Raw genomic sequence first — 67,185 nt, 5'->3', positions numbered from 1 at the left:
CCACTCATGGTTATATTTTGTCCAAGCTACCAACAGTAACGTAAGACGTCAGGACTAGACAAAGGCCCTCTGATTGGTGATCAACAGACCAATCAAATGGAAGTTATTCAGATTAACCTGACACTGTTCCATTTTTTCACAAGTGGTGGTACTGCAGTGACCCGTAAATGTCCAGAAACAGCTTAAACTGTCATTAACAGACCCACCGTCCCCCACTAGTCTTGAAGACCTGAATGAAACGTCTTCAAGAAACCTCAATAAGTCCAGATGTCTTTGTGTCAGCTTTGTTTTTGTTTTTTTAATCTACTGTGTGCAGTCAGAGCGTGAATATTCAGTCTTTTAAATGTGTCCTTTAACTTCAAATAGTGTCAGTAGATCCTGGCATATCTAGATTCTATATTTATAATCTCTTTTCTCTTCTGTAAAATGTGTACATTCTGCATCTGCATACTGTTATTGCTGTACAGCTGAATCAAAACAGATTTCACTGTGAAAAGTTAGAGAAGAAAACGAAGCCGCTGGCTGGAATCAGAGGAGCTAGTTAGAGGTTCACGGCTTCAAATCGGTGGTCATAATGTTCTGGTCTATGATGACCTGCATTTCTTACTGCTCAGGGAGGTTTGATAAAAGCATCCCTGTAAAAACTGATCAGTTTAGTTTCCTTGAATTTTAGCTACTGTCAGTTTTATTACAAGAAGTCACAACCAAACTGATCTAAAAAGGCTTCCAGTAAAACTGACTGAAGAGTCTAACATCTGTTGGTGGGTTGATGCCCAGCTGAGACACAACTGCTGTTAAAGGTTGTGACGGTGCATCAATCATCTTCTTTGTACGAGCTGATTTATTGTGACAGGATTTTGGTTGTTTCTTTTTCTAAATTTCCTAATGAGTAAAAACATGTGCTGCTTCTCTCCTGCATTTCATCCTCCTTGCATGGCTGCTGTCCTCTCTGTGATGTACTCTCTCTGCTATGTCTACACTAATATGTTCTCAGTACTGGACAAATAATAATAATGTGTTTGTTCTTTGTTTAAACCTGAAATTAACATTTTTACGCTCCTGCTTTTTGTGAGTGAGTACGTCTTCCACCACCGCTATCATTCATTAATACACAGGATTAGATGTTACATCCCTTGTGCCAAAATCCCAGGCAAAACACATTTAGAGGCCCTGTCCAGCTGAGAGACCCTAACAAACCTATAGTCATGTGATATGAAGCTTAACCTACAATCTAAATGAACTAAGTAAATGCTGCTGGCTTGTATGGCCCGCTCAGCAGCTGACGCCAACTCAAACCTTGTGAAATATAAGCTAACTAAATACTGCTGGCTAGCTTAGCCTACAATCTAAATAAACTAAATAATGCTGCTGGCTTGTATGGCCCGCTCAGCAGCAGACGGTAACTCAAACCTTGTGAAATATGAACTACGAGTTAACCTAACGCTGCTGGCTTGTATGTCCCGCTCAGCAGCTAACCATAGCTACCAAGCAACATAAAGACATCGGGAACCTGGCCTAAACAATATATCGTCATCCTTTCTCTGCATCTCATCTTAATTAATAAACGTCCTCACTGCATGCATGTCTTCCCTTCTTCATCTCCCTGAAACCATCTAACATCTTCAGACTCCCCTGAGGAGCAGCGCCCTCTACGGTCCGACCACAGCGAGGCTGACGTTTTAAAACGCCCTCCGGTGTTTCCCATGTAACACGCTGCACCTGAGCCTGAACCGTTTCCACTTTTGAACCTGTGTGTCGTAACGAGTCCCAATTTATGCAACTTGAGCTTTGTGTATGTGTTAATGATCAGTTTATTAGGTACGCCTCATTAAATCCTGCAACAAATCCTCCCTGCATCAAACTGTTTCATGGTCGGGTAGATTTGAACCGAACTGAATTAAACCTGGGTTAAAGGAGCGTTTTAAATATGCTGCAGTGTTTTATTTATTTAATCCAGATGATTTAGAGCTGAGGTGTCATTGGTGATCTCTGTCCTTTAGTTCTGGGCCTGCACGTCTTACTAAAGCAGCATGGGACCCTCTGGCAGGCCGGTTTTAGGCCCCGGGCCACATGTTTGACACCCCTAATTTAGAGGAAAGTGGAGCTGGTTGACTTTTACGCAGATCTGTTGATGCTTAGATGCACAGAAAATGAATCTGCAGCTTTATTTATAAGCAAATAATCATTTTAAAAGCAAAAAAAATGGGGGAAACTTCTGTTTCTTCATTTTGGCTTCTAAAGTTGGACAATATGAGACGTTTGGAGACGACGCAGTTAAAGCTGTCGTCTTGATCACATTTTATCTCAGTGAGACTTGATAAATAAAGACAAAGAGCTGTAATAAAACCCAGAGACGCCTGCCGGGGGGGTGGGGGGGTGGGGCTGGTTGCAGGACTGTTTGAGCTCCTAATGAACTGGAATCTGTGTGAGAGACGGAGAGTAAAAGTGTTCCACCACCACTGTTCCTCAGCATCACTCTGCACCTGAAGATCACCTGCCCCCCCTCACCTGCTCACTCCCAGACGAGCCTCAGCCCCGACGACGCTCCGCCCCACTGGCCGCCGCGCCCGCCCGTCCCTCAGGTCAGCATCCGGGTGGAGTCAGACTGCGAGGAGTCTGGCTTCTATCTCCCCCCTCCTCCTCCTCGTGACCCCCACAGAGACTCCCACGGGAAGCCGCGTGCTCACTTTAGCGACGCCTGCGCTGAAACCATTCTGTAGCCACGGGGTTGCATGCTGACGCCTCTGTCTGCAGACGCTTCCTGTAGAGAAACCAGTAGAAAGAAACAACCAAAAACATGCTCATGATAAATGAACCCTCCCTGAACCCGGCAGGCCTCGGTGCTGCTGAGATCTGCTTTTCTCTTTGTGCATCGTCTTCATTTTGGATGAAAAAGCCCTGAAGAAATAAAATGGAATAAAACCGCATTAAAAAAAAAAAGTCTGTTTGTTGCTCATGATATAAAAATACTTGTTCTGTTTTCATTCTTTTATTTTGAAGAGGCAGGATATGCCATTTTAAAACTGACTGGCTTGAGGAAGAAATTCTAATAACACCAGAATTTATTACTAATTAAAGGTTATTCTACCGTTCTTTAACTCTTATTGATCTTAGTTTATTAAATCTTTTAATAAACTAAGATCAATAAGAGTTAAAGTTCTAGTAGTGGATTAATTATTGTACTATGCTCCTAGTATTCATCGTTTGATAGAAGTTAAATCGTCTAACGTACCAACCGGAGCTGAAACTATTCTAAGTCCTGAGGAATGAAATAACAAGCAGCATGTGACAGTGAGAAGTCTTTTTATTTGCTTTAACTGCAGGTTTTCAACATCATGAAAACAGAAGGCAACAGATCTCAACTTCAACCATAAAACGTTACAGGCATTATACTGCGTTTGGGTTTTCTGTCATGAACTCAAACATCTGCAAAAGCAAGAAAAACAGCTGATTTAATAAAAAAAGCAAAAATCAGGAAATGCTCAAACTTTATTGTTTGTTTTAAAAAGAAAAAAAGGAATGAGTGACAGCTGTGAACATCAGCAGCAGGGCGGCTTTTAGTTTCCCCCGCGGAGTCGCAGCACCAGGTGGAGGGTGGACTCCTTCTGGATGTTGTAGTCGGAGAGGGTGCGGCCATCTTCCAGCTGCTTGCCAGCGAAGATCAGACGCTGCTGGTCGGGAGGGATGCCTTCCTTATCCTGGATCTTTGCTTTGACGTTCTCGATGGTGTCGCTGGGCTCAACCTCCAGGGTGATGGTCTTACCGGTGAGGGTCTTCACAAAGATCTGCATGCCTCCCCTCAGACGCAGCACCAGGTGGAGGGTGGACTCCTTCTGGATGTTGTAGTCGGAGAGGGTGCGGCCATCTTCCAGCTGCTTCCCGGCGAAGATCAGACGCTGCTGGTCGGGAGGGATGCCCTCTTTGTCCTGGATCTTGGCCTTCACGTTCTCAATGGTGTCGCTTGGTTCGACCTCCAGGGTGATGGTTTTGCCAGTGAGGGTCTTCACAAAGATCTGCATGCCTCCCCTCAGACGGAGCACCAGGTGGAGGGTGGACTCCTTCTGGATGTTGTAGTCGGAGAGGGTGCGGCCATCTTCCAGCTGCTTGCCAGCGAAGATCAGCCTCTGCTGGTCGGGAGGGATGCCTTCCTTATCCTGGATCTTTGCCTTGACGTTCTCGATGGTGTCGCTGGGCTCGACCTCTAAAGTGATGGTCTTACCAGTCAGGGTCTTCACAAAGATCTGCATCTTGACACTGCAGACAGAAAATACAGAAATCATAACAAAACTCCTTATACACCATTTAGTCCACTTGTTAAAGCTTTGCTTCCACATACTCTAGTAACAACCCGTAGCACTGTTATCTAAACACATGACTCCATCTCCATTTACACCAAGTTAATCTTTAATTACTGTGGCCTCAGATAATCTGATATGCAGCCAACCTCTGACTGGATTAGCTCCAAGTTAGGCTAAAAACGTATTTACATCAAAATAAAAGTCTCTGAACTTAAATCTGACTACTCGACACTCGTGACATCTCTGCAGTACAAAGTCAATACGAATTTTAAGTCTAAAATGATCATTTAATCCAAAAATCATCATGTAGCTACACTGCCATGCTAACAGTTAGCTCCTGTTTTAAACCAAACCACACCCACATCTTTCTTTTCGACGGTTTCAGTCTTTACAGCGGCCTCGTTTTTGTTAAATTCGCTAGAAAACACGCGTAAACGTAAAAACAATAACGAAAAGACGCCTTTGTTTTATAAACCCAGTGTTTGTTTGGCGGTTGAAGCTAACCGGCTAACGTCGGCTACTGTAGCCGGAAGTCGCTGGAAGGGGCCGGCGTTTATTCATCTTTGAGTCGTTTATTTGGTCTCAAAGTTGACCTTACTGCATTTAAGCATCGTTAATATTTAAGTATTGTATATTTTATTGTTTAATCGAGCGAACTAAACGCCCAGTTCTGATTAAATCCACCGCTTGTCGACGTTTCGTTTAGCCTTAGCTCAGGCCCTCATTAGCCTTGTTAGCTAGTTTAACAGCTGACGCAGCTAGTCATTCATTCGTTTAACGGCTCCTTTGAGGTTAAATTAACTATATATAACGAAAAACATAGAAATTCTAATATATTTAAATATTATCGTTCAAAATAATAATACTAAATACATTACTTACAAACAAATTGTTCCACCGGTTGCTGCTCGTGTCACTTCCTGTTTCTCTCTGCTGTTTCTGACGAGCAAATCACAGCGGAGCGGTATTTATAGGCAGCTAGCTATGTATCCTTCCGCTGCTCCACCCAGCGGAACTATAAGATACTGTAAACTACAAATCTCAACATAAAACTGTTCTTGTATCAATTAAACATAAATATTCTGGATACCATACACTTACTCAAAATTACAGCCTTTTATAGAGATGACACGGCAACGATTTAGGAGCAGAGTGACTAAGAGAAAGTGACGCGGATGTAGACGGAGCCTTGGGCAAAACAGGAAACGGTTGGCAGTTATTTGATGAAATAAGCAAAACTAAGATAAATACAGATGATATTAATGTTTAATAATCTATTAATACTTTTATTTATTATTTATGAATTTATCTTTATGAATACTTGACATGTTTTCCGGTTGATCTGACTCAAGGCAGAAATGTGAAACAGAAAGATTCCTCTTCACTTTTATTTTTATTTAAATAGATAAATGAAAAAAATAAAATTTCACTATTTTATTGTTTATTTATTTGATCATTTTCTTTTTTCTTAATATATGGCTTTCTTTGTGTATTGTAGAATTGCAATACAGGGACAGTAACTTTTGCTTTTGAAATATAATTTTTTATTTTTATTTTTTTAAAAGTAATTGAACTATATTACATTATGACATTGTTAAGATCCATCCTCCAATCAGACAGTGACATTTACTAGTATTATTATGGGGTTATCGGTTGTTGTAGCATGACTTGCACTTTTATTTTGAATTTCATCATCAGGAGTAAAAGACAATCATTCTGTGAAATCATTTTAAAGAATGATTTCACAATCTCCATTTCACACCCCACACAAACACAAAAATTAAATGGGTCCTCTAAAACAGAACCTCATAAAGGTTTAACGTTATTGTGCCTTTCTTCCTTTAAAAGTAACAACAACATGGTTGAAGGCTCTGTAACACAAGGCCTGACCAGCTTTATGGCTTTATTTTTATATATAGCTCATAAATTTGCCTTTCAAATAAGACTTTGAACCTCTTTCACAAAAAAAGATTCAAAACATCAGAGGATTTTCCTAAAAGTAGAACCCAATCAAACAAATGAAACAGAAATAGTGTACTTGTTCATTTATAGTTAATGATTTGTACATATCTGTGAGTTGCAAAAGAATGTGAACCCTTGTGCAGCAGTAACAGCAACTAAACATTTCCAGTAACTGCTGATCTGCCGTCTGTACGTGGCACAGTAACTGTATGTAGTAAATATGCAAAAAGGAAGTTGAAGCTGTTGTCTCTGCAAGTATTTATTTCACTCATTTCTTTATCCCTGCAGAACATTTGAAGCTTCTTCCATCTAACGGTGCTCTTGTCGGAGAGAAGGAATCATTTTAAAAGATAAAATGTGCCCTCTACTGTAGGTCGTTTTTATTTTTAGTCACGCTAGCTTTGTGGCTGCACCAGACAAAAAAAACTGGGAATGTTTGCACACAACTGACGTCGTGGCAAGACGTCAGTTGTGTGCAAACATTCCCAGTCCTCAGAGGTCTGCTGATCTTTTCTTCTGTGAGGTTGACATTTGAAGGAGAAATCTCATGAATTATCAAATGGATTGTGAGAAAATTCTGTTTAAGCTATTCATGCTCCTACCCAGGCTTGACTGTAATCACATTAGTGCTCCTTTGACTTTGAGTTTCAGTTTTAGGGTGGAGTTCCCATATCATGTTGTGTTAAAATAGCTGCATCATTACAGTATCTCACCACGGCACATTAAAACAAAGCACCTCTACATCCCCCAGTCTTTTCTGACAGTTTCTTTGTTTAAATCTTTAGGGGACAACTTGATAAGGCAAAAGAACACACTGATGTATCTGCTGAATGAGCTGGAGTCATTATTCATTAAGTGACAAAACGTTTTATAGGTTATAATTTCTTATAATTAGAAATATATATTTAAGAGCAGCAAACACACAAAAAGCTCTGAAAGATTACATAACTGTCTAGGGGTGAAGGGGTCAGGGGGGTTGCTGGACCAGAGCCTCAGCTCGAAGAGAAGGTTTATATTTGTTTTTGGAAAATCAATCAAAGAACGACAAAGGGAGGTGTGTAAATATCTAGAGATATAAAGAGAGAGAGAGACTCAAAATGATCAGAGAGAGACAAAAATAGATGAACACAGAGCAGGATGTTACAGAAACTGCAAAAACAGATGCAAAATCCAGGCTCTTGTCCAGAGTATAATCCATCATCTCCTTGTAACAGGTGGAGGTAGAGCAGAGCGTAGTATTAATTAAACTAAAACATGAGTGAGTCTGGAGGAAGTGTGGGCGGGGCATCAATATCACGGCTCCACGCGGCTCCGCCCTCAGACCGAACTGATCAGACTCTGGATCCAAACTCACAAGATGGCGCCGCCCGTAAAAACAGAGTCAGTTTGACCAATGAGAGGAAGAGGAGACGTGGTGTCCATGTTTATATACAGACTATGCTTTTAACTGTTAGTCACAGAACAAAAGGTCACGGACGAATATATTTATCGTCTTCGTTAATAAAACAAACACTTCTATGTTGGTGGACGAGTCAAATCAACAGCAGGAACTTTCCACAGTTTCTCTTTTTCTTTGTGGAAAAATCTGGATCCAAAGAAAACTCAGATTGAACTCCACTCTGATAAAAGAGGTTTGTCCGTGGACTGAAATACTGATAATTATCCTGAGGCCTTGACCCCTCCTGCAGGAAAAAACCCAATTACTATGCTCACCTTCAGAAAAGTTCCTGGACAAAGTAGAAAAGCGGCTAATAACCAACTTTGAAAACAAGTTCTCTGCCAAACCACCTGCTTCTCTTTATTAGACGCTGCATTAATAACTCTGACAGATACGAGCTGCGTGTGTTTCCTCAGCGGCGTGAGTCTGACCCATGCTGTTAGCTGCCTGTAATATTAATGACGTCTTTGTGTCGCTGGGCTCATTAAGAGTCTCTCTGGATAATGGCGCAGACTAAACGCCTTAAATACAGACATTAATGGAATGTATTTCTGGCTCTGTGAATGGCTTTGGGTTCATTAAACCCGTGTGGGTAGCGCCGGGTTTCCTCAGAGTGCCTCATATCATCAAGCATCTGGTTAAAAGCTTCTCTGCAGCAGAATTAAACGCAGCAGGAAGCCCTGTGGAAATCGCTACCGTAGCAGGAAGCCTGATCCTCCCATTAGCATTCATGGAGGAAACTGAAGGTATCATTAGGACGTTAAACTGGGCTGGAGGTGGGGGTGGGTGGGGGGGTGCTGTGGGGCAGGATTCACCTCCCACCCGTCGGGCTTTGTTTGCAAGACAGCAGCGCTCGGTCGGTCCAGAGATAAGTCAGACAGAAGGAGAGGCGAAGCAAAGAAAACCTTCATCACTGTTGAGTCTGTGCTGATGGTCTGAAGCTAACGTGAGCATTCAGAGATTACTTAATCAGATTAATGTGGTTTGAAAGACAGACAAACTTCCCCAACTCATAATATTTGCTGTGGATGGTGAAAAAGTGAACAAGTACACTGATCAGGCATAACATTATGACCACCTTCCTAATATTGTGCAGGTCTCCCTTGTGGTGACTCATCAGAGAATGGACATGGGCCTTCTGAGGGTGTCCTGTTGTTAGTGGGGGGGTCTTTGAGGGGAGGGGCCTCTGTGGATCATCCCACAGATACTTGATCAGTTTGGGATCTAGTGAATCTGGAGGCCAGGTCAACACCTTGTGCTGTTCTTCAAGTTTTTTTTTTTAGTTGTTCCTAAAGTGTTTTTGTGTGTGTGTCTGTGTCAGGCTGCATCCTGCTGGGGATGGCTGCTGCCATCAAGGAGTGTCATTGCTATGGGGTGGGGGTGCCTGGTCTGGTCTAGGTGGGTGCTACATGTCTAAGTAACATCCACACCAATGAATGCCAGGTCCAGAAGTTTCCCAGCAGAACACTGAACTGTCACAAGATAATCAATGTTATTTACTTTACTCCTGTCAGTGGTCATAATGTTGTGGCTGATCGGTGTATAAAACAATTTATGCAAATCAGCCATAACATTATGACCACTGATTATCTGATTCTCATGGCTCCTGTCAGTGGGTGGAGCTATAGCCTTGTTCCAGATCTCAGTCCAATCCAGCATCTGGGAGACGTTCTGGACAAACAGGTCTTCTGATGCACGGAGGCTCCACCTCTCCACTTAAAGCAGGACTTAAAGAGTCTGATGCTGACGTCTTGGTTCCAGATGCCACAGCTCCACAGCTTCAGAGGTCTAGAGGAGTCCAGGCCTTGGTGGGCCAGTGGGGGAGGAGCTACACAATATCAGGCAGCTGGTTATAATGTTATGGCTGATCGGCCGTGACAGAGAAGAAGTGATGAGAACGGCTGGATGTTTAGAAAGAATCTTTTGTACTTTTTATTGGAGTTTTACCGTTTATTTAGGGAAACTGTTAACATTTGTCTTTGTCATAATGAAAATGTACATTTATTTATCAATCTGCATAAAACGTCACATGTACAGTACATCAAAATAAATACATCATCTGGTGGGTTGGCTGAGCTTGCACTCAGGAGATCGACCTGTTGACGGCCACAGCTACGACGCACGCCTTCCTCTTTAATCCTGAGCCCGGGTCCAGACCTGGGGGCTCCGGGGCCAGCCTACGACAGTCAATCAAACTAACTACGTCAGGAATAAGACAACAGCACTGCACCGGCCCCGGAGACACAGGTTTAACTACAACTACAGCTACAGCCAGGGGTGGACCGGCTGGAGGAAAGAGGCCTGAAGGCGTATGCAGGTGAGGAGGGGAGAGATCGGGGGGGAGACGATGCCCGGCTTCCTCCTGAGTGAGACCGTCGAGGTGGGAAATAAAGAAGTTGTTGTTTTCCTTCCTGTTTAAATCAGTGGAGCGGGTGAGTCATGATGGAGACGATGGAAACCTTTAAAAATCCACCTCCACCAGTCTGTCTGTCTGTCTGCCACCAGAGAGTTAGCAACACCTGTGGTAACCATGGCAACAGCCAGTGTGGCCAGAGGCGATGCTGCAATGCAAAAAAACAAAAAGAAAAATCCCCTGCACCCCCTCCCACCCCCCCAAAAAAAGCATTTATCACAGAAACCTGCATGAGAAAAGATTTAGACCATAGACTGTAAGAAAAGTGGACGCCATGACAACTCCTCTAAAAGTGAAGCCAAAGCATGTGGAGCTCCCCCTGGTGGCTGGATGTGGGATAGGTCATATAATAAGCCCCGCCCCCCATGGTTGACGGCCATGCACCCTCAGGTTTTCAGTCTAATCTCTTTTACCCACAAAGAGCAAATGAAAACTAGACGTTGTTTCAAGAAATAGTATAAACGTGTTATTTAATGGAAATCCAGATGTTCAACCAACCATGAGCATAGACTGTATATAAATATGGACACCACGTCTCCTCTTCCTCTCATTGGTCAAACTGACTCTATTTTCCCGGGGATACGAGTGGCGCCATCTTGTGAGTTTGGATCCAGAGTCTGATCAGTACGGTCTGAGGGCGGAGCCACGTGGAGCCGTGATATTGATGCCCCGCCCACACTTCCTCCAGACTCACTCATGTTTTAGTTTAATTAATACTACGCTCTGCTCTACCTCCACCTGCTACAAGGAGATGATGGATTATACACTGGACTTGTGTTTTATTTCTTTTTTTTACAACTCTCATAGTTCCACGGGACATTTTATGCTGCGGTTGGCATGGCAACTGGTAGTCGCCCTGATGTCACATCCTGTTTCTATAGCATCAAATAACTAAAACTAAACTTATCCAAAAAACTGACACTTGAACATTCATCAACATTATATTAACTACCTAAAATGACAGAAACCATCATTGGAAAGAAATTATTTGACGTGTATTTTAGTGTTTTAGTTTGACCCAAGTCTCGCCCACTAACATGGAGGGGGTGGAGCTTATGACCTATACTGCAGCCAGTCACCAGGGGGAGCTCTACTTGTTTTGGCTTTACTTTAGAGGAGCAGTTCTGCCGTCTATCTTTATCAGTCTTCAGTTCAGCTTAAGAAATCGTATTCAGATGTTGTGAGTGATTAGCGCCGCCAGGTTCTTAGTCTGTTAAGTCGCCAGTAGACTCCAACCAGACTGATTGTTTGTTATTGAATAGGTTCAGAAAGCTGTTCTAGTTTCAAATTTTTCCTGTGACGTTCTGAAATTGATGATTTGATGACGACAACACGATGAATTAAAATCTGCTCTGATATCACATCATCTGGGGCGAACTTTAGAGCAACAGCGATGTAGTCAGACGTATCGTATGAGTGTCGTGGAGTGGAATTTGTTAAGAACAAAATGGAAATGAATTAGTCAACATGTCACATACGTCTTTGCTCTGATTGGTTGAAGGACAACCTGTATCGGTTGAAACATGCTCCATTATGAATCCAGATGTTTTCCAGACTCATGTTCTGAAGAGAATCGATTCTGGCTACTTCACACTAGATCTTTTGCAGTTTGGTCAAACTTTGCTTCTTTTGGACAAAAAACTGATCCTGGTTTGAGTCCAGTGCAGCGACGGTGGACCGGTGGATTTAGAGATTTTTAATTATTAAATAAATACTGAGCTTAAATATCTTGATTGGCTATGGCAGAAAGAAATCTACGAGATAAATAGTTTTTAAAAATGTTTTCCCATGTCGACCTCCACATCCCACCGTCCTGACGCTGCGTCCTGTCCCAGACTCCGTCCCTTTCTCCCCTCCTTCTCAACTCCCTCCAGTCCCATCTCCTCCTGTCTCACCCCGTTGACGATCTCAGATGATCTTCGGGTGTTTCTTCCCTCCATCCGTCCTTCCTCCATCTCCCATCATCCTTCACTGTTCTCCTCTTCGTCGTCTCCTGTTTCCCGTCAGGTCTAAAACAAAATAAATAAATAAAAAGGAGAGAACAGGATCGATCTCTGCGTCTCGCTGCAGAAGGGGCTCGGACATCATTATCTGTATTTACATCGCCTCCTCCTCCTCCTCTTCCTCCTCCTCCTCCTCCTCCAGGGGCGGAGAAGAGAGGGACGGAGGGAGGAGGGACGGAGAGTGGGGGAGGATGAAGAGCTGGGACGGGTTCAGAAATGTCTTTTTGAGTTTCTTCTCATATCGATACTTCATATTCACGAGTGTCCTGCAGACAGCGGAGGGAGAGACAGCGTTAGACAGAGACTCTGAGACACGGGGGGGGGGGGGGGGGGGGGGGGGGGTTAAAGTTTGGACACTCACTCCTCCTGTCTCGTAGAGCGGGTTGTCAAACTCTGTCTCCACAGTGATCTGTCGGTAGGGGTGGGGGTAGATGAGAGGCAGCCTCAGGTTGGAGTGATACCTGCAGCTGATGGACACAATGAGAGGACACAGAAATGTCTTAGTGTGGGACAACAGGACATTAGGATGAGTTAAAATGTCTAAACTAAATGACCACAGACACTCTGGACAATAGATCTGACAGTTTATTCTGAGGATCAATGTAGTCTCATCTCATTTTATATCATCTCGTTTGATCTTTTCTCGTCTTATCTCATTTCACCTCATATTAGTTTATCTCATCTCATTTTATTTTATTTAATCTCATTATATCTAATCTTATTTGTTCTCTTCTCATATATCTTACCTAATCTGATCTCATTTTATCTCTACTAATCACATTTCATTTTCTCTCATCTCATTTAATCCCATCTTGTTCTATCTCATCTCATTTGATCTGTTTTCATCGTATCTCATCTCATTTTATTCCATCTCATTCTGTCTCTTCTCATTTCATTTTCTCTCATCTCATCAAATAATTTCTCATCTTATCTCGTCTCATTTTATCTCTTCCAATATTATCTCCTCTCATCTCATTTGATCTCATCCTGTCTCATCTTATTGTATCTCATCTCATTTTATCTGCATCTCCTATATATGATTGATATTTTGACCTTTCTGACATAACTGTCATGGTCTAACTGATGCACCGTGTAAGGACAACGAAGGCTACATAAATCTTTGCCGTTGAGCATCTCACCGTGTGACGTAGACGTACGCTCCACCCAGCAGCACAGACAGCAGCAGCACCAGGATGAAGATGGCCAGAGCAATGTTGCCTCCATCCAGAGGAGAGCCTGCAGTCGCCTCTGCAACTGACACACAACACACACAGAAAACCGGGTTAACTAAAGGCGGAGTGTTTGCCACAGAACAAACGTTAAAGTCTGTTAAAGGTGGTTCAGCAAACGTAGGTGGTAATTAAATGGATAAACACAGCTGGAAGGACAAAGACAGACAGAGGGAGGGAGGATGGCAGGCAGATGTTTGCAGCTGCAGGCAGAGCTCACACACAAACACACAGATAGAGGTGAAGTTATTCTTTTGTTTTGTGATGGTTTTTCATTTTTAGTTGTCGTCAGCCTAATAACAAAGCGTCAGAGCACACCGACGCACACAGACAGACTCACCTTCCAAAGCATGGTTGCCAAAGCAGTCATGGTTGGCTGCAAGACATCATTCTGTCATCAGTGCATATGAAAATTAATATTTCACTTCCTATGGAGTCTATTTATTGGTTCTAGTTTAAATAACACTGACCCTTCGTTGATCCTCTCTGCTACTGTCAAACTGTCTGTTCTTGCACATTTAACCTACATCAGCTAACAAACACGTTTAAATCAAATGGGTTTTGTGGTTCTATTCTGAGGAATGGGTTAAAGTTCCTCCAAGCTGCTGTAGACCACTGATCAGCAGTTACTGGAAACTGAAAAAAACCAGCAGGGTTCATCTACTTTTGAAACTCACAGATATGTACAAATTATTAAATGTTTTGAATAAGTAAATGGACAAGTGTAATATTTCTGATTCATTAGTTTGAGTTAAGTTTTAAGTTTATATCCATATATGTAAAGTGTATTAAAAAATAAAAACATGCATATTTGTCAATTTACTGAAATTCAAAATAACCCTTTAAGCACGTCCTTCATTTCTGACTTTGTTGGATTTTATTACCTGCAACCAAACGAGCCTAAACTTTGGTTTCACTTTCAGTCCAAAAAAAATAAATAATAATAATTTGTTGTTATATTTTTATTGTAACCTGACACCAAATGCTTGGTTAGATTTGTTGTGACTGGTTACATGGACATGCTAACATTAGCAGCTCGTTAGCAACAGCTGTCTCCAGTTGTTGCTCTGTTTTGTGTTTTTGGCTGAAACGAGACTTTAATCCTCTGGGTTTGGGTCGGGCCGACTCTGAACTGCATGCACAAGGGCACGATCTGTCAGTTAAAAGAAGCACGGGCTGAAAAGATCTTTGCAAGCATAAATTCAAAGGTGGAGAGAACAAGAGGGTATTTCATTCTACACTTACAGTTCTGTGCAAAAGTTTAAGGTACGAAGGAAAATGAGGATGTTTCATGGTACTCTGTGGTTCATGTTTATGAACAGTCTGACCTTCTATTAACATGATCTGGTCTCTAGTGTCCAGGTTAGAGTCCAGGTATGAACACTGATCTGGTCTATAGTGTCAGGTTAAACAGGTCCAGGTGTGAACACTGATCTGGTCTCTAGAGTCCAGGTTAAACAGGTCCAGGTGTGAACACTGATCTGGTCTCTAGAGTCCAGGTTAAACAGGTCCAGGTGTGAACACTGATCTGGTCTCTAGAGTCCAGGTTAAACAGGTCCAGGTGTGAACACTGATCTGGTGTCAGTCCACATGCGGAGGTGGTCTGGGACACATGTGACCTCCTTCCTTTGGTAGTGTGAACGCACAATGAGTCCTGGGTCACATTAAAGACCACCTACTCAACAGGGCTGATCTGAGGAAGAGGAGTTTAACTCATTCATTCACTCATCACATGAATAAGTGATCTGTTGAGAGAGCCTTTTAAAAGATTCTGGCCTTGGAGCTGAGAACCAAACTAAACTAGAAACTAATCTGAACTAGAATCAACTTCCAGGGTTCAGTTCTAATCTGAGCTTTGTCTTCGTCCATCTTGTTCCAAAATCTGGATCATGTCTCCAAGTCCACAACCAGCTGTTGATGGTTCTGATCCAGCGGTAGGTAGAGATCCATTAGAGACAGCAGCTGCTACAATATTCTACTGACCACATGATGGCGCTGCTTATTTACAGACACACAAACTGAGATCAGACCTCAAGTGCTGGCTGGGGACGCATGTGGAGACACATTTAGATTAAGACCAGGTGTGAACGGATCTTTCTGACTCTGTTTGAACGTTTGGACTCGATGGACGAGAATCTAAACATCTAAAGTGCCTTAAACATTTTTTTGCACACAACTGCACATTAAAAATAAATCTAAATCCTTCCAAAGCCTCACCCCTGCACAGCGGAAGCGGGCCGCTCCAAAACGACGGGTTTCCAAGGATGCATTTAATGGCAACTTCTCCTATGAGCTCGTAACCCTGGTAACAGACGAAGGTGAGCGACTCGCCGGGCAGGTAGAGCCTCTTGGACAGGATCTGGTAGCCGTTGTCAGGGAGACCGGGGTTCTCACAGGACACGGACTCCTCGGCTAGAGAGAAGGAGAAAAGAGAAAGCTGGATGCATCACGTCGACACCAATCAGAGGTTTTCTGGTTTTCTTTTTTCTTTTTTTTGCGTCAGAGCTGGACTGACAGATCCGACAGGCTGCGGCTGAGGTGACATGACTCATGGAAAATCTCCACCCCCTCCTCCAGGTGGCTGAGAGCTGATTGGTACGGTGCATTAGCATCGCATTTACATATCAAACACTTCACACAAACATTAATTACCCAGAACACACACACACACACACACACACACACACACACACACACACACACACACACACACACACACACATATCATCAGTCCTGAGATGAAATGCTGGAGATGAAGCGTCGTCGTCTCTGGCATGTAGAGACGCTGTGATCTGTGTCAGCAGAGGAATCACGCAGCCAGGACTTACTCTTTTTTTTTTTTTTGCAAGAAATCACATAAACCCACTCATGAAACAGAGACAGAGCCTCTCATCTGTCGTTAGCTGCCATGTGCACCTGTCCATCCTGGTGACGGGCTTCAAAGACGACGGGACGGGAACACAACCTGTGCCCCGCAGGAACCTTGTCAGCCCACATGTTTGATGAGGTACACTATATAACCAAAAGTATTCACTGAATCCAGGTGTTCCAATCCCTTCCATGTCCACAGGTGTAGAAAGCAAGCACCTAGGCATTCAGACTGCTTTTGAAAACATTTGTGAAAGAATGGGTCGCTCTCAGGAGCTGTTGTGGAAGTTTTTCCGCTGCTGCTGGTGAAGAATGAAATAGAGACTTCTGCCGGCCGACAAGGTACAAGTACAATGCAAAGCGTTGGATGCAGTGGTGTAAAGCAGCCACCACTGGACTCTAGAGCAGTGGAGACTCTGGAGGGATGAATCAAGCTTCTCCATCTGGTAATCTGATGGATGGATCTGGGTTTGGTGGTTGCCAGGACAACGGTACTTGTCTGACTGCACTGAGCCAAGTGTGAAGTTTGGCGGAGGGGGGGGGGTTATGGTGTGGGGGTGTTCTTCAGGAGCTGGGCTTGGCCCCTTAGTTCCAGTGAAAGGAACTCTGAATGCTTCAGCAGACCAAGAGATTCTGGACGATTCCATGCTCCCAACTTTGTGGGAACAGTTTGGGGATGGACCCGTCCTGTTCCAACATGACTGAGCACCAGAGCACAAAGCAAGGTCCATAAAGACATGGAGGAGAGAGTTTGGTGAGGAAGAACTAGACTGGCCTGCACAGAGTCCTGACCTCAACCTGATAGAACACCGTTAGGATGAATTAGAGTGAAGACTGAGAGCCAGGCCTTCTAGTCCAACATCAGTGTCTGACCTCACTAATGAGCTTCTAGAAGAACGGTCAGAAATATAAAGACACTCCTGAACCTGGTGGAAAGCCTTCCCAGAAGAGTTGAAGCTGTTCTAGCTGTAAAGGGTGGACCCACATCATATTAAACCCTATGGATTAAGAATGGGACGTCACTGAAGTTCATATGTGTGTAAAGGCAGATGAGTGAATACTTTAATCAGTATAGTGCAGCTACCAGCTCCTTGTCCCGCGCCCAGATACTCACTAACGCAATGAGGCAGTCGGGACGTCCACACGGGTGTCCCCGGCTCGCGGCCGTAGCAGGTGATGGTGGCGCCGCCCTGCAGGATGAAGCCGGGGTTGCAGCTGTACTGGATGGTCGTCCCCACGAGGAGTTTAGGGTCGGACAGGGACCGGGTGGAGTGCTCCACGTGTCCCGGGTCTGAGCAGTACATGACTGAGGAGAAGGGACGGACAATCAAAGACGAGCGTCTGTAACGGTTACACAACATCTGAGAGGGACAATCATTTTTACTTCTGTTATAATTAGGAGGTTATTGTTTATAAAACCTTCGTCATCTTATAAAAAGTTAAATGAATCTAATGAATGTCCAGGAACAGGTAGATCAGAACTGACTCTTTTCACAGAACGGGGGCTGGGTGCTCCAGGACAGGTCCAGCTGACAGGTGAGCGTCTCCCGTCCCACCAGGTCGTAGCCGGGGTCACACTGGTAGGTGATCCGAGCCCCCCGCACCAGAGCAACGTGGGACGTGGTCTTCCAGCCGTTCTGGATCTCGGGCAGGTCGGGACAGGAGTCGTTCCGGGACACCTCTGAGGAGAGAGAAGCACAGATCGATGAGCGGTGAGACGAAGACGAAGCTGATGGTGACATGGACGAGACGCTCGCTGTCTGAGAGACGACCGATGGACTCTTTAAGTGATTACTGGACCGTGGGACAGGATGATGGATCAGATCTGGACCGTCTGAGTCTGGAAGGAGACACTTATTGTTCATTTAGCTTCAGTGAAACGATGACCAGCTGTCAGCGGGACGGACACTCTAACCTCAGAGACGTCGCCTCCATCTCAGCCTGACTCCACCTGACTCCTTCACTTTTACCTGACCTCCTCTTCCTCCTTGTTCTCCTTCTCCTTACTCTTCTCTGTCTCCTCCTCCTCCCACTCTTTCTTTCTCCTCTTTCTTCTTCTTCCCTCCATATTTTTCCTCCCTCCACCTCCTACTTCCTAGTTGCCTTCTTCTTTTCTGACTCCTCCTCCTCCTCTTCCTTCTTCTACTTCTTTTCCTTATTTTCTCCACCTCCTACTTCTTCATTTCCTTTTCCTTCTCCTCATCTTCCTCCTCCTCCTTATTCTTCTTCTCCTTATTCTTTTCTGTCTCATCGTTCTACATCTTCTCCATCCTCCTTCATCTCCTTTTCCTCCCCCTCCCACACTTTTCTTCTCCTCTTTCTTCTTCTTCCCTCCTTCATCTTTTTTCTCCCTCCATCTCCTACTTCTTACTTGCCTTCTTCTTTTCTGACTCCTTCTCCTCCCTTTCCTTCTACTCCCTATCCTTATTTTCTCCTTCTTCTTCCTTTTGCTTAATTTTCATCTCCTTCTTCACCTCCTCCTCCTCCTTCTTTTTCTCCTTCTCCTCCTCTTTCTACTTCTACATCTTCTTCTCATTTTCCTCCTCCTCCTCCTCCTCCCACTTTTCTTCTCCTCCTTCTTCCCTCCTTCATTTTTTTCTCCCTCCACCTCCTACTTCTTAGTTCTTTTCTGACTCCTTCTCTTCGTCTCCTTCTTCACCTCCTCCTCCTCCTTCTTCTTCTCCTTCATTTCTTCTCCTTCCACCTCCTACTTCTTCGTTTCCTTCTCCTCCTCTTCCTCCTTTTTCTTCTTCTCCTCATTCTTTTCTGTCTCATCCACCTACATCTCCTCCTTCTCCTTTTCCTACTCCTCCTCCCACATTTTTCTCCTCCTCCACCTCCTACTTCTTCCTTCTTCCATGGCTCATTCTCCTCCTCTTCTTTTCTCTTCATTTCTGTCTCCTCCTCCTCTTTCTTCTCCTTTTTCTCCCTCTACCACTCTTTTTCTCCTCTTTCTTCTTCTTTCCTCCTCCATCTTTTTTCTGCCTCCACCTCCTCCTCTTCTTTCCTTCCTCCTTCCTTCTACATCTTCTCAATCTTTTCTCCTCCTTCTTCTCTTCCTTTCACATCCTTTCTGTCTCCTTCTCCTTCGTCACCACCTCCTCCTCCTCCATTTTTTCCACCTCCACTTCCTCATTGTTCTTCTTCTTTCTCCTTATTCTTTTCTGTCTCCTCCTCCCCCTAATCCTTTTTCTCCTCCTTCTCCTTGCCTCCTCCTCCTTGCCTCCTCCTCCTCCTCCTCCCTGATCCATGTAACCGTAGACACTGACTAAGATTCTCTCTCCAACTCGTCTCTGAATTTATAAAAACAGTTCCCAACAAATTTGTATTTTCCTCCTTCTTGAATAATGTTTGATAAAATCTAGGATGCACAGCCGTCTTAGTAAATTATTGAATGTTACAACTTGATTCAAAGTTTTATTCAGGACCAGAACTGTAATTTAAATATTTCTGGAGATGTTTCTTTTCATTTATTTCATTTTTTATTTTTGCTGTTCTGTTTCTCTCTCTCCTCTTTATTTGCCTTTTCCTCTCGGTTCCCTCTGCCCCTATTCAATCACATCCCATTTGTTTCACCGGGTCTCGGCGCTGCTCGTCCCGACGCCCGGAGTCCCCTCCTCCTCTTCCTCCTCCTCCTCCTCCTTTTACTAAACCAGCAAATCTGCAGCGCCTCCCACGTCCAACACCTGACACCAATTTGGATGCAGGCTCAGACACACGCCGTCCAATTTACCTGACGCCCTCCCGACACCTCGGACTCACACACGTTTCCCCCGAGGAGTAAATCAAGGAGGCGCAGCATGAATGCACAGGCCACTCTCTTTGATTATGTGTGTGTGAGAATAAATTACCCAGCGCACACACACACACAGAGGCTGCACAGAGGAAGTCAATAGAGAATGAATAATTGATCCAGGAACTTCAACTTACAAATCCCTGTGGGCCCAGTATATTGTACATAGTAATGCAATACTGTACGCTGTCCGATTAATCATCAGATATACATATGCAGACACACACACGCTAGTCCCTGCAGGACGAGGCTTATTTATATTTATATGTCTCTCCCAGCAGTAGTGCTTTTCTTTTTTTTGGTCTTTAAACTGAATTAATTTTATTAATGTTCTGTATTTTCTTCTTGGTGCAAACAGCTTCCTGGAGGAGGAGGATTTTTTTCTCTGTGCACTGGAGACATTACAATCCACAGATTGGACCCAATCAAACAGACTGAGTATGTATTTATGTCAAGAAAATTAATAATTAGTTCGTATCTGTGAGTTTTTAAAGTAAATGAACCCTTGTTTTCAGTATCCGGTTTCCAGTAACTGCTGATCAGTGGTCTACAGCAGCTTGGAGGAATTTTAGCCCATTCCTCAGAACAGAACCACTTCAGTTCTGAGATGTTGGTGGGTTTCCTCACATCAACTGCTTGCTTCAGGTCCTTCCACAACATTTCTATTGGATTAAGGTCAGGACTTTGACTTGGCCGTTCCTAAACATTCATCTTGTTCTTCTTTAACCGTTCTTTTGTAGAACCACTTGTGTTCTTGGGCTCGTTGTCTTGCTGCATGACCCAGTTTCTCTTCACATTCAGCTCATGGACAGATGTCCTGACATTTTCTTTTAGAGTTCACTGGTAGAATTCAGAATTCATTGGTCCATCAATGATGACAAGCCGTCCTGGTCCAGATGCAGCAGAACAGGCCCAAACCAGGACATTAGCACCCCCATGTTTGATGGAGGGATGAGGTTCTGATGCTGGAATGATGCAGTGTTGTTTCATCTCATTTAAACCAAACTATTCTACTTTGGTCTCATCTGTCCACTGAACATTGTCCCAATAGTCTTCTGTCTTGTCCACATGATGTTTAGAAATGTTCTTCTTGGAGAGCAGTGTCTTTGTCCATCACACCATGGTTGTTCAGTGGATTCATCAACATTAACATTAGCCAATGAGAGAGAGGCCTTTAGCTGCTTAGAAGTTCCCCTGGGTTCCTCTGGGACCTCTCAGACTATTATGGAGTGATCTTTGTTGGTGGACCACTCCTGTGGTCCATCAACCACTCCTGGTGGACTCCTGTGGAGTGGTCCACCAAACTCTTTAGAGATGGTTCTGGAACCTTTTCCAGCCTGATGAGCAACAACAACTCTTTCTCTGAGCTCCTCAGAAAGCTCCTTTGTCCACAAACATGTGTTGTGAAGATCAGACTGAGACAAATCCCTGATTTATTGAAACTAAACCAGGAACTGAACCACACCTGAGTCTCATTACATTGATGGAAACATTTCTGAAATATTGGCTCACTTTCCTGAACAAACAAGTACCAAGCCGACACCGGCCGCCCATTGCCGTAAAGCTCTTAAAGACAAAGATTTGATTCTTTTCTGCAAATCAAATCTTTTTGTCTTGAACTTTCACTCTCACCCATGTAGTTGATGATGAAGCCCTCTCCCTTGCCGAAGACGAGTCCCGCTGGGTCAGAGTGGAAGGTGACGGTCAGGTCTGGGGTGGTGGAGGACAGCTTGAAGGGGCTGCTGCCCCCGGCGTAGCGCCCCAAGATCCTGGTCGTGACCTCGTCGCCGTCGATAATGGACAACATGTCGCTGTCGCTGATGTTCAGTCTGAGAAGGAGAGAAGAGCAGCCGGTGGCATCAGTTCAACACCAGATACTGTGACTCAGAGTACAGTCGTGTGGACAGCCGACTGCGTGGGCGGCGAGGTGACCTGAAAGGCCAAACGCCACGTTCGGCCACAGGCCAAGCGCTTAACAGTCTGTAAACACGGCCGTGTTGTCGTTGCCCTGGACGAGTTTGTTTCGCCACACGGCAGAGACTCCTTAAAGACGTAGCTGAAGAGGTTTCAAATCTGACACGCCTGTAAATATAATGTGACATATTTCCACCAAGGGACTGAAGTGTGTAATTGGATTAATGCAGCAGGGAGTCAAGTACAAGTTGTCAAACCAATTTCATATCACAGAGAAAAGGGGTATTGAATGAATACAATTTTATTTTGAAGGCCAGATGGTGGTAAAGATACTGTAACCGCTTCAGCTGAATTGTTTGGACTGTTATTGCTCCGGTAGCTGTTCAACATTTTGGAAAATAAATGTATTAGCTTCCTGGCTGACAGTGAGCATTAAAATATGAAGTGAAAACTGAGAGTTGTTGAGCTAAGCTTAGCATGGAGATTGGAAACACTCCAATGATGTCCCCTGTCATATTCACCTCTAGCTGAGAGGCTACGAAGCTAGGGATAGCTACTATTAACTGGGAAGCTTTGAAGCTAGGAAGAGGTACCATTAGCTGGGAGGCTAGAATGCTCTACTTTCGCCTTTTCGACAAAACTTTTTCCACACATTGCAAAAGATATTAGAAGTTTTACCCTTTTTTAGATTAAACCATCGGTTCATCTATTAGCTGGTTACCTCAAATATTTCTGGGTGATTTTCATCTATAAAGACACTGATAACGTAAAAATACAAATCTTAAAACAGGTCTTTAATGTCTCGAGTCGTCACCAGAACTGTCTCGCTCATCTACAAACAAAGACATGAGACACCAGACTGATGTGACGGACTCATATCTCTAACCAACCGGCTCACATTTACTCTGAATGCTGCAGAGCTCCGGAGCAAACGAGTCCAGGATCATCAGCATGCTCTCTCATGTTGACATGTTTTGAATTTAATGGCTCGGTACGAGCAGAGAGTACCCGTTCAGATGGATGCCGGGCTCTCCACATACATTTTTAATGATAACATTTGGACAAACTTTGGATCAGAAGTTTCAGTGAGTTTGTGTGTTGGTGTTTTTGTAAACTCACAGTTGTACATCGAGCAGAACTCGTTTGTCCTCGCCAACATGAATCCTCCAGCTGCAGTCCTCTCCTTCTCCGTACCACTCAGGCCAGTTTGGAGACAGAATCACTCCTCCTGGACCGGACAGGTCACCTCCACACTGTGCTGCACAGGGACAAGACAGATTAAAGGAAGACATCCCATTAATTGTCCTGGACAATCAGGTGTGAACACTTATCTGGTGTCAGTCCACATGTGGAGGTGGTCTTTCCTTATTTCCTTCCGTCCTTCTTTACCTTTTCCTTCCTTCCTTCTTTTTTCCCTACTTCCTTCCTTCCGTGCATCTTTCCTTCCTTCTTTACTTTTTCCTTCCTTGATTTTTATTTTTATTTTTAAATCAGGATCAGCTACGATCACAGAACCATTAGAAGAACATTAGGTCGTACTGCAGCATTCCAGTGAGGACATTATACAACGAGCATCCCAATTATGGAAATGTGTATTGAACACTCTTACTGCTGGTCTTCAGGAAGACTTCATTGAGCAACTGTTGAATATGCTAATGAGCAAAGCTCCCAAACAGTCGCCCACTCATGAACAGATGGCTAAGAACAAGTCTGTTAAGAAAGTTTGGTGAATCTGAGTCCAAGACAAACAAACCTCAGAGAGAGATGGAGAAACATGCAACGACTGAACGCTTCAACGCTCATTAGCATATTTTAAGTGGACAGGTAACGGATTCAGCTACGTGGGAGTCAGTGTCTCTTCATCCCTATCGGATATGCTTCGGTAAAATGTCTGAGTGTTGGTTTGTTTTAACACTAAACCCTGATGGATCTGATTAAAACAGCTGTAGATTGGGAAAAAAAAACACGTTTAAACCTTTAAATCTAGACCAAGTTCAAAGTCTGGCATGATAACGGTATCACCAGCATCAGTGAGTTACACCAATCGGCCATAACATTATGACCACCTTCCTAATATTGTGTAGGTCTCCCTCGTGGTGGCTCATCAGAGAATGGACATGGGCCTTCTGAGGGTGTCCTGTGGTGTCCTGTGGGGTCTTTGAGGGGAGGGGCCTCTGTGGATCATCTCACAGATACTTGATCAGTTTGGGATCTAGTGAATTTGGAGGCCAGGTCAACACCTTGTGCTGTTCTTCATGTTCACCAATGAATGCCAGGTCCAAAAGTTTCCCAGCAGAACATTGAACTGTCACAAGATGGTCAGTGTTATTGACTTCTCCTGTCAGTGGTCATAATGTTGTGGCTGATTGATGTGTTTTTGTCTCATCAGTATATCTTGTCAAAATCTCATCTCTTTCACTTTATTCTTCACTGTCTGGTCAAAGCAACTATTTTGATGATACCATTTTTTTCCACTAGACAGTTGGAAGCAGAACGTGATCTCGTCGTCTTTTTGTTTTTTCTTACCTTTGCAGAGCGGCTCGGTGTCGTTCCAGTACGGGTCCCTGGCGCTGATGCACTCGATCACGGGAGGGCCCTGCTCTAGAGAGTGCCCCGGGTCGCAGGTGAACTGAACCACGGCCCCGACGCCGTACAACGGGTCGGATGTCGTGAAGTTTCCGTTCTGCAGGTACGGCTCGTAGCAGTGGCCTCGCTCAAACGCTAAAGAAATAAATGATTAGAATCATTTCTTAGCTCTTTTCTCTTTTTTTCTCTTCACTGATGAGGATAAATATGATGGAGAGAATCATGACGTTACCAAAAACAACCAGAACAACCAGTCCTCTTCCCGGCAGTCTCAAAAATCAATCTGGCAGTGAATGATTCTTGTTTGTCTGGATGTTAAAACTGTGCTGCAGAATTACACTTAGGTACACTAGTGAATGCATTCTAATATAACGTTCAGTTGATGTAGAAACAGCGTCGGAAAGGTCGTAATCAAAGTGTTTCTATTATTTGGAAACCCAACATGTCAATTCATTCCTACCACAAACCACGGCCTCCAAAACAAAACTCCAACTCAATCAACATCTCTCTCAGTCATTAGAAACTAAAGAACCAGAACCTTCATGAAGACCCACTGTACCTAATGTATTGGCCAGTGAGTGCACAGGTCCCGTACCTTCATAGCGGATGTTGAATCCCGTGTTGTGGTTGGGCTGATCGGTGATGAACTGGATCCTCACGGCCGGTCCCTCACTGATCACCCCCTCGAAGGGTATCTGGCCCCCCCGCCCCGAGTCGAACAGCACCACCGAGCCGGCGTCCAGCCCGCTCCACAGCACCAGCCTGTAGGAGAATCACTCTGGTCCATAAAAGACATTATGGGATGCACTGCTGTAAGAACCTGAGCTGGAACATGTCTGCAGGATTTTTAAACCTGCACTAAATGATTTTTGGTGAAAGTTTGAAGCTTCTTTCTAACCAACAGTTGATTCTTTCTCCTCTTTTAGCTCCGTGTTTGGTCTCCATCTTTGTATTTTCGATTCCCTTTGAGCCTTTTTCTTTGTGTTCATGGTCATTTTATTGCTGTTTTGTACTGATATGCGTCTCATTTTGTGTGGTTTTGCGTCTCTTTGAGTCTTTTAGTGCTATTTGCATCCCTTCCTAGCCATTCCACATCTTTCTGCACCTTTCTATGTTTGCTTGTTCATCTATTCATTCATTCATCCGATTTGACAAACCCTCATGTGTGGAGTTGTGGGTGTACCTGTCCGTCGGTTCCAAGGACAGCCTCTCCAGATGGAGGTGCAGCCTCTGGTCCTTGGGCGCCTCCAGGGACCAGGAGCAGGAGCGGTCCAGGGTGGCGTTAGGGCCGTGATGGGGGGAAGGGGACAGCACCCTCCCGACTGTGGCGTTCTTCACCGTACCCCCACAGAGAGCTGCAGAAGAAACATCTCTGTTAATTAACCTCACTGTTGTTGTTGGTGTTGTTGGGGTCTCTTTCACACATGGAGGATCATTTACGGTACTTCATTTTCAAAAGTTTACTCCTCAAAGATCTGCTGGGCCAATCAAATTGTCTGGGGCGGGGCTTTATGTGATGGACAGAAGAGTAACAGTAGTCGAACACGTCTCTGATTGGTTGGAGGGCTATCCAGCTGATGCAGACAGATTTTCATGGACAGTATGACAGCTCCTCAAAAGTAAAGACAAAGCATGAGGAGCTACCCCTGGTGGCTGGCTGCAGCATAGGTCATATAAGCTCCTCCCACTCCATATTAGTGGGCGGGACTTGGACCAAACTAAAACACTAAAGTACACGTCAAATATATTTTATTTCAAGGATGGTTTCTGTCATTTAAAGTAGTTAATATAATGTTGATGTTTGTCCATTTTTCTGGGACGTCTTGTTTAAGTTATTTGACGCTATAAAAACAGGATGTGACATCATGGTGATTGACAGTTGCCATTGACAACCAGTAATCAATAATGCGGCATCACTTTGGGAGGAAGTGGTACCATTTTTCTACAGTCTATGGTTTAAACACGCCCCATAACGTAATCCACATGACGTGTTACAAAAGGCTGGATGTACATTCATGTGAAATCGTCGCCTCCAAACACTCACCCCTGCAGCTGGGCTCCTTGCCGTTCCACACCGGCAGGGAGGCGTTGATGCAGGTGAGCAGCGGCTCCCCCTGCAGGTGGTAACCCATGTGGCAGTGGAAGCGGGCGGTGCCTCCAGGGAGCAGGTCCAGCACAGACACCTCCCCGAAGTGAGGTCTCTTGGGCAGCGAGCAGCTCAGCCTGAAGACTGTACACAAACACAGGATTTAATGAGGCACATGAGATCCATTCATAAAGGTAAATAAAGACACTGGTCATTATATATAGTTGAATCTGTTAGCAACTGATTGTTTGGAGGACTGTCTTATGGATGCAGAAGTATTTTTATTTTCTGTGTTGGTGGAAACACGCCTCATAATAAAATCTAAATTCTAGGTCAGGTTATATCAGTTTATCAATTCTGTTGGTTAATAGTTCGACACAGTTCCGTCAGAAGAATGCTCCTTTGCATATTAGCAAACGTTGGCATGCTAAAATTAAATAATGCATCATGTTGAAGAAAACTGTGAGGCACAGAGCTGAGCCAGGTATTAGCCTGTACCTCTGTACTTCAACACGTAATCTAGGTTCTTTAAGTCAACTGGTATCTGGAGTGTCTTCACAGTCAAAAGATTCACTGGAGGAGTTTATTCTTCAAAAAGATGCAAACTGGAGTCTGATTGTGGGAGCCAGGCAAGTTCATCATCGTGCATCAGTTTTTATAGAGTTTGGTGCTTCTATCCAAAAAAGCGTTTAAAAAGGCAACTGGACTTGTAGAGGGTTTTGAGAAGACGTTTCACCGCTAATCTGAGTAGCTTCCTCAGTTCTAGGGGACTGGTGGGAAGTTTGAGGTTTAAAGGGGAACTAGATACTCAACAGGGAATAGCACTAGAGTATCATAACAAAATATTGGTAAAATGAGCGAGTTTCATGGCAGATAATGTGTTATTTAGAGGCTGCGTTTCGGTGCCTCAATCACTCCCACTATATAGATATACACGGATCTAAATATCGTCCAAACGACTCCAAATGACACCAAAGTTATATGGCTGAGTAAACGATCGTATTTTATGCCAGAAATAAGGTCCAGGTTGTAAAAAACAGTAGTTCCCCTTTAAGTTGGAAACTTTAACTGTTAATGGAAATTAGCTGCACCTGCAGGTTTTTAACACAAACAAGCAAGTTTCAGTAGAAGTTTCCTACTTAAACCTCAAACTTCCACTAGAGCATCTTCTCAAAAACTCTCCAAGTCCAGCTGCCTTTTTAAACACTTTTTAGGATATACCATGACCTAGATGACTGAGAACCTTCACAGACATATTTGGTGCTTCATTAACATATAGAGCTGGACTCAGTCCTTTACCAATAAATACCGTACTTTCTGCTCTCTCCCTGTACTAGGTTTGCTCTTCCTCCTGATAATAACCGTGTCTATACATAGACCTTAAACCCAATAACAGAATACGTTTTCATCCATCACTTGTCACAGTTATATCCGCTCCTAATCTGTACACTTTTTAAAAAAACAATTGCAATTCCATACATGGTCTGATTGGCTCTGTGTGCTGTGTGCCCATTTCCTTATTACATGATCATATGTTCTATGTGTTTCCTGTTCAAACCCTACTAATGAGGTATTTAATTCAGAAACAAGAGATTACATAACAACCAAAGCTTTCACATTTGATTTTCCTCAACAATCTCAAGTTATTCTAACGGAGAAAAGACATTCTATATTTTGTGTTTTTTATTTAGCGTATAAAATAAATGGTTCAGATTAGCAGCAAAGCAAATTAACAGACATTTCATCGTCTTTACTGCAGATATTCTCTAACTTTTCCAACTTGTCTTCACATTTTCATTATGTAAAACTATTCTTTATATTGAGCTGATAATGTGGTTAAGAGTCTTAACAGAACCGGACGAAGGAGACTCTGCAGAATGACCTCAAACTGTCTGAGCCGATTATTTTCTAATATATTTGAACGCTCACTTGAAACAAATCAGCCACAGATGTATTGTAACTGAATGATCTTAGTCATAATAAGGCCCCGTAAGCCGCACGGGATAATGTTCTTCGCCTCTTTATGTCGCCTGCGCAGCTTTTTATCCTCGTTTTCATCTCAGACAGCTCTATTCTTCTGGCTGGCGCTGATGTGAAAGGATTAGATGGTGGTGATTAATGGCACAGGTGGGGACGTCGACACTCGGATGCTTCCTCCTCCTCCTCCTCCTCCTCCTCCTCGTCATCGGTCCTCGTGGAACATACGCGACACACAACACGCTCCCTACACAGACTCCCATATTCTCAGCCTCCTAATGGGATGAGAGCCGATTAATCAGGGCTCTAATCAGCTAATTCACACGACAGATTCAATCACCGCGCGGAGTGATTAGATGAGAAGATTTTTGATTATGCAATTAGCGTGTGTACAGAGTGCAAACAGGCCTGTTGGCCCAGATGAAAGGACTCCCAGTGATTGGATTTCTATAGCATGTTTATGTATATGCATATTCAGAATGTAGTCGAGCTACTAATTGAGCTCTTGTCTTGTGTTTGTGAGTGTGCTGTTTATTAGGTACACTACTGAATACATTTAAATCCTGCTCTAAATCTAGTCTCCATGAAGGTTCTAGTGTTCATCTTTAGTTTCAAATAACTGAGATGTTGATTTAACCGGGTTTTAATCTTGTGGAACTGACACCTGTTCCTAATTTTCTGACATTTTAGCCAGTGGGCTAGGCTAAATAACACAAACACTTTTAATTCAATTAACAGAACTCCACCCTCCACGATGAACATCCAGGTGAATCACCACCTTTCTGGTTCTACATCAACTCAACATTAGAACATTCATGAAGGAGGATTTAGATCAGAATACATTCACTAGTGTACCTAATGTTTTGGCACGTGAGTGTATAAATGTATTTATGCAGTAGGTTTATGGTACCATTCATTCAGAATTGTCTCAGATTTTAGCTGCATCTTTATTTCTGTTTAACTTCTGAAAGTTTATTCTTGATTCATATTTTTTCTAATTGGTCATTTTCTACCGTCCACCTGCATCCAGGTAGACACAAATGTTAATAGATTTCTGCAGTCGATAAATAGTTGCTGAGGGTTTTCAGTCGTTCCTTGATTGGTATGACCATAAAAAGGTATTAAACTCCATTCTTTGTCATTAAAGTGTTCTTGCATGGCCTTAACTTTAGTCTTGTGTTCAGTGTCGAAACCTAAACGCCAAGGTTTTTGGATGCATAACTATGAACATTGGTTTAGTGCGGGGCTGTTATATTAGAATGCATTCACTAGTGTACCTAATGAAGTTTTCTGCAGCACCATTCCAACACACTAAACTCCTACAGTCGTGCAGACAAACAAGACCGTTGCTGAGAAAAATAATGTGCTGCCAAATTGATTTTTCAGACTGCCAGGAAGAGAACTGGTTGTTTTTGGCAACGTCAGTTTGCAAATTGATGGCGAGATTTCCTCCAACATGTTTATCCTCATCAGCGAAGAGAAAAGGACAAACTAACCCTCTCTTTAAGATTTATGGATGGACATCTGAGGGAGATAGTATTCATCATTTTAGCATCTGTTTAGAGGAATTTCACAAAGCTTCATTCAACATCGGATAATGGAAACACTTTTAAATTGACAGCACTTCAACTCCATCCTCCACAGTGATCATCCAGGTGAATCACCACCTTTCTGACTCTGTTTCTACTGTTTTCTAGAGATTTAGCTAAGGATGCATCCAGTTGTGTACCTAATAAACTGACAAGCGAGGGTACTCACTCTGATAGTGCAGCTGGAAGATGCCCATGGTTCCCTCGGGTGCAGAGCGATAGTAGACGGACAGGGTGTTGGTGGGACTGCGGATCACCTGACCCTCAACCAGCAGCGTGTGATTGGCCAGGACCAGCAGAGCTCCTCGCTCATCGACGCCTCTGATAGACAACTGCTCACCCTCGGACAGGTTCACGCTCTTCACCTGAACAGTTAGAGACCAAAGAAAGAAGCATTAGGAGGCGTCTGATTGTCACAGGGTTACCCCAGTGAGTCCAACCTTTCACCTAAAGTTTCATCATTTATAATAGTAGAATATTGTACCAGCTGCTGTCTCTAATGGATCTCTACCTACCGTTGTTTCAGAACCGTGAACAGCTGGTTGTTGACCTGGGGACATGATCCATATTTTGGAACAAGCTGAATCACACACATAATTTCCTGAGTTGATTCTAGTTCAGATTAGTTTCTAGTTTAGTTTGGTTCTCAGCTCCAAGGCCAGAATCTTTTAAAAGGCTCTCATTACTAATGAACAGACATCACTTATTCATGTGATCATTTCTGATAGTGGTTGAATGAATGAGTTAAACTCCTCTTCCTCAGATCATAATTCATTCCCTAGCCTTTAACCATTTCAACTAAGTTGCCTAACACTAACCGATACCCTAAACCATAACTATAACCTTTACCTTAAAATCAAGTCTTAACAGATTTTAACTCTTAAAAATGTATGGGTGCAGGAAAATGTCCCCACAAAGACAACATGTCCCCACAACGCCAATAATCTGCAAGACTTTGGTCCCCACTACGTAACAAAGACAAGCCCATACACCCAAACAGAAGCAGCAGCACCAATAGCTGCCACTAGGAGGCAGAGTTCAGGCTGCATTCAGATCTGAGGCCTCCCAGCAGCATCCCTCCGTAAACCAGCGTCATAACCAGTAACTGATAACCAGGTAATGACCGACATGTACCTGGAGCTCTACTCCGTAGCCGGTGTACACGGTCACGGTGTAGGTGCAGTGTAAGAGGGCGCCGTCGGGCAGAGGGGGGTCATCCGAGGAGTCTATGTATCCCTCTGGGTCCGAGAAATTCACCATGCAGCCGGACACAGCTGAAAAGAGAGAGAGAGAGAGAGAGAGAGAGAGAGAGAGAGAGAGAGAGCAGAGGGCTTTATTTTGCACCGACCTTGTTTTTGTCTGTGCCCTGCCTTGTAATCCCATTAATGTGAGCCTGACTGGAAACTCATTGGAAATCCCTGCTGTGTATAATTAATAACGGAAATTACAGCGACCTAACCCGCTACACTGCAAACACTATGCACAGGGACGCTGTTAACACTGACTGGAATAAATAAGCACATTCTCTGCTCCTCTGAGGGGTTCTCTGGAGAAACAAGAGTGTTTCCTTACCATAAAATATACACTGAACTAACCGAAGTGTATAAAACCGTTAAAGTGGAACCTGTTAGCGTTACGACACCATGCAGTATTAGCTAATTCTATCAAACCAACTCATTACTGTTAGCAACCTTACGTGGTTACCTGATGTAGGTGCTTCCATCTCTGAGTCCAGGTCCAGCATCGTGTCCACCGTGGCGTCCTCGGCCTCCAGCTCTGGGTTGTGAGTCTGGGTGTGAGGAGGCAGTGAGGAGTGTGAGTCCGTGGGAGGAAGAGTTGGACGGACGCCTGGGCCTGACGCTGCAGCTGATGCCAGGGGTTTCACCCTGCTCTGTAATCCCCCGCTTTGATTCCCCGGGGCAGGACTGATGCTGAGTCCTCTGCCCACAAGAGGGAGCTGGTTCTGGGGGAGAGCAGAGGGGAGGGTCCCTGCTTGTCCTCCGGACGTTGTGCTTCCTGGTGGCACCTCTGGAGTCTGGGTGGAGGGGAGGACGGTGGGGACTTCTTTATCTGAAAAGAGTGGAAACCAAGGGATGAATCGTTTGACAAGGACAGGAGATAAAAATAAAAACCTTTTAATATTTTCTGGGAGTATACAGCTCTGGGTAGTGGTGTCAGTGTCCAGCCGGTCTTATCAGGAGTGGGCTTATCTGTTCAAACCATAGACGCCATGACAGCTCCGCTAAAGTGAAGCCCAAAGCATGTGGAGCTCCCCCTGGTGGCTGGCTGCAGGACAGGTCATATAAGCCCCGCCCCCTCCATGTTAGTGGGTGGGACTAAAACACTAGGGCCACAAACATTTTCTTTCAAAGACGATTTCTGTCATTTCAGATATTTATAGATTTAACATAACACTGATGTTTGTCAATTTTTATGAGAAGTTTTGTTTTAGATATTTAGCGTTACAGAAACGGGATGTGACATCATGATGATTGACAGTTGCCATTGACAACCACTCCGTGAAGAGGTCCCATAGGAACGTGAGAGTAGTAAATAAATAAATAAGTTCAGAGTATAATCCAACATTTCTTAGCACCTGTAACTTCATTTACTCTTTACACTTTACTTCCTCTTCCTCCTCCTCTTCCTCCTTCCCCTTCTTCTTCTTCCTTGTTTCTCATTTATATCCATCTACTTATCCTCCTCCTTTTTCTTCCTCCTTCAGCTCCTTCTCTTTCTCCCTCTACTCTACATTATCCTCCCCCTCTTCCTCCTTTTTGTCTTTCCCCTTCTCCTCCTACCCCATCTACTCCTCCTCTTCCTCCTCCCCCAACTATTTCTCCTCCCTCTCCTCCTCATCCTCCTCCCCTTTCTCCCCTTCATCCTTCTTTCTCATTTTCATCTTCCTCCTCCTTCTCCTCCTACCCCATCTTCTTCTCCTTCTCACTCCTCTACTCTTCCCCATTCTCCCCCTCCTCCTACTCATCCTCTTCCTCTTCTTCCTTCCTCATTTTTATCTTCCTCCTTCTCCTTTTTGGTTTCCCCCTCCTTCTACTCCTCATCTTCTTCTCCTCCTCTTTTGCAAATTCATCCTGATTGGACCCTCTGGCGGGCCAGGTTTTGCCCGTGGGCCGCATGTTTGACATTACTGGTTCACACATACATACAGTAACACACACATATATCAGTGGAGGGACGGGGCAGTTAACCATGACAGGAGCTGAGCATAGAGAAGGGAGGCGGGATGCGGGAGGTGGGAGGGGGGCGGAGGGGAGGAAACCGAAAAAAATAAAAAAGACGAAGAAGAAATGCATAAGCAAACCGCTCTGCCATGCATGCTAAAACGCCATCTCCAGCAGCTTAGTTAAAAAAAACAGCACACACCAGCATTTACACACCGACCGGCCGACACACACACACACACACACACATACACACACACACAGTCTGACGTTCTTCCTCAACAACAACAACAACAACCAGCTGCAGCAGAAAGCCTTGAAGGAGTTCCCAGAGGTTGCTGAGCTCTTTGTCGGGTGCTTTGTCTTCACTCAGAGGTCCAACTCATCCCAAACCATCTCAGTTGGGTTTCGGTCAGCTGATTCAGCACTTCATCCCTCTCCTTCTTGGTTAAATAGCTCTTTCATAGCCTAAAAGGAGTGTTTGGGGCCATTGCTTATAAAACAGATGGGGTGGTGAGTCTCTGCAGGATACGGTGGAAGCTCCATGCTTCATGGTGGGAACCATCATCATCTGCATGGAAGCAAAGATCTGATCAGACCAAAAGTCCAGATCTCCACCGCTCTAGCGTCCATTCCTTCTGTTTCTCTTCTTCTTCCTCAGTAGTTTGGTCTTTGCAGCAGTTTGACCATGAAGGCCTATTTCACTCAGTCTCCTCTGATCAGTTGAGATGTGTCTGAGCTTTAATCTGAGCTGCTGGTAATTAGTGCTAACTCTAAGCGACTTCTCCTCAGCAGCAGCAACTTTCCTCATCAGAGGCGGAAACACTGAAAGTTCTTTGACCGAGCTTCATGTCTCACGGCGCTGCAAAAAGGATCTAACATTGGCAACTAATGAAATAAATAAAAGTCAAAAGCCATGTCCGCACGGGACAAGTTTTAACCTGGGGACCTCCAGTAATCTGTAATAATACCATGTGAATTGATGGTGTGAGTAATTTGTAAAGTAAAATTAAAATGCGCCACATAAATCACAGATGCAGGGGGTTCATTTTCTCCAGGTAAAACTAATCCCGTGCTAATAGGACTGCAGAGTTAAACTTTAGCTGCTTCATAAAATGTTGAGCTAATTAGACGATCACACTCTGCACCAAACTCACTTCTTGGTCTCTTTGAAGACTCACAGTGAGTCGTTACATAAAAATGCACAACTATTAAATTATCCAAGAGACTCTGAAACTGACAATAAGATTAAGATATATATTTTCTCTAAATAGGATAAATATCCCCTCAACCAGCAGCAGCTCTTTCTCTGCTCGGTGTGAATCGACCCTTTCACACCTAAATAAGACCGTTTGTGGTTTGTGAGTTTTACAGTGTTGACAGAATATTTTTGGGAAGTGTTTGAGCCATCAGCGGCTGACCACCCTTTGTCCTTAATTGGTCTCCAGTGTGCGTTTGTGTGTGCATTTGTGTGCGCATTAGCATTCACGGTGCCTTTGTTTTGCTGCTGCACTCATCCCAATTACCTTATTTATAGCAAGAGGGTCGCCATCTGACTTTGAAGCATCCAAACAATGATGTCTAATGAGAGAGACGCATGAATACGCAGAGGCCGGGATGGGAGAGGTTGATCAGTGGAATCATGATGAGCTGTGTTGCTTTAAGTGTTGAACCGCTGAACCCCGACAGTCAAAGCAACGGCAAAGTGTTTTAACCTCTTAAACCCTCCAAGGTGCTGGGAGGTGAAGGCTAAAAGACTACATAAACCAGGACTATCTCCAGAACCATCAGGTCCATGTTCCTGGTCTCTATGGACCCTGGTCTCTATGGACCCTGGTCTCCATGACCCCAGTCTCTATAGACCATGGTCTCTATGGACCCTGGTTTCCATGACCCTGGTCTCCATGACCCCGGTCTCTATAGACCCTGGTCCCTGTACACCCTGGTCTCTATATGGACCCTGGTCTCTATGGACCCTGGTCTCCATGGTCCCTGGTCTCTACGGACCCTGGTCTCTATGGATCCTGGTCTCTATGGACCCTGGTCTCTATGGACCCTAGTCTCTATTGGATCCTGGTCTCTATAGACCCTAGTCCCTATGGACCCTGGTCCCTATACACCCTGGTCTCTATATGGACCCTGGTCTTCTTGGCCCAAAAAAAAGGTGGAGGGATGGGGAGGAGGAGTGGTGAGAACTGAGACGAACAGAGAAGTTGTTTTGTAAAGTTTCCAGTCCTTCTAAGTGAGTTTAAAAAGCAGAACCGGTTTGAAGATTTTGTTTAATTAATTTCCCGTCATGTGCAGACAGCATCCCAAAAGCTACCTGCGTGAATTGGTTCAGTCATTGGACGATGAATAATTAAAGCCCAGATGTTGTGAAGTCGACACCAGCAGCACAGACCTTCGTGTTTATAACCAAACCGCCTCCGCCTCCGCCTCTGTTCTCAAGATTAATGTTGCACTGTTTGGTTCTGGGAAGAAGAAGAATAGAGGCGCTGATGAGGGCTGACAGACTTGTGGCATTTTTGAGTTTGGAGTTTGAGGGAAATGAGCTGTGACATTTGCTGTTGTGACAGCGATGGTTTGACAGAGCGTTCAGCTTCTCTGAGGAGGTTGTCAGCCGGAAAAAATAAAAAAGACATACAGTATGTATTTAAATGGACACTTTAATCAATCAAGCCCCGCTTTAAGACATTATTGCCGACCTTTAGATCTCAGCTGAACTGCTACAGAGAGCTGTGAGTTTGCAGATTTGTTCCACTCAAGAAAAGAGAGGGCAGCTGTGCAGTCAGACGGGAGGAAATAATCAGTCAGATCAGCCGCTGCTTGGTTTCCACCATAATGCTGCAGCATTAATAAAAAACGAGGAATGATAATGGCTCAGAATAATAGTGAACGGATGATCTGAACACTGAGCAGAAAAGGTCACATGACACAACCAGAGACACGGAGCAGATTAAACTCTAATAAGGCATCGACGTGGCAGGGTGGACTGGCAGAGCTCATTGGCTGCGTGGTCAAAGATAAAAACACAACCGATCTGAGATCATCTGGGTGTAAAATAAATTACTGCTCATCACATCTAAAAGGCTTTCATCAGGAGACGAGCTGATTGCATTGATGCATCACCACCATTTATTTTGATGTGTTGAACCGTCATTCGTTTGGAGCTGATTGTGACCACCTGATGAATATTGAGGTGATTTCACGTCCAAATTTTCTGCCAATTCATGGAGTAAAATGAGAACTCACTATTTTATGAAGTAGCATTTAACCTTCACGTCCTGACCTCAACACAATAAGCTCGCAAAACATTTTGTGATTGGTCGTAACTTTACAGAAGAATCACAGTTAGCAGTTAATGCTATTGGTCTGCTGACCACCAATCAGAAGGCTCCGACGTTTTATCAAATCCTGACTTCCTGTGTTACTGTCATTGGGTTGACTTTTATTATGAAGTGTCTCAGTAGTCACTGAGCTTCACTGAACTGGCTTAAACCAAAAAGGCTCTGGGTTCCAACCCCTTCTCAAGTCCTGACTTCATATGCTGCTGGGTTAGGAAAACCATTGGGAGCCTGTAGACTTAGTTAGCATTAACTGCTAACTGGGATTCTGCAAAAATGTGAAAGGGTGAAAAGACTAATGTCTGCTAGCATTAGCACGGTTGCTAATGCTAGCCGCCTCACGTCAATTTCACCTCTACACTCAACGTTTTTCTGTAGGAATGGACGCCAGCATAGTTGTTGTTTGTCTAAGCTAGCAACAGTAACAGGAAGTAGAGAATGATAGGTGCCCTCTGATTGGCCAACAGAAAGTAGCATAAAAGTCTAGACCCTACGAAATTGACTAGAAAACACCATCCTCCAGATTCCTTGGCTTTCGGTTTTACTTTCTGAAATCAGCACTGAGTGGACAAAACCCTGGAGGACGTAAGAGGCAGGAAGTCCAGTGACTATTTAGTTAAGTAGGAGCAGTCGCAGTGAGCTGTTAGATGAAGAGCTGCAGGTACCACCATAAAATAAAGAATAGTCATCAGATCTGCTTCTTTTTCTTTTTTTGTAATTCTTTACACGATATGTCATCTTGGCCGTGTCCAGTTCAAAATATGCCAACAAAGCAACCTTAGCAACCTGAGTGGACAAAACCCTGGAGGACGTAAGAGGCAGGAAGTCCAGTGACTATTTAGTTAAAGGGTAAAGAAAGAGCTTTCAGGACTTTAATACCACCTACATTGTTAAATAAGAATGTCTTCAAACATTACACAAACAGCATTTTGCTTCTGCTGATAAACGTCTGATTCAGTCTTTCTACGGCCGTTTCTACAAACTGCCAAAAAGCATCGACACGTTAAAGGTCGCCGTTCAGTCATGAGGCAGCATGTGGTCAGATACTCCTCTTTGTCAGGGAGGGCCTTGATGTCTGCTGTTTCATGTGTAGGGACCCCCCTCCCCCCGGGGGATGCTACAATACCTGGTTGACCTCTGGATGAAAGGGAGCTGGCGTTGATCCTCGACAAGAGTTTGGTAAAAAAAGAAATATATAAAAATAAAAGCATGTACTGTCACGGTAATTAGGTCAACTGTGCCCATTTCAGGACATCAGTAAATTACCTAGAGAGGTTTATTGATTGTGAAAGTCTCCAAACAGTCACAACAAAACAAGCTTTACTGTCTAGACGGGCGTTATTGAGCTCAGAGTGGCTGGGTTCAGCTTTAAGAGCTGCAGCAATGGAGCAGATTCTACAGAGAGGACACAGAGCAGGGCAGCCTTGTTATTTAACCAATATTTAAAAATTAAAGGGGATATATCGCACATTCCACAGTCTATTCGTTTTAGTTTGTGGCTTTACTGGTACATATTTAAATAAGTTACTGTTTTAAAAGCTCATTATTTATCTCTGTCTGTGATATATCGAACATTTTCTACCCGTTAAATATATGTTGTTACCATAAAGTGGGCGTCTGGGGAGACATTCCTGCAACTACCTTGTTTAACTCAGTCTAACCTGGCCACCAGACACTTCCAGCTGCTGCAGTTTGACATTTGACATTATTTGCAAAAGTAGTGGAGCGAGTAGGAGCAGTCGCAGTGAGCTGTTAGATGAAGAGCTGCAGGTACCGCTATAAAACAAAGAATAGTCATCAGATTCTTTACACAATATGTCACAGAGACAGCTCTTATTAAAGTTTTAAATGATATTCGCCTTAATACAGACTCACAAAGAACATCAGTGCTAGTCTTGCTCGACCTCAGCGCAGCATTTGACACAGTGGACCATGCCATTCTTCTTCATAGACTGGAACACTGGGTTGGTCTATCAGGCACAGTTTTAAACTGGCTTAAATCCTACCTTGATGATCGGAATTTCACTGTAACCATTGGTAGCTGGTCCTCTTCACCCACTCCACTAACATGTGGTGTCCCCCAAGGGTCCATCTTAGGTCCTCTACTTTTTAATCTGTACATGCTTCCACTTGGCCAGATTATTCAAAAGTACCAGATTTCATACCATAGTTATGCAGATGACACACAAATCTATCTGTCTCTGTCACGCAATGACTCAAGCCCACTTCAAGCCCTATATCAGTGTCTTACTGATATCAACGTATGGATGTGTCAGAATTTCCTCCAACTAAACAAGGAGAAAACTGAAGTGATTGTCTTTGGTAGCAAAAAGGATAGGCTTGAACTAACAACATCACTCTCTAACAAGGGATTCCAGGTTAAGACCACTGTTAAAAACCTTGGAGTCCAAATTGACAGTGACCTCACATTTAACAACTACATCAAGTCAGTTTCTAAATCGGCTTTCTATCATTTAAAAAATATCTCAAAATTAAGAAGTCTCATGACAAAATCGGATCTGGAGAAACTCATTCATGCCTTTATATCCAACAAGCTTGACTACTGTAATGGTCTTCTTACAGGCCTACCCAAGAAAAACATCAGGCAGCTCCAGCTGATCCAGAACGCAGCTGCAAGGGTCCTTATAAGAGCAAAGAGGTCAGACCACGTCACACCTCTACTTAAAACTCTACACTGGCTACCAGTCAGTCAAAGAATAGATTTTAAAGTACTGCTCCTTGTTTTTAAATCATTAAATGGGAGGGGGCCCACCTATCTTGTAGACCTCCTTCAATATTACACCCCCTCTAGACCCCTTAGATCCCAAGACAGACTGCTTTTATCAAAACCAACTGTCAGAACCAAAAGTGGTGAAGCCGCCTTTAGTTTTTATGCTACTCAGATGTGGAACCAGCTTCCCATTTTAATTAGAACTGCACCCTCGATTGATTGCTTTAAAACCAGAATCAAGACCCATCTTTTTTCTGTTGCTTTTTCTTAAATCATCTTTCTGTTTCATCTGTTTTTAGTCTTTTTATTTCTTTTTAATTTTAATTTTAATTTTCACCTAGTGACTGGTACTTGTGTCTGTGAATCAATGTGCATTCTTCATTTTATTTGTGTAAAAGCACTTTGGGTTGCCTTTGGTATGAAATGTGCTATATAAATAAAATTGCCTTGCCTTGCCTTGCCTATGTCACCTTGGCCGTGTCCAGTTCAAAATATGCCAACAAAGCAACCTTAGCAACCAAGGCTACAGAACAGATGACAACTTGTGGACATGAGCTCGTCTTAGGAAAGCTGGATACGACGTAAGGCTCAGTTTTGATGCCAAAATATCTGAGTGTGAGCACTGAACAATCCCCTACAATGATAAGACATCTGTCAAGCTGCTGACAATAATAATGCATGAATGAATGAATGAATGAATGAATGAATGAATATATGCATGTAGATGTACGGTTACAGAGAAGTGTCAGGATTCTTTGGATAACACGTTGGTGTTCGTGTTGTTGCAATAAAACAGCTTCTCATGTGTTGGGTCTGCAGCCTTTCCTACATTAAACAGCCTTCAGTATCAGAGCGAGGTATGAGTTTCTTCTTTTTTAATCTTCTACATATCTCACTCATCACAACGTGCAGCAGCAGCAGCAGCAGCAGCGAGCTCACACAGACCCGTTCATCTGGACTGTGTGAGCTTAGTCACAATGTGGGTGTTTTATTCATTATCAAGATTTTTATTCAAACGACGAAATCTTCGAAAATGTTGACAAAAAGAGAAAAAAGGGCTGCACGTCTTTATGCAACTCTACTCTGAAGAGAAAACAACAAATGAATAATGAAATGTGGAGCTGTGGGCTGAGGAGATGGGATTTAATTCTGTCACTGCACAGACGATGATCAGATTATAACAGCAACCAAGTATTGAAAACTCAGTCTACACTGTTCAGAAGTGTTAATTTAGTTAGAAATATTCGTCAACGACCATTTATTTCTGTGTCCAAGACGCTGATGAGCTAAAACTAACAATGAGGAAAATGTTAACGCGATAAGTCGGGACTAGAATGCTTGATGTGATAAGATGTTATTTGAATATCAGATATTCAAAATACATGATCTTTTCATACTGTCTTTCAAAATGTGCGTCCCTGTCATGTGACTGGGTGAGGGCCGTTAGCCTGTCTGATCAGTTAGCATTAGCTACCAAAGCTAGCAAGCTGCTACAAGCCCTGCGGCTACAAATGAGGTGGACAAATACGACATTTGGAGGAGCATCACTCTGATGTTCATGCAGCCTCCATCACGGTCAGTAATCTAACTACGAACTATGGGAACAGCGACTGGTAAAGTACATAGATTTATTTAAGGAAGTCGACGCAGAGCGCAAGAGCTGTGATTGGTCCGCTTGGTAGAAGCGTGTTTCCACTTTAGTATTTCTGGCTGCTTCTCCATCTCCACAGTTTTCAAATAGATTGTTTTGGATCAATAAAGATGGAACATATAGAGGAAAGGTTCAGAGATACAAACATTTGTACGACTCTTCTTCGGCGAAAATTTGGTTAAAGTTCAGCAAAAGTTTCATTCGCTATTGTAGAAAGTGAAGCAGGAAGTAGAAACAAAAATGAACCCAACTGGCTAAAAAGACACAGCGTCAACTAGTGTTTGGGTGGAGTAGTTACAGAGCGAGCCAGACTCGCACCGGCGTAGGCAACCTACGTAGGTTACAGTTTCTATGTCCTGCAATACTATGAAAGCTTCTTAAGAGATCAGTGTTGATACAGTCTATTACCCGGATTCACATTTCTGCCGTAGATAGAAGCAGATAGATGGTTTGAACCAACAAAAATGGGTTCAAACCATTTTTGGATGGTTCCACATCTTCCCCACTCCACAAGTGTTCCCAAAACCTGAGTGTTTGGGTGTTGAGCCCATGAGCTGAATGTGAAGAGAAACTGGGTCATGCAGCAAGACAACGAGCCCAAGAACACAAGTGGTTCTACAAAAGAACGGTTAAAGAAGAACAAGATGAATGTTTAGGAACGGCCAAGTCAAATCACAGGCTGCAACCCAGTGACAAACCTCCAGAATAGTAAGACCAGAATCTGGAACAGGATCTACAAACAGCTCAGACGTGGCTCGTTGGTCTAGGGGTATGATTCTCGCTTAGGGTGCGAGAGGTCCCGGGTTCAAATCCCGGACGAGCCCACTTATTGGGAGCAGTTTGACTTTGTTTAAACATGCTTTAGTTCATCTGAAGAGAAACTGGGTCATGCAGCAAGACAACGAGAACCAAGAACACAAGTGATTCTACAAAAGAACGGTTAAAGAAGATCAAGATGAATGTTTAGGAACGGCCAAGTCAAAGTCCTGACCTTAATCCAATAGAAATGTTGTGGAAGGACCTGAAGCAAGCAGTTGATGTGAGGAAACCCACCAACATCTCAGAACTGAAGTGGTTCTGTTCTGAGGAATGGGCTAAAATTCCTCCAAGCTGCTGTAGACCACTGATCAGCAGTTACCAGAAACATTTAGTTGATGTTATTACTGCACAAGGAGGTCAGGTCAGGACTTTTGCAACTCAAATCATTTTCTTGAATATGCAAACATAAGTATAAATTCGTTAATTTGACAGGGTTCTCTTGAGGTACTTTATGGACATGCAGAAAAAAATGTTGGATGTTGTTCATGAGTTTATTGGTAACAGGTTCTGTAGATGTTTTAAAGGGTCGTATTTTAATTTGGAAGTTGTTTTTCTACAGGAGACTACTGGTGAATGATCTCAGACAAGTGAAGAACTCTCTATGGAAGGTAGGAACATCAGTATCCAAGTCTACCATGAACAAAAGACGTCACAAGAGCAAATACAGAGGGTTTATCACAGACTGCAAACCATTGATGAACCTCAAGAATCTTCTGGCTTCTCGCATGTGGCTCATTGGTCTAGGGGTATGATTCTCGCTTCGGGCGCGAGAGGTCCCGGGTTCAAATCCTGGACGAGCCTGCTTATTGGGGGTAGTTTGACTTTGTTTATTGGTAACAGGTTCTGTAGATGTCATATTTCAATTTGGAAGCTGCTTTTCTGCAGGAGACCACTGGTTAATGATTTCAGACAAGTGAAGATCTCTCTATGGAAGGTAGGAACATCAGTATCACAAGCGTTCCCAAAACCTGACCTGAAGCATCATGATCACATTCCTCTTTCATTTATTTTACATCCACAAACATTAACTTCTTGTCCTCTGGAATCAAGTTGTTGCCGCTGGTTTGACCTCCCTGACCGTGCAGGAAATGAACCGTGCAACATCAACGCTGTCAACGTGGTTTGCAATCAGTCGTTGACTCGATGCATGAATATCAGACGCCAGAAATGTCATTAAACTCCTCGTTGGGTTTTCATCACATCAAGAAGCAGCGCTGGCTCTGTTATTATACACGGGCGGCCTTAAACGCCTCGTGTTGCCGAAACAGAGCTCGACACGTCGGTCTGTTAGCAAAATGTAGGGACGGGGGTGTTACCAAATTACCAGGTAGAGGCTTCAACTGCCGGAGGAAAAACACAGTGTGTGTTTGACTAAAAAAAAAAGAGAATTCAATAGTCCTCAGAGAGTGCAGACTTTCACCGACACGATCAAGTCTGAGATTGCAAAGCTACGTCAAAAAAGAAAAGGTTTCAATGGGACTGAAAGGGGAAGCCTGATAACGAAGGAGACGGGCTCCTTTGTGGTTTTGTGTGTCTACATCTGGGTGTTTTTCAGAAGCCTCAACCAATGCAGGGAGGAAATAAAAAAATAAAAGCTCATCTTTTTGTTTTCTTTGTGAGCCTGTTTAATTTGTATTCTAGGAGACGGTGTCTGTTTTTAAAATGCTTTATCAGGCCCGAGACTGGCAGCAACAGTATCTGGAATGCATTCCCTGTCTAGCATGTCTGTTCCCCTTGGAGACACACTGTGACGAACACACACAAACAGCAACCATTCAGCTGCCTGTCGAAATTCTGCACAGGCTATCGTAGTCAGGCTTTGGCTGCCTTTAAAAAGACAGGTCAGGTTTTTCTCGCCAGTCGCAGACGGGTTTTTCAACCAAACGTTTCATATCTGGTCGGTACAATGAAGACAAATGAACAAATAATTAACCAGTGGTGGTTCAGTTAAAGCTTCTCTGCTGGACTAAACTTTATCAAAATCACTGACTTACATTTTAATATTTATATTCTTTTCATGTTATGTCTTGTATGTCTCTCAGCTGCAGTGTAGCTTAGCATTAGAGCTTTTATCCAATCATATTTCATCATCATGTGTTGCTGGAGTCAAAGAAATCTGCCTGGGCCTTCACAATTAAAGCTGAAACACATTGTAATGACGCTGTTCCTTTAACCAATCACATTTCTAGTTGGTATTCTTAGTCCTTCTCTATGGCCTGTGGTTTTGATAGCTATTTGTTGAAGCCACCATGGAGGAAGGAGGAGAGGCTATCCATTTGGTTGCAGATCTTCTTAGAAAGACATTTTCACGGCTACTAGCCATCAGTGCTGATTTTCATAAGTAGACTAATTTTTGCAATGCATTTACCGATCTCAGCCAATAACAGGCTGCGCTCAGTGTTATTATATCCAGTATAAATCTTTTTCTTTTACCAACAGACTATCTGTGATGAGGACTCTGAGTGAACTGGACGAAGCCTCTGCAGCCTGGCTGGTGAAAATGCAGCATTTGTGACCTCAGATATCTGCCTCTCAAACTCAGGCGCTGGGTTAGCACACTGAACTGATTTAATTGATTTCCTGTGTGAGAACTGATGAGCACCGACAAACACACACACACACACACACACACACACACACACACTGATCAATGTCATCTCCGATTTGTTGCTTGAACTGCACTCGGGGTCAGCTGCCGGAGTGACCTGAAAGTGAAAGCAGAGCAGCTATCGAACCGACCAATCAACGATCACCTCCAGGCTGATGAGCACGTAGCTCGACAATCTCCTGTGTACACAATCTAAACCCAATTAATTTTACTCTTGCATGTGGACAAATATGAAATACTTTACAGTCTTTGACAATTTTGATGCAAAAAGCCAAATGCAGAACACACAAAGATGCAAAGCTGGAAGAAATACTGAAGCTCAAATTAATGAGATAAACCTATAGCAAATAGCTGTACATGAAACATGGGGGTGCTAATGTCCTGGTTTGGGCCTGTTCTGCTGCATCTGGACCAGGACGGCTTGTCATCATTGATGGACCAATGAATTCTGAATTCTACCAGTGAACTCTAAAAGAAAATGTCAGGACATCTGTCCATGAGCTGAATGTGAAGAGAAACTGGGTCATGCAGCAAGACAACGAGAACCAAGAACACAAGTGGTTCTACAGAAGAACGGTTAAAGAAGAACAAGATGAATGTTTAGGAACGGCCAAGTCAAAGTCCTGACCTTAATCCAATAGAAATGTTGTGGAAGGACCTGAAGCAAGCAGTTGATGTGAGGAAACCCACCAACATCTCAGAACTGAAGTGGTTCTGTTCTGAGGAATGTGCTAAAATTCCTCCAAGCTGCTGTAGACCACTGATCAGCTGTTACCAGAAACATTTAGTTGATGTTATTGATGCACAAGGAGGTCAAAGACTTTTGCAACTCAAATAACTGAATAAAAAACACACAGGTATAATATTTCTGTATCATGAGTTTGATTGGGTTCGCTTGATCTACTTTTTGGACATGCAGAAAAATGCTGGATGTTGTTGATGAGTTTAGCAGGTAACAGGGTCTGTAGATGTTTTAAAGGGTCATATTTTAATTTGGAAGCTGCTTTTCTACAGGAGACTACTGGTGAATGATCTCAGACAAGTGAAGAACTCTCTGTGGAAGGTAGGAACATCAGTATCCAAGTCTACCATGAACAAACGACGTCACAAGAGCAAATACAGAGGGTTTATCACAGACTGCAAACCACTGATGAACCTCAAGAATAGAAAGACCAGAATCTGGAACAGCATCTTCTGATTTCTCTCATGTGGCTCGTTGGTCTAGGGGTATGATTCTCGCTTCGGGTGCGAGAGGTCCCGGGTTCAAATCCCGGACGAGCCCGCTCATTGGGAGTAGTTTGACTTTGTTCTGAGAAATGGGCTAAAATTCCTCCAAGCTGCTGTAGACGACTGGTCAACAGTTACCAGAAATGTAACCGAAAACAAGGTTTCACTTTCTTTGACGACTCACAGATATGAACAAATTCTTAGAAAAACTAGACAACGATAATATTTACTGTCTCATTTGTTTGACTCTTTGTCTACTTTCAGAAACACAGAAAATTGTGAAGGATGTAAAAACTTTGAAGTGGCACTGTACATACACCAAGAACTAAAGAGGGAACAAGACACAGGTGAGACCAATTAGTGGGGAGAAAACAATCCCAGAGGAGGGAACGCAGACTAAACAGGAAGTAGCGTTAGAGGAAAAACACCAGCCTCATTAAAACTGACCTACTGTATATCCAGCAATGAAAATGATAATAAAGACTTGAAAGACTTAATTTCGAGTAACTGCATCCGTTAACTAAGCATGCAAAATGACGCACGCCGTTCCTCATGTCTGATTATTAAACTCCTAATCAGCCGCCTTGAGTCAAGCTTTGGACGCTATAATCGTCAGAGAATCTGAGAGTTAAGCACCGCTGCAGTAAATCTGCTCCGTCTCCTCAGACAGCTGTGAAAAATCAGCGCTGCGTTTGGTTTAAGGCTCAAAACTTGATGCTTCGCCGTCGTGGACCCGAGCCACGAGCCTCAGCTGAGGAGTGTGAGTGCAAACTGTATTACTCATGTTGTGGGGACATTAATGGTTTTGCACAGTCACACCGTGGAGCTTTACTTCCTTTTTGGGGACGTAAATGGAGTCCCATGAGTTAAATGATTATTGGATTATAATGTGATGTCTTAGTTTAAGTGCAGGGTGACGCCAGGTTTACGGGGGTGTCTGCTTATTCTAATGCCACGTCCTCTGAAGTGATGGAAACTCTCTGAGAGTGTGTTTGGCCGTCAGAAGCAGGTGCTACGGCGGCCAGGCGTGACCGGCCCAGCTGAGCAGATGGCATCATCCGTGGACTCGTTCTCCTTCACACAGCCCCTCCTCCCTAACCACCACCACCCCCTCCATCATGACCAGCCCGTGGTGCAGCTGTTCTTCCCTCTTCCATTCGCTTCCATGTCAACTTTCATCCCTTGTATTTTCTCTTCCACCATCACAAACGCTGTGACTAATTTTTATTTTTTTTTAATCTTTTGTTGTTGTTCTCTGTGAAGACGTGCTTCTGTTCTTCTCCCCCAGGCAACACGTATGATTAATGGACGGTAAGTCCTGTTGCTCAACCATATAAACTGTTTCCCAGTTGGATTGTAGCACACCAACGCTAAAAAGGTTTGTTCTTTTTTTTGATGCTCTCTCAACTCATCCTGCTGCAGTGATACATCTACTTTTTTTTTCTGCACTCTCATCCACACCCACGGATAAAAAACGGTCAAAAGAGACTGATCCAAAAATACTGCATCCAACAATTCCCATAATGCCTCTCCACGGCGTCTTTCACTGGACAATGTGTGTTGAATTCTCCATTTATAAAACAGCTTTTCTATCAAGTCAACTCTTTGTTTCACACCTGCATAAAAAATGAAACCTCACAGCTCCGACAATTCACAAGCTGGCACAAGGAACCAACCTGAACTCTACCCACGTCTACAAAGTTTTTTTGTGGTAAAAGTTGCTCTAGAGTCTCTCCATTGGGAACTGATTCTGCTCCTGCAAAGATTGTTTGGGGGCGTGGCTTAATGTGTTGATGGACAGAAGAGTAACGGTAGTCATACACGTCATCTGAGAGACTTGGAGTTTAATTAGTTTAAAACTAAATGTCTCTGATTGGTTGAAGGACTATCCAGTTGATGCAGAGGTAGTCCTGATCTGATCCTAAATGTCCTAGAGTTGGTCTTCTGTCCTTGTCTTCCTTGTCTTCTCCTAGAGTTGGTCTCCTGTGTCTTCCTAAAGTCTGTCCTTGTCTTCCTTGTCTTCTCCTAGAGTTGGTCTCCTGCAGCGTCCTAAAGTCTGTCCTTGTCTTCCTTGTCTTCTCCTAGAGTTGGTCTCCTGTGTCTTCCTAAAGTCTGTCCATGTCTTCCTTGTCTTCTCCTAGAGTGGACTGGATTCAGTCCAATAAATCTTTCAGTCAAAGTTAATGTAGTGTGGAGAGGGTAGCTGGTACCTTGTGTTCTCTACTCCAGAAATGTTCTGGTCATCCAACGCTGCCATAAACTCCCTAACCCTCTCTGGAAGATGTTTCTCCTTGACGCTGTCTCCAGGAAACTTTTCTCTTCTTTTAAACGTTCAGTGTTTGTTGTTGTTGTTTGGGTGCAGCCTTTGACTGAGTGGACTCCATGGATTCCGTTTAGATGATCAGCTACTACCACCTCACCACACATCCACAGTACGCTAGTTACTGACTAACGGAGGACTACCTTCATTCAGACATGTTGTATTTTGGTTCTTCTTCTGGGATTTTTGGTAGCTTTGAAACTAGCCAACTGGAATTAAAACAGAAAAAGAAGATGTTGCTACAAGGGCGTAGCTTTGGTTTATGGCAGACCTAAAAATAAATAACAAATCAGGCTTGGCTGAGGCCTGATAATGGTCTGACCATAAAAAAAATGCCTGGAATACCAATCTTCCGATGCTGACTGGGACATCTCTAGTCGAAACAGACCCGATAATGAAATCTAGATGGAGTCTGGCTATGCCAAAGGGCTCAACTTTTGCTGGGATGCAACACGTCATTAAGGATTCATTCAAAAGTGCAGTTGTGATGTACTGTGGTTGGGATGCAAATACTGTATTTGTTTTATTTTGCCACATTCGTTTACAGAAACGTGTAAATTAGCCACTGTGCTAAATGCATTAGAGATCTCCATAGACAGATCATCTCCAGATTTATGTACACACTGGTTCATTTAAACATGAAGGACTGCGGCTTCCAGTTTTACAGCTAGTAAGGTCAAAGAGGTGACTCCTAGAGATATTAACCCACATACTGAATTGCACATTTGCTGTTTAATTAACACTAATTTCTCTCATCAGTCTCTTTTCCCAGAGCAGCAGCAGCAGACCAGCTGCTCCTGTAACAAGCTCTACATCTAGCAGCCAAAAAGACAGAAACTTCACCCGGGCCTTTGTTTGGTGGAGACTGAACACCGGGTCTAACATTAGCGACAAAGACAGAAGCATGAAGAAATGCTAATGTTCCTCTATGAGCAGGAGACTGCTTGCTTACACATTCAATATATCGACCTTAAAACCTGTCTCCTGGGGAACAGTTGTGACCTCCAAGCAGGATTAGTATCATTGATATTCTGAGTCTGTGTTGGTGTGTTTCCCAGCATGGCCTTCAGCATCTGGGGTTGTGGTTAGTGGTGATTCTGATGTATTAGATGTGAAGTTTGCTCTAATGTCATTAAGAAATAAAAGAAGTCGACGTAGCTACTTTGAAGTCACCTGTTGATGAGTCAACTTAAACATTGACACCTGAAGTTTAGCATTTTTGGAGGTGACATTTATATTTTTATGGAGCCTGAGGACAACATGGTCCTGTTCCGATTGAGGCGATCTGGTCTCTAGTGTCCAGGTTAGAGTCCAGGTGTGAACACTGATCTGGTCTCTAGTGTCCAGGTTAGAGTCCAGGTGTGAACACTGATCTGGTCTCTAGTGTCCAGGTTAGAGTCCAGGTGTGAACACTGATGTGGTGTCATGTGGAGATGGTCTGGCACACATGTGATCTTCTACCTCCTTGGTTCTGATCCAGCGGTAGGTAGAGATCCAGTAGAGACAGCAGCTGGTACAATATTCTACTGACCACATGATGGCGCTGCTGATTTACAGACAGACAAACTGAGATCAGATCTCAAGTGTTGGCTGGGGACGCATGTGGAGACACATTTAGATTAAGACCAGGTGGAGACACAGGGACTTAGAGGTGGACAGGTGAAATGATTGGAAGGTGTGAAATGCAGCTTTTAGGATGTTCAAGGGAAATCCTCAGACATTGTTTAAATTATAACAGTTTGCAGCAAATTCTTAAGACGGTTCCAAAAATTCTGGTGTTAAATTGCAGCCGCTGCCCAACCCTAGTACTTGTAGCTGTACTAATGATAGATTTATTTTGGTTTTGGTCATTTAAGTCGCCTCTAAGCAAAGTTAAACATATTTTAAAGCAAAAAGGACAATTTGTTGTTCAGGAATATTCCACTTGAGCTCAGATCTTTTAAAAGTCCGGGTTGACATGGTTGCATGTTGTAAGCATATTTGCAGAGACGCTCGGTTCTCCCTCGTTGTGCCAGAGCTCACAGATGGACTTCAGCGAGTGAAACATGACTATCAACACCTTCTGACGATGACTGAGCCGCACATTTCACATCAGCGGTTACGTTTTATAAATATGTTTGTCATAGCAACAAGCTGATCCTGAGCCTGCTCCTCGACACTCGGCGAGGAGGCCTCTTGGTTGGCGGCCAAGTCCGTGAGGACGTGCAGGTGGAGAGTGACTGAGCGTTAAGCGATGAAGCAGTTGTAGCAAAGAATGAAAACACAGAGAAGTAGAAGGAGTGAGTCAAAGTAGTGCTCTCTTGCAGCTCCGGGACTCTTCTTATGTGAAAACATTTAATCCTCGAGGGGATTAAACGTCCTCAAAAAGAAAGTAGGAAGAGGGAAAGATTCCAGAGTCGGAACATTTTTACTTCTTTTCGGGGCAGCTCCAGCGTTAGATGTGGGTTTAGGGCTAAGATTAGGACGGGATTAAGTGGAAATGTCAGCGAGGGAACGGTTGGGGAATGAATACAGTCAATGAAGTTCCTGACAAGTACGCAGCAGTGGCGGCAGCGGCAATACAAATGTGTGTCCGTATGTGCAGGACTGTGCATGTTTGTTAGCCGCTCCGCTGAGCAGAAACATTGCTGTGCGAGCGCACTGGCATCCACAAGTCATTGAAACTCTCCTCACACTCCTGCATGCCTCCAGTTAGCAGCAGGGAGGGAGGGAGGGAGGGGGGAGGCAGGGTGAGAGAAGACGAGAGGGGAGTGATGGAGGAGAGCGATGCTGGTCGGCGCCAGAGGAAACAGACCAAAGATCACGCTGTGTTCTCACTACAGTAGACGGCCACGACTAATGAAGACTTCCTGTCGCCTTGATTGTGTTTTGTAACATAAAATATTCATGACTGAGTTTTTGCATTTTAGAAACAGAGCTACGTAAACATTAACAGACGACGAAATACAATTTTAGTTGTAATCCTGTGCACAAAACTAACAAGAAATAAAATAAATGATCTAATTATGTCAAAAGAACTGAGAGCTACTAAACTACAAGATGCAACAAAAAGAACCAGAAACAATAATAGAGAATATAAATACTGGTGAAGAATATAAATAACGGATAAGACAGTGAAGGAACATGGAGCTGTTTAATTAAATAATCACCATTTAAACATTCAGTATAACTGAAGCTTTATCTCACCTCCTCCCATAAATAATATATTAGTTGTGTTTCCTAATGAGACGTCATGTTACAGGCCCATGTTGATTGATTTTACCCCCGTAACAACAAACCGTATTGACTTTACATCATTGATCTTCATAGTTCGACCTTCACGTCTGCCATTGGCTTCCATTCAATTCATGAATTATTTAAATTAACTTGCAAGTTAACAAACTCAACCTCCGCACTTTAGTTCCCAAACTACTCCTTTAACCTCCTGAGACCTGAGCTTTTGTTTGGAAGAAAAAAAAAAATGTCCTCATATGTGGACACTGGCATTATAATAAAGTCACCAATGTGTAAAAAAATATAAAACTGTTTATTTTAATACCTAGAACTTAATGTCCTCATATGAGGACGCAGGGTCTCGGGGGTTAAGAAAAGATCACATGAGCCAATCACCAACATAGAAATGAGAATGATAATGATCTCTCAGTGTCGTGATCCCTCGCCTCACACAGTGTGTTGCAGGTATATGGGCTCTGAGCTTTTAATCCATGAATAAAATAAAAGGTGGATGGATGCATCCCTCCAACAGCAGCATGAATTGTGAAAGAAGATGAGCTGGAGAAGAAAGGAGGAAAGCTTTTAGTGTGGACCTCGGGGCGGCCATGACCCAAATGTCAACGCTCAGATCAGTCGGTAATAAATTATGAGGCAGGAGAGGAATACAGGTGAAGTGATAAAAACACAAGGAGTGTTCTGATGTGACGGCTTCAGTGTGATTCAATGATAAAAACTCCACTGAGGGTCTTATGGCGCAGAACAGGATACATGTGATAACATTTCCTTTCCCTAACGTCCACTATAGTCTTTTATTTGGGGCGTCCTGGTGAGGACCTGTATGCCAGGATGGCTCCGATCAATCAGACCTGACCTTAGCGTTGATCAGTGACCTGCTCTGGAGCTGGCCTTCATGATTAAATGATCAGAGGACGGAGCTGGCTGAGGAAAAGATTGATTATAGTTTAGGAGACGGAGGTAAAGATGACAAGAGTCAACCAATAATTTTATAGCTGGAGGTTGGTTCAGCACCACCACTAGAGGGCTGAACTCAGTCCACATGTGGAGGTGGTCTGGGACACATGTGACCTCCTTCCTTTGGTAGTGTGAACACACAATGAGTCCTGGGTCACATTAAAGACCACCTACTCAACAGGGCTGATCTGAGGAGGAGGAGTTTAACTCATTCATTCAACCACTAGTAGAAATGATCACGTGAATCAGTGATGTCTGTTCATTAGTAATGAGCAAACTGAGCATGTTCATGGTTCTGAAACAACAGTAGGTAGTGATAGCTCTTCGGGGGTTTGGCCATCGCTGTAAAGACATGAATCAGATCTTAACATGTGAGAGTCTTTCCATCTTGTTCCTAAATCTGGATCATGTCTCCAAGTCAACAAGCAGCTGTTGATGGTTCTGATCCAGCGGTAGGTAGAGATCCAGTAGAGACAGCAGCTGGTACAATATTCTACTGACCACATGATGGCGCTGCTGATTTACAGACACACAAACTGAGATCAGATCTCAAGTGCTGGCTGGGGACGCATGTGGAGACACATTTATATCTCTGCTACGTTTCTGCTGTCAAGGCATCGAGAGACTCTACAAAGTTGTGTTCAACATTTTTAGCGCCCACAGACTCTGTAAACAACATGAAAACATTCGCTCCCAAAGCTTCTCTCTTAACGTCTGATGTTTTAAAAATGCAGTTACCTAGTCTTCAAATCTTTTTTTTACAAAAAATCCAGAAAATTATGGCGTCTTACATTAGAGACAAATATGATGGTTCTTTAAATGTCATTAGAAGCCACAGGAGCCGAAATGGAACATTAAAAACAGATTAGCAACAACATGGACTTATTATTTCCTGATTATAACATCCCCAAGAAAACAGAAAACTGAAATAAAAAGGAGGAGAGTGTGTCGATCCCATTACTCAGTCTGTTGACTTGTGTTAAAACCGTCCTCAGACCCCTCAAAGACATTGTAACTTTGACAAAATAAATCGCGGCTGTGATGGATTGGCTATTACAGGCAAGTCTCTGCAAGTAGATTTTGACTCTGCACAGAAATTAATGGGGAGCAGTGATTGCCTGGAGGGCAGGAAATCAATCAGAGAAAAAAAGCGAAATAAAACGTGTGAAAGTGTCGCTAAGCTGCTTTCAAACTTTCTGCCTTCCCACCAGCAGCTGACGCACCGATTCCAGTTTGCCTCGAGAACAACTGAGCTGCAGCAAACAGCAGCACTCACAGTCTTCTCATTTGATTTCCTTTTAAGAACTTGTGAAATGTCAAACATAAGAGGAAGTTGTATATGTAACAGTGGCACAACCGGACATAAACGACCGGACGTAACTTCAGAGAGCGGCTGGCAGAACATCCTTCGTCCTGCAGGAAGCTGAGGTCTGGGGGTTGGAGGCTCTGCATCTCGCCTCGGCTTTTAAATTCCCCCAACATCACGCTTCAAAACTGTCGGACCATAAATTCTCTGAAATGCTCAGAGGGGTTTTTTGCTGGTGTGAGAACTCCGTGCACCACAGTGACAGGACTCAATCAATTAATCCCGGACCAGGCGGCAGAGCGGAGCTGATACATTTGAACTCCTTGGCCCAGACCGGAGCCGGTCACGCTGAAGGAACACACCCAGACACGACGTTGGCGAGCTAAAACCAACATCTGATGATAAAATACCAGACATTCATAACACATGGTCCATGTCGTGTGACCTGATATCATTTAGCAAGACTAGCAAGCTGCTCCAAGCCCTGTGGCTACAAACGAGACATTTAAAGGAGCATCACTCTAATATTTATGAGGCCTCCATCATGGTCAGTAAAATAACTATGAACTAAGAAAACAGCAACTAGTAAAGTACTTAGATGAGACTTTAAGTCATCTAAGTACTTTACTAGTTGCTCCACGACATGAAGTTATTTCCTTCTGACCTTTTACTGACACACTTAAACAGTGGACAGTAGAGTTTTATCTGTAATGTCTGATCCAACCTTATAAATGATCAAGGACAGCCCAGCAGGCTGAGATACGACTCTGGAAAGAGATATGTACGATGTAGAGTTTAGTGTCGATGCAGCCTGTAACCATCAACAGGGAGTGTGTAGAGGTGGTTCAGACCTAGAAGTACCTGGGTCTACATCTGGATCACAAACTGGACTGGTGGGCTAACACAGACTCTGTCTACAACAAAGGTCCGAGGCGTCTCTAGTTCCTCAGGAGGCTAAGGTGGTTTAATATCTGCAGGAAGCTGCTGGACATGTTCTACCAGACTATCGTTGACAGTGTCCTCTTCCACGCTGTGGTGTCCTGGAGAGGCAGCACTAAGAAGAAGGACACCTCATGGCTGGACAAGCTGATCCTGTGGTAGGGACAGAGCTGGAGATCCTGACATCAGTGGTAGATGGAAGGACCTTGAACAAACTCTGGTCCATCATGAACAATGTCCACCACCTTCTACAGGACCTTCTACAAGCTTGTCCATATTCAGTCTAAAGACGAGGCAGATTGACTAAATCTACTAAATGCACAAATGACTTCTCATCTAAAACGTGACCAAGACTAATAAACATTTTTGTCTGAGAACTAAATCAAAACTGGCCGTCCACATAAACACTGCCACACACCCTCTCTATCCCACAATGCTCTGCAGCGTGTTCGAGGTTCGAGGAAGACAGACGCACCGGCTTGGCGAGCGTGACAGCCGCGGCTATCAGCGGCGCTCTGAGAAGCGTGGATTATCGCAGGCACAGACGAGGTTTTGTCAAAGGCGCCGACAGACCTACTTCAGTGGGATTCCTGTATCAAAGGCAGATAGAGCGCTGGCTTAGCGTAAGCTTTGAGGCAAATGGGAACTGAAATATTAACCTTTTAAAAGGCTCGGCTGCAGACACACTTGATTGTGCCAATCTGCCTTGAGTGACTTCGACAAGGCGAAGTGTCAGGCACTGTGCACAACTCAGACTGAAAAATCCAAATTGTCACTCTAATCCCAGACAACCGTGTCAAATCTCTCTTTGGATCATAATTCAGCAAACATTCCCAGCGCCCTTTCTGACTACCTCCGCTGTGGTATAACGTATTAAATATAGATTTGTCTTGGAGAGAGAGGAAGTGTTTTTTTCTTCTTTTTCTTCGAGAGCTTCATTGTTTGATTTTCTCTTTAGTCCTCAGAGGGTCTGAATTCATCCAACCAGGGACCTCGTTGTGTGTTTAAAGGAGTATTTTGACATTTTGAGGAAACCGCTTATTCCCCTTCTTGCAGAGAGCTAGATGAAAAGCTTCACATCACTCCTCCTGCAGATACATTAAACATGAAGCAGCCTGGGGACTGTTAGCTTAGCTTAGCTTAGCGAGGCTGTGTCCAGAATCCACTGCTCCTTTACGTAATGGACACTACGTTTCATCTGTGTGTGTTTGACCCGACAGAGGAAAGACAGTTTCTGTTTTTTCTGCAGTTAAGCGACATTACTCTCACAGTGGAACTGCTGCAGCTCTTTACAGCTAATGAGGTGTGGAACCAGGGGAAATGTTGTAGAACACGCCGTAAGGAACAATAACACCAGTAACAATGCGGGAACACATAAATGAGAGTGGAGCTTTCTCACAAGAGACAACAGTATAAAAAAAAAAAACCTTTGGTCCATAAGTGTTTTCAGATCAGTACTGAGGCTACGTAGATTCATTTAATTAATATTTCTTTAATTAACTTGATGCTGGTCATCTGGATGGTGCTTAAGAGAACAATGATGCTATCATTGATTATGAACTGAGCAGATCCTTCCAGGTTTGTTTCACCTGCTGGAGTCAAAAGTGTTTGTAGAGACAAATATATCTTATGCATCTTTTGTTGACCAGCAAACAGGCTTCCTTAGTTCACAGCAAAGGACAACAGATGACTTATCGATGAATAATTTTAGCCATTTGCCTTCGAGGCAAAGTTTTGGACTTGCCCTCAACACTACATTCTCTGATTTCAGGAAATCAGAATCAATTTGTAATTATGAGTAATTACTCCCTGAATGAGAATGAAATATGGATCTGATGAAAGCAGCTTCACGTAAGTCTTATAGAAGAGGATTTTTCATACTTCATACTTGTTTGTGTCATATATGCAGATAAATCTACAAGGAAGATACATCAGCTTATGCTAACTTAGTGTAGATGCTCCCAGGTCAAAGTTTATTGTTTATGAAATATAAAAAATATGTCTGGTATGGCTAGATTAAAAAAAAAAAAAAAAAGTAATACAGAGAAAAATTAGAAACTCTTCATCAACTGGATAGTCCTCCAACCAGTCAGAGACATTTAGTTGTGAACTAATTCAACTCCACAGTGGTCAGATGACGGTTATGACTACTGTTACTGTTCTGTCCATCACATAGTCTGTATATAAATATGGACAAAATGTCTCCGCTTCGTCTTGTTGGTCAAACTGACTCTATTTTCCCGGGGATACGGGCGGCGCCATCTTGTGAGTTTGGAGTGAGGGTGGAGCCACGTGGAGCCGTGATATTGATGCTCCGCCCACTTTCCCTCCAGACTCACTCATGTTTTAGTTTAATTAATACTACGCTCTGCTCTACCTCCACCTGTTACAAGGACATGTTGGATTATACACTGGACTTGTTTTAAATAATTTTTTTTTTCAACTAACAACTCCAACTAACATGGAGGAGGTGGAGCTTATGACCTGTACTGCAGCCAGCCAACAGGGGGAGCTCTACTTGCTTTGGCTTCACTTTAGAGGAGCAGTTCCACCGCCCATCTTTATATACAGTCTATGGTCCATCACCACATAAAGCCCGCCCCCAAACAATCTGATTGGTCCAGCAGATCTTTGCAGGAGTAGAATCAGTTCCCAACGGAGAGACTCCAGATCAACGCTCAGCCGCAATCATTTTGCCTGCCTGGCTTCCAGACGAGTGAATCTTTGTGTTACAATTCTGATCTTTATGTCAACCAGAGATTGCTCGAAATGGAGTCACTTCACTTTTCTGAAATTGGTGCAATAATACACTCAACGGAGAGAAAAACTTTCCCAAACATAAATTCTCTGAGCGGGTTTAGTTTGGTGTGGTTTCCATTTTAGAAATAACTACAAGTGCGTTGTGTATTTATGAGCAGCCATAAACTTTCATTAACAGAGTCTCTCTTACATTAATGTTGTGTAATCCAGTCACAGCTGAGAAACATGTTTGTATATTAGCAGGAGACAGTGCTGAGTAACGGTATTGTCCTTAAAAATGCTGAATGGGTTCGTCTATTTCTGTGTCTGAGTTAAATACCAACTTTCTTCTTCTATCTTCATTTTTCATGTGTGCTTTAGAACTAGTTCCACACACGCTTTGATAAATGAGGGCTCTGGAATTAAGATAACAGGGGGAAAAAAACGGTTTCGTTTCCACCACACACACGAACATCCAGGGCTTAAAACAGACATACACAAAGTTAAGCTTCAGTTAATTGCTTCTATTGTAGAGAAGTGTCAGCAGCATCTGTGCAATCCTGCAGCCATCCCAGAGAGGATAATCCTGGATACTGAGGCAGGCGCTGGCAACTCACACTGAACCACGGCGACACACAAAACACACACACACACTTGCACAAACGACTCCTTAAGAAAAGCTGCACCGAGTCACAAAGGTCTGAGGACACGTCACCGGAAGCTAGACCCGCTACTCCTGCAGGCGCCCCCCCTTTAGGTGTCAACACCGAGCACCGAGGAAGGTTAGCAGAAAACAGGAGACGCATAATCCCCCCTCCCTCCCTGCAACCAGCCTCATCAACTCTGCAGCAACTCTGAATAATTCACTGCGATGTTGTCGTCTTTGGTAAGTTCCTTGCAGAAGCTCGGACCATATGTCAAACTGTGTGCGAGCCCAAGAAGCTGCAGCTCCTGTTTCTCTTTCTAATGAGTGCAGGGACTAATTGAGAAGGCAGCTTGTGGCACAGCTAAACTCCTCCAGCTGCAGGAAACACAAACAAGGATACACACTAAATGCAAAGCGAAAATATAGGCAAAGACTCACCACCCACTCACCAGCCTTTCACTGCTGCTGCTGCTGCACAAGAAGAACTGGGAGTATATTTGGCTTTTAGATGTGTCATTAGATATATAAGACCTTTCAGACCTTAGATCTGATCACAAGTGTCCGGCTTACAGGTGTGAACACAACCAGGACCCTCAAGAGAGACACTTTCCGTCTTGTTCCAACATCTGGATCATGTCTCCAAGTCAACAAGCAGCTGTTGATGGTTCTGATCCAGCGGTAGGTGGAGATCCATTAGAGACAGCAGCTGGTACAATATTCTACTGACCACATGATGGCGCTGCTTATTTACAGACTATCGATTTGGTTGCAGATCTTCTTAGAAAGACATTTTTGAAGGAAAAGCTGGATATTGTGAGGAAAGGCCGCCCAACCCTGGAGCTAGCTAGCCTGACCCAGCCGGGGAAACTTTCAGGTCAGCAACTAAGAGCGTTACCCTTGGTTGACAGGCTCTGAGGAGAACTCTAAATAGTTTCTAAAGTTCTGGTGAGTAAAATGAATTCTATTTACATCTGTTATGTATATTTTTGTCATTTTATTGGGTCGACATTGATGCTTCTGCTGGATTGTGGCGCTGGTGGCAGCAGTGAATTGTTCTAAGTGAGTTTCTTTCTTTAGTAATGACATTCATCTCTCTATAGGAGATGCAACGTCCTGTTTTATTGCGTATCTGTATGATGCGGATGGTTTCTAAAGCAATGGCGTCATATTGATCGTATTGGTTGGAGGTCATTGAAGGCCGGGGTGGAAAATAAATAGCCCACCACTGGGATTCAGGGCAGGAGGAAGGTTTGTAAACTGTTTGTGGTTCTGAAGAAACACCAGAGCAACATAGTGGCACAACGACAATTTCCACATTTCTCAGTGTTCTTCTGCAGCCAGCTCAAATCTTAAATCTGATCACAACCCTTCAAAACTAAACTTATTTTCAATCGGATCAGTCAAATGAACATGTGAAGGTTTCTTTTAAAGCTGTAATGAATGTTTAATGATCTCTAACCAGCAGCTGTCTCCACTGAAGGAAATCAATTTAATAAAAAGCTCAGTTATGATTCATGAAATGGGTCTGAATCAATGCAACACGGAGACAATTAGCAGGTAACAGGCTGAAGCATGCTAAGACGCAGCTGCAGCCTTTTAGAGCTGCTCCTCTCCGCTGCATTGCTCCTCATCAGAGAAACACAGCATCAGCTCTTCATTAAGAGCACGGCGATCTGTGTAATCGTGTTAATCAGCGGCTCGGATTCTGGGGAGCTCTCCTGGAAATGAAAGGTTAAACCCGTCTGAGCCCACCTGTTCCCTGCTGCTGCTGCTGCTGCCGCTGCTGCTGCTGCTGGGCCAAGAGTCGCTGATTAAAACAGGGTCACCTCCAACTTTCTATTAGTTTCTGTCTCATCTCATTCCTGCCTTCTTTTATCTTACAAGTACCTCTTTAATTCTGCCTGTCGTCCTCATGCTATAAGGCTGGATCCCACCATCAATTATGATCAAATCAGTCCATACATGAACGTTTAGGGGCGTCACCGCTCCTCCACGTACCCGCTACGGAGACCGAGTTTCAGAGAATGACTCGACACAAAACCACATGAAACTTATCAGATTTCGAGAAACTGTGCAACAAGCATAGGTCCACGTTTGAAGGTCCAACTCTGAGCTCAGGATTTAAAATATCTGACAGAGAAGAGCTGGACGAAAGCAAAGACACATGAAAGACGGAGGAGACGCCACATACCTCTGGAAGCAGTGAGGACGTTAGTCTGAAGTAAAATTGCTTTATGGTTTGATAGAACTTTATCGACCCCGGGTCCGTCTCCAGATTTTCCTCTTCAATCCAAATCCTCTGAAATTCTGTATTGATTTCTAAGCAGCGTGACTGATGAGAAGCAAAGACGCCTCTGTTTAAAAGAACTTTTATGTCACTCACCCCCAGCAGAAAGGGTTTCACCTCATGTTCTGTCGCCGCTCTGCAGCCCATTTTACCTTTAGCTGAAAGGGACAATGACAGCCTTCAGCAGACGTCCACTAAATAACTGCACTTAATTCACTGAATGTCACTAAATCGTCTCTGCAGCAGGTCGCCGGCTGTGGGCTGAAGTCGAGTATCTAGTTCTACTTCAAACCAACTTCATTTTGACCTTCTCCAATAAAAGCTTCGTTTTTAATGAAAAGTCATCCAGTGTGTTTCAGTTTAACTGTGTCCTGTTGAATGTCTGTTAGAATGTCTTCATTTTCATTTGGACCACGACATGAGCATATAACATAAACCTAAGCATGCTTTCAAACGAGATAATATAACATAATATGGTAATTTAATGGGGTTTGTGGAGGGCACCAAGTGATTTCTGTACTTTTTTAGAAAGTCCTTTGGTACGGAAACACCAAAGTGCAAAACTATGAAATTACTGAACGTTCACAATCCAGACTATGTTCCACAGAAGTTAGCCACCTGGTTCTGATATTTTGCTACTCAAATTAATGTTCAGACACCCCGATCTGACATCAAAGAATTGCTGGTAAGGAAGGACAGTTGTGTTGCTGCCTCACTCAAAAAGTTGCACTTGAACGCACCACAAAGACTAAAGCCAACGACCAGGTACGATTAGCTGGAAGGCTAGTAAGCTAGGAAGAGCTACTATTTAGTTGGGAGGCTAGGAAGCTAGTATTAGCTAGGAAGCTAGGAAGAGCTACTATTAGCTGGAAGGCTGGAAAGCTAGTATTAGCTGGAAGGCTAGGAAACTAGTAAGAGCTGTCCTCTCCTGAATCAGCTGATCAGTTGTTCTTCACTTTATTCGTTCTAGATCATCGTGTTGCTATAGAAATATTTGTGGATTTGAACGTTTCTCACTTCCTGTTTCTCTAATCGGATCAGCCAATCAGAGGGATCTCTCTATGACCGACTCCTTCTGCTGCAGATCCAACAAAATAAATCAGCTGAAAACGATATACGTCCAACTAGTGCCAGGAAACAGCTGATTGTTGGATTGTTGAGGCTGCTGGGGTTTGGCTGCCCTTATGATTGACGAGTCTCAGCTGTGTGGGTGTTCATAGGCTCCATTCAGACCTTACTTCAACACATCTGTCCATCTTTAAGTTCCTGTGTTCACACCTGGTAATAATTAAAATGTGGCTCCACAGCCAGCACTTGAGATCTGATCTCAAGTTTGTCGTTTTGTTAACACGCATCACTTCCTGTTTCTCTTCTCGTGCTAGCGCTCTCTAAACTCCTCGACTCAACAGCTATGGCCACCGACAGCCCAACGCTGGCCCCAAATATGTAGCATGGTCTTATTAGGTGTGTTAGCATGCTAATGACATTTGCTAATAGGCAGTAAATATAAAGTACAGCAGATACGTATGAAATACCAGTTTTGCAGGATCACTCAAGTCGTTATGGTTCACCCTGAGGGGAGCATGAACGTCAAAATTTGCAAATTTCTCAAATAACTGTTGAGACGTTTCCCAGGAAACCATAAATGTCAACCTCATGGCACAAGAAGACTTAAAAGAAGTGAAAATTGGAAGGGTTAATCCTCTGGGAACCATGCATGTATAAATAAAAGCTCAAGGAAACTCATCTAATAACAGTTGAGCCGTTTCACTAAAATCATAAACATCAACCTTATGGCACAAGAACAAAAATGAGATGATCGTGAAGGTCGGTGGGATTCAGCCTCTGGGAAGCACGAACAACAGAATCAGATTTCTCAGGAATATCTCAAATAACGTCGTCACTAGCACAGAAAATATGTTGCATTTGGTAAAGTTAGAGGATTCATCCTTTGGAGAGTATGAACGTCTTCAACCTCTGGGAAGCATGAACAACGGTATCAGATGTCTTATTAAATAGATCTAATAACTGTGATTTTAAATAAATAACCAATAATATCAACCTCATGTTGTAATCAAAAATGTTAGAGGATGACAAGCTGATAGGATTCATCCTCTGGAGAGCATGAACGCCCAAATTAAATTTCTGAATACCAATTTAATATTCAAATTAACAGGAATAACAAACCGTTCCTAAATCATTACTTTAACTGTTATAACAATAATTCACAAAGTTTTCTGGTTCTTTAGGAGGAAGCAGCTTTGATTCAAACAGAGAGTGTTTGATTAGCCCAGTTTAACCTGCAGGAGATTCTGAATGTGATTTAAAAACATCATAACAACAGAAAGAGCTCAGAACGGCTACAAAGGGACGACCGACTTACAGAGAACATAACTGTGACTGATTTCAAGAGTCTTTAGAAAATGTTGGCTATGCTGCACGGGGGCCTTTAGTAGTTTTGTGTTACCCCTTGATCTTCCCCGCTCTCCTTTCTCAAACTTCTCCTCATTCATCGTCTCTTTCTGATGCTCACTCGGCACGATGTTCTCCAAAGTTTGGAGCCCGAGGATCCAGTTGTATAATAAGGCCGGGGTTATTCAAGCAGAAGAAACAATCTCCTCTGTCTCCCCCTCAGTTCCATTTTCTCTCCTCTCACTCACAAGTAATAGGAAGGAGAGAGGAAAGAAAAAGAGGAGGAGGCAACCGGGAGGAAGGAAGTTGAAGAGGAAAGAGGTGATGTGATGAGAGGAGAGAGGCGGGTTACAGGATGGATGAGGAGAGAAGAGAGCTATATTTCTTCTTTTTTTTTTTAAATTAAGAAGACATGCCTCATTGATATTTGTACAGCAGAAACAAAGCCGGTGTGGGTCGATGAAAAGCCTCGGCGTCGCTCTCTGGATTCAAACTGCAGTCGTCTTCTCCTCCCAGCTGGAGCTCCTGATTCTCTACTCAGCTGTCAAGCTGTCTTTCTACCAGATTATTGCTCTCACCCCGAGAAACCAGACCACGCAGCGATGCAACCCGTCTTCATACACAGCCACAATCTGTGCACATACAGGCAACGCTAACGCATAAACCCAGGCATACAGGCAACGTTAACACAAATACACACATACAGGCAATACCAACACATAAAGAGGCAACGCTAACACATAAACATACACATGAGGCAATGCTAACACAAACACACAAACAGGTAACGTTAATAAAGGCAACGCTAACACAGGCAATGCTGACATAAACACACACACATACAGGCAACGCTAACGCACAAGCAAGCTAAGCCTGTGCTGTGATATTACATCTCGGCTTGGGGGGGGGGCTCATTAACCACAGATACTGACGGTGAGATGAAACCAGTGATGCGGTACATGACACAGAGTGTGTGTTGCTGCATTAACAGATCGAACATTTGTACATGAGCGCAGGAGAAGGACGGGAGGATTAACAAGAAGACTGGAGCCTGCTGAGGAGCCATGGATGCTAATGGAACAGAGTGTGTGGTTGTGTGGTTGTGTGTTTGTACGACATCGTGGCCAATCATCACAACTGTTTGGAGGTTGGTGTTGAGGTTAAACAGAGAAGAACCTCCATGATAGAGGTTGGAACTAAAGTTGTGATGGTTCACGATTGTGTCTGTGTTGTTGTCACTCGAGCTCAACACAATGCAACGCTAGAAAACACAAGGAAATACACAAAACATTGTTGGTTTTAGCACATGCACCGTAAACCCCAACACCAATGAATACTCACAGCATCTACAAATACAATACCAACAAATACCCACAACATCTACAAATACAATACCAACAAATACCCACAACACCAATTAATACTCACAACATCTACAAATACAATACCAACAAATACCAACACCACCAATTAATACTCACAACATCTACAAATACCCACATCTACAAATACAACACCAACAAATACTCGCAACACTAACAAATACAACACCAATAAATACTCACAACATCTACAAATACAATACCAACAAATACCCACAACACTAACAAATATTCACAACACTAACAAATACAACACCAACAAATACCCACAACACCAACAAATACTCACAACACCAATTAATACCCACAACAACAGCAAATACAACAACACCATGAAATATATAAACTGGTTGTATGAGCTGTTGGTCTGGATTTTCAAAATAAAATCAGAGTGGAAGCCATTAAATCTGCCACAACAAAGTGAGGCTGTGACAGATATAAAAACTTTTAAATAATTATGTTTTACAGTTTTACAGTGTACAACCGGCTCACATGAATAATAGCTTAGTGACAAGTGATTAGGGCTGAAGGTAATGACTCATTTAACTGATTTAATGATGAATATTAAGAACATTTCCTCCAGGAATGGCGTAACAGTGTTTGGATAACTCAGAGCTTCTTTCAGTTTCTACAGCGTTTAAGAATTCTGGTGATTCTGGATCTGAATCTTTGCAGTAAAGACGAAGCAGTAATTGCTGAAGGCTAAAAGATATTGTTTGTATAAAAACTTTGTGTAACATTAAGATTGAATGAGTGTTAAATAATTCAAGAGTTGTGGACTCTGTTTCAAGACGCCCCGACTGACCACATCAGAAATCAACAACAAAGTGCAATAAAAACAGACCTGATGAATAAATGATGGCGTACGTGAAGTGGCAGAGCTCAAGCTTCCAGAAAGGAGATGAAAACACTGGATCTGTGGAGCCCAGAGGAAACCAGAGCCTTCCTCGTGTTACTACACCAAGCAAACACATCCACCATGATGTTTCCCCAACATGAGGCCTTTGACTGGCGCCATCTTGTTTTTCTTCCTCTGCTGTGGTTTACCTGCACTGACTGGAGCATCAGCGCCACCACCAGGTGTTCAGGGTATTTATAATGACCTCATATACACCTGGTCAGTCAGCTCAGGTGATAAATACTGGATTATTGTGTAATATTAAAGTGAAGCCAAAGCATGTGGAGCTCCCCCTGGTGGCAGTATAGGTCACATAAGCCCCGCCCCCTCCTTAGTAGATGGGACTTGGGTCAAACTAAAACACTCACGTACATGTCGAATATATAGTGTTTCTGTTGTTTTAGATAGATAGTTAATAATAAAACAGTGTGTGACATCATGATGATTGACAGTTGCCATTGACAACCACTAAGTGAAACAGTCCCGTAGGATTGTGAGGAATGTGAGAGCAGTAAATAAAAAATAAAATATGTTCAGTGTATAATCCAACATTTCATTGTAACTGGTGGAGGTAGAGCAGAGCGTGGTATGAACCAATCACCGGTGAGTCTAGAGGAAGTGTGGGCGGGGCATCTGTAACATGGCTCCACTCTCAGACAGAACTGATCAGACTCTGGACACAATCTCACAAGATGGTGCCACCGCTATCCCGGGATACTAGCGTCAGTTTACCCAATGGGAGGAAGTGGAGACGTGTCATCCATATTTTTGTACAGTCTATGCTCCAGGCCAACTTTCTGCCACAGACATTTTGTAGACTGGTTTCCAGGAAACAAATCTCTAAAGTCTCAGAAACTTCATCACCAACAATGAAATCTGCTAAATAGAGAGATTAGTACATAGCAAATCCTCCAGTCTGAATTCAACCAACAGTCGATGGTCTTAGTTAGCGTCCCCTAGAGACAGAAGGATGTCCAGCCAACATACTTCACCAACGTCTGTAAATTATTTCATCAGGGAAAACTCTGGGTTTGAACTAAAATAGAGGAACTTCATTAAAGCTGCAGAGCAATAATGTCTCAAAGACGGCAACAGGGGAATGAACTTCAATGTTTTGATGACCCATCCATCCAGCCAGACCTCCTCCCTTACCTTCTTTGCTAAGTAAAGCCACTGGAAGCGATGCTCAAATATGATGTTTTATAAAATCTTAAAGGTTTTAACTTCTGAACCCAGATCTGATTTTATTTTTTTTTTAAAACAACACATTTTGGCTGCAGCATGCAGGACGTCCACATCAGCAACTATTTCCACAAGCATTTAGTCATTTTAACTGTTCATCAGGAAACATTTACAGGTTTGAGGTGAAGATTTGATGCCTTTGTTTGGTTTGGTGTTGCAGCAGCTCACTGCATCCTCCAACACTCATGGATTGATCCACAGCCACAAGATGAACCTGGAGACATGGCCAAGGTCGTTTTCTAACAAACACAAGTCACCTCTGTGTTTGGACAAGTCTTTTTCAGAAGATGCCTCAACTTCCCTCCCTCCCTGTCTCCCTCCCTGTCTCCTGCCTCATCACCTCAGACTGGAGGAATCCCCCTCCTGTCTCCCTACACTCTGCGTGGAAAACCGTCTTAACTGCAGAGCTTGTTGACAGGTGATCTCGCTCTCTGCATCCACTCCTTCCTGACCGAGGCTCCCACGTAACACGAGTGGGCACCACGGGTCCGGGGCTGTATCCTCCGCACAGCCCCGGACCCGTGGTGGTGCCCAAACTGGTCAGCCTGCAACAGCGTTTATTTCAAGAGCTCAGATTCTGCTTCACTCTCTCTCTCTCTTTCTCTCTTTCTCATTTTCCATCTCCTCCTACGAGATGTCTCCAAACAAGACAGGGAAGCCCAGAGAGATGTTACTGCAGCGGATAGAAGCTGAACTCCCCGAGCAGGGACGCGAGCCAAGACAAGAGAGGATTTAGAGGAGTTTAAAAGAATCAAATAAAAGATGCACAGGGTTGTTAGAGCCGCTTCATGCAGCGCTGAGACTGTACCTTCTGCAGAGACGCTGGTCCACAGCAGCCCGAGCCACAGCACCGCGGGCAAGGTGTTGCGGAGTCGGTACCCGACGGAGCGGGCGGCCGGTGGCATGGCGACGGAAGCTCCGGTCCGGTCCGGTCCGGAGCAGAGGAGAGGAGAGGAGGAGAGGAGAGGAGAGGTGACGGGAAAGCTCCTGGATGCGTAGTGTGCGGTCAAGTCGGTGGGAAGGAGGATGAAATAAAACCCGTCGCGGTCAGGATGCGGGGATGGTCCGCATGTCAGCGCAGCATCCTCTCAACTGCCTCCGATCTGTCCTC

General features: G+C 43.6%; 2 protein-coding genes across 2 annotated transcripts; both read right to left on the bottom strand.

The window, feature by feature from the left end:
• Positions 1-3,286: 3,286 nt before the first annotated feature.
• Positions 3,287-5,268, bottom strand: ubc (ubiquitin C). The gene is made up of 2 exons (XM_084572232.1): positions 5,181-5,268; positions 3,287-4,254 (listed from the first exon to the last, which is right to left on the bottom strand). Exon 2 carries the CDS (start codon positions 4,245-4,247, stop codon positions 3,558-3,560), a length of 690 nt encoding a protein of 229 aa, XP_084428358.1. The 5' UTR covers positions 4,248-4,254; positions 5,181-5,268; the 3' UTR covers positions 3,287-3,557.
• A 7,082-nt stretch (positions 5,269-12,350) lies between these two features.
• Positions 12,351-66,979, bottom strand: sez6l (seizure related 6 homolog (mouse)-like; the record flags this gene model as incomplete). Its single annotated transcript, XM_084572455.1, has 17 exons — positions 12,351-12,380; positions 12,476-12,581; positions 13,254-13,368; positions 13,684-13,719; positions 15,561-15,755; positions 17,326-17,517; positions 17,698-17,892; positions 21,637-21,833; positions 23,038-23,176; positions 24,445-24,639; positions 25,100-25,266; positions 25,688-25,859; positions 26,549-26,734; positions 30,326-30,521; positions 31,291-31,430; positions 31,861-32,226; positions 66,883-66,979. The coding sequence occupies 17 exons, from the start codon at positions 66,977-66,979 to the stop codon at positions 12,351-12,353; spliced, it is 2,724 nt and encodes a 907-aa protein (XP_084428581.1).
• Positions 66,980-67,185: the final 206 nt, after the last annotated feature.

The sequence above is a fragment of the Chelon labrosus genome (genome assembly GCF_963514085.1).
Source record: "Chelon labrosus genome assembly, chromosome: 22".
Classification (NCBI taxonomy): domain Eukaryota; kingdom Metazoa; phylum Chordata; class Actinopteri; order Mugiliformes; family Mugilidae; genus Chelon; species Chelon labrosus.
Note: the sequence above shows the minus strand (reverse complement) of the source record. Positions and strands in the feature narration are given on the sequence as shown.

Excerpts from the sequence above, each read along its gene's own strand:
- ubc (XM_084572232.1), bottom strand. The coding sequence starts at position 4,247 with ATGCAGATCTTTGTGAAGACCCTGACTGGTAAGACCATCACTTTAGAG.